The sequence below is a fragment of the Papaver somniferum genome, chromosome 3, assembly GCF_003573695.1.
Source record: "Papaver somniferum cultivar HN1 chromosome 3, ASM357369v1, whole genome shotgun sequence".
Classification (NCBI taxonomy): domain Eukaryota; kingdom Viridiplantae; phylum Streptophyta; class Magnoliopsida; order Ranunculales; family Papaveraceae; genus Papaver; species Papaver somniferum.
This window is the reverse complement of record NC_039360.1, coordinates 27136925-27209013: the sequence shown is the minus strand read 5'-3', so window position 1 is coordinate 27209013 and position 72089 is coordinate 27136925. Positions and strand designations below refer to the sequence as shown.

At 35.6% G+C, this 72089-nt stretch overlaps 3 protein-coding genes and 1 long non-coding RNA gene across 4 annotated transcripts; 2 read left to right on the top strand and 2 right to left on the bottom strand.

Moving 5' to 3' along the window:
* The first annotated feature begins 1323 nt into the window (after positions 1 to 1323).
* LOC113355652 (structural maintenance of chromosomes protein 3-like) lies at positions 1324 to 11920 on the top strand. Its single transcript, XM_026598568.1, has 30 exons — positions 1324 to 1458; positions 1757 to 1812; positions 1990 to 2065; positions 2243 to 2281; positions 2392 to 2459; positions 2548 to 2619; positions 3915 to 3994; positions 4095 to 4173; positions 4256 to 4373; positions 4455 to 4630; positions 4891 to 5136; positions 5245 to 5366; positions 5720 to 5864; positions 6142 to 6314; positions 6400 to 6499; positions 7147 to 7283; positions 7405 to 7606; positions 7787 to 7874; positions 7959 to 8108; positions 8299 to 8450; positions 8549 to 8740; positions 8837 to 9020; positions 9104 to 9174; positions 9249 to 9400; positions 9593 to 9755; positions 9880 to 10026; positions 10248 to 10343; positions 10506 to 10680; positions 11383 to 11574; positions 11678 to 11920. The coding sequence occupies exons 2-29, from the start codon at positions 1798 to 1800 to the stop codon at positions 11571 to 11573; spliced, it is 3609 nt and encodes a 1202-aa protein (XP_026454353.1). The 5' UTR covers positions 1324 to 1458; positions 1757 to 1797; the 3' UTR covers position 11574; positions 11678 to 11920.
* Positions 11921 to 12341: 421 nt separating this feature from the next.
* LOC113355651 (N-alpha-acetyltransferase 50-like) lies at positions 12342 to 14966 on the bottom strand. Its single transcript, XM_026598567.1, has 3 exons — positions 14714 to 14966; positions 13249 to 13371; positions 12342 to 12781 (listed from the first exon to the last, which is right to left on the bottom strand). The coding sequence occupies exons 1-3, from the start codon at positions 14865 to 14867 to the stop codon at positions 12564 to 12566; spliced, it is 495 nt and encodes a 164-aa protein (XP_026454352.1). The 5' UTR covers positions 14868 to 14966; the 3' UTR covers positions 12342 to 12563.
* A 27304-nt stretch (positions 14967 to 42270) lies between these two features.
* LOC113361065 lies at positions 42271 to 43599 on the top strand. The gene is made up of 4 exons (XR_003364929.1): positions 42271 to 42362; positions 42507 to 42555; positions 42696 to 42814; positions 43227 to 43599. It is a non-coding gene; the product is annotated as an uncharacterized LOC113361065 (long non-coding RNA).
* Positions 43600 to 61194: 17595 nt separating this feature from the next.
* Positions 61195 to 64006, bottom strand: LOC113355650. Its single transcript, XM_026598566.1, has 8 exons — positions 63531 to 64006; positions 62674 to 62811; positions 62516 to 62584; positions 62323 to 62394; positions 62146 to 62228; positions 61923 to 62054; positions 61607 to 61820; positions 61195 to 61496 (listed from the first exon to the last, which is right to left on the bottom strand). Exons 1-8 carry the CDS (start codon positions 63975 to 63977, stop codon positions 61452 to 61454), a joined length of 1200 nt encoding a protein of 399 aa, XP_026454351.1. The 5' UTR covers positions 63978 to 64006; the 3' UTR covers positions 61195 to 61451.
* Between the last annotated feature and the right edge of the window lie 8083 nt (positions 64007 to 72089).

The window sequence follows — 72089 nt, the reverse complement described above, 5'->3', positions numbered from 1 at the left end:
AAAGTCCCAATTGCAGATTATATAGGATAAATAAATCCCCCAAAAAGATTTTTAGTTGTAAACCAATTGTGGTTGATGCATTTGAGAACCATTATAATTTGGTTAACATGTAAAGCACCTATCATTAGTTCCCAGAAATTCCACCATATTACAAAAGGCAGCATGGACCAAATGTTGTTATTTCTTTTCTTAAAAATGCTCCACTTCCATTAAGTTTGATTTGTCCCTTTTACTAAAAGCCTGACCAAAGTTTTTGAAGAAGTTATTTCAGACCTGAGAAATTACTTTGCATTGCCTGAAATTACTATTACTAACATCCGTTCTAACTTAACCAACTAAAATGGTTTTTCAACTATTATTTACCTCCCAATGCTTATCCATTTTGATAAAATAACGACTAGAAGATAGGGGATGTATGCCAAAAAGATTCAAAGTAGATTATATAGTGGTTCTACAACAACAATACTGCAAACCTGAGGGAAGTCAAAAGGAAAAACCGGCATCGACAAAATAAAAACATATTTAGACAAAAAAGAGCACGTTGTGTTTGTAATAGCCCCTTATCCATTATCACTCCACAAAAATACTTAAAGTTGAGTTTCGAGACTTATGAAGGAAATGTTTAATTTCCAGAAACAAAAATAAATCTAAGGATGTTTGAAGCCAATAATTGGAAGGCAATAATATTTGCTTCTTAATAAATTAAATTTTCTACTCGTAGAAATAATTTTTTTTTGGATATCTTCCTAATAAATTAAACTTTTTTTCTCGTAGAAATCATTTCGAATTTTGATTCTTCACCACAATTCTTACTTTTTTGTTTCTAGGAGACGAAAAATTACTTCCACCAGGTATATCATAATCCAAACACTAAGGTGCAAAGTGTGATATCGTATACCAAACAAGGCCTTATGTTGGTACTTAGTATCGCTTCCCCGATCTTCTGTACATCTATTTCACAGTCTTGACTAGGGGTGCACATACCCTACCCATACCCGCCAACCCTACCCTACCCGCCAGTTTTTTAACCGTATCCTATCCTATCCACTATTTGGCGGGTAGGGTGGCGGGTAAAGATTTTCTTAACCGCCAGTAAACGGGTAGGGTGGCGGATATAGGCCATATCCTACCCACCCTACCTAGAAATGCACATACCCTACTCCTACCCGCCAACCCTAGCCTACCCGCCAGTTTTTTAACCGTATCCTACCCTATCCATTATTTGGCGGGTAGGGTGGCGGGTAAAGATTTTCTTAACCGCTGGTAAACGGGTAGGGTGGTGGGTATAGGCCATATCCTACCCACCCTACCGGTTGTGCAGCCCTAGTCTTGACTCTCTTTAATACCTGAGTGGAGTCCAATTTTTGGCGCTCAAATAACAAAACTTCCTCTGTGAACTTCCGGCAAGTTACTTCCCATCTCCCCCTCTCTGAATCCACTTTCCGGATGATCTCCTAAGTAAGTAACTATCTCAACTTCTCTAACTTTTTTCCCGCTCTTTTTCCTGCATCTGGTTTTTATTTCTCCAAATTCTTCATCTACAGACTGTCTAGTTAGGGTTTCTGTAATTTTCTTCTCCCAATTAGTCCTTATACTTGTGAAAACTTAGTTAAGAACCTGTTGTTTACTTCAATTTGACGCGCGCTACAAATAAAACCCTATAATTTCGAAACCCTAAGATCAGAAATTATTAGGTTTTGTAGATAACGAAACAGATCTTGGTTTACTAACTGCGTGTGTTGCTGAATTCTTACAGGTACTGAAATTGAATAAGTTATCTGGGATTAGTTCGAAGAAATGTATATAAAGCAGGTAGAATTTTTATGTTATTATGAAATAAAAATTAGGCGATTTATTTGGTGGGTTATGCTTTTACATGGAATTATGAGAGTGGGAAATCCAAGCAGGCTCTTGGGATTATAGTGTTATTGTCATCGTTTTTTTATTTTTGGTGACATTTTTTTGTTTGTTTGTTTGGTGGTGAATCAGATTATTATTCAAGGGTTTAAGAGTTACAGAGAACAGATTGAAACTGAAGAATTCAGTCCTAAAGTTAATTGTGTCGGTAATGCCTTTCATTCTTTTACTTATAACATGAAATTTGGTTTGTTTAGTAGATGCGCTATTTAGCTGAAAAGAAAAACTCAGAGTAATTAAGGAGAATTATTGCCAAAGATTTTAGTGTTCGTTTAGTCTACGCCGTAATGTTCAGTCAACTGACGTTTTTTTAACATGTCTGTAGTTGGTGCTAATGGATCTGGAAAAACTAATTTCTTTCATGGTAAGTACTTCTAATAATAACTTCTGTTAAGAATATGTAGTTACTTGGTATTGGCTGTATGTATTGTTTTTGCTATTATTGACATGTGATTGAATGGTTCCAATTTTTAGCGATTCGATTTGTACTGAGCGATCTCTTCCAGAACTTGCGGAATGAGGATAGACACGCCCTTCTCCATGTATGTTTCCAATATCTTTCATCTAGATTCATATGTTTGAGTTTATTTGATGTTTTCTTTCGTTACTGAATTCTCTTAAATTACACAGGAAGGTGCAGGACACCAAGTATTATCTGCCTTTGTGGAGATAGTGTTTGATAATTCTGATAATCGCATGCCTGTAAGTTTTTACCATCTCAGTGGTTCTATATTTATCTGTAACATGCGATTGGTATTTTTCTTTCTAGTTGGCGTTGGAAATGTTTTATAGAAGAACTTGAGGGTAATTCAACAAGTTGTATGTCATAGTAGCTTACCTCTTTTACGTGCAAAAAGTGATTTATCTCTAGAACCATGCATATCAATGTTGAAGTGAACAGTTCACTAAACAAGAATGCTTCATCACCATTTTACTCTATGATGGTTTTTCTCTTCATTACTGCAACTACTAAAGTAGATTTCTGAGCATGAGAAAGTAGCCTCCATAGAAGTATTCAAAGTTTTCTAGACTGGTTTGATGATACTATGTTATTTGAGGACGTGAACAAATTTTGCCATTTCTGGAAATGCAGAGAGGGCAGATGTGCTGCATAATCTGTGTGTTGATGACTCTGATTTAATCTTAGCCAGCACTGTTCTTGTGCTTCATTACATTAGTCGGGATCCTTGCTAGAATGTATACGCTAAATAAGTGTAATACTCCTACATTTCTGTACAAATTGCGCTATTCACATTGCAGCATGTTTCTCAAGCCGCTCAAAAATAAGAAATATAATATGTGGGAGTTAGGTATATTTAGTGTTGTCCTGAACAGGTGACACTGACAAAAAAAATCCAGAATTTCAACTCTGGTTGTTCGCCGTTCAATAATTCTTGTTTAGGCATTCCTTGGGTAGTTACAAGGGAAGCTGTTAGTTTATTCCAGCTGTTGATGGTAAACACAAAACACATTTGCTACAAGATTATGGTATTATCGTATTATACCTGAATTTTCAGTGCCTTGTGTCCTATGTTTTTAGAAAAATTCTAGAATATAAGCTGATCAACGTATGTTGTATTATATATTATCTAGGATTCTAGGTGTACCTTGCCAAATGACACTTGCGACAATGTCGAAGTGTCTTCCATTGCTAAGAATTAGCTTTATATCATTGTATCAATGATTTTAAGGGGCTTCTTAAGATGTTTCCTTGAAAAAATTAGGAGAGCTAGTCTCAACCGTTGATGAACAACACCAAAAAGCTATCCAAACTTGTTATATTATGGATTTTAATGATATGTCATATGGAAGACCACAAAACTTTGCACCAGATATTCAACAACATTGATTGATATTGCCAAAGTTATTGCTTACTGTAACAAACGTAGATATGATGTCTGTTTTTACATGTGGGTGCGTGTGATATAGTTGCCAAACTGTATTAATGAAAGTGATATGCTCAAATTGTTTACTATGGTTCGTTGGTTCTTCTCCAGGTTGATAAGCAAGAAGTGCGTTTGAGGAGAACTATTGGTCTGAAGAAGGATGAGTATTATTTGGATAAAAAACATATCACGTAAATTTTCCTTGTTCTTAATGTTTTATTTCGTTATTGTTTGTCGTTGCTTCTGTCTATGGTGAGGCTTTAAGGAAAACGCGATGTTATCAATTTGCAGAAAAACTGAAGTTATGAATTTACTCGAAAGTGCTGGTTTCTCTCGTTCCAATCCTTACTATGTTGTTCAGCAAGGAAAGGTATGCAAGCGTAATTCCTGTGCATCTCGAAGACAGGATATCTTGTTTTGTTTTGTGCTTTAATTCATCTTTCTGGTCACAGATAGGAAAGTTGACATTGATGAAAGACTCTGAGCGACTGGATCTACTAAAGGAAATTGGGGGCACCCGAGTCTATGAAGAGAGACGCCGCGAGAGTTTGAAAATTATGCAAGATACTGGTAATATGTTCATATATTCGTTGAACTACTTGTTACCCTATAGTACCATGGACTTCATTCAAAGTTTCTTGTGTTGATTAGGTAATAAGAGGAAGCAGATAATTCAAGTTGTTCAGTATTTGGATGAAAGACTTAGAGAGCTAGATGAAGAGAAAGAGGAACTGAAAAAATATCAGCAGCTTGACAAGCAGCGGAGATCTTTGGAATATACCATTTACGACAAAGAACTCCAAGAAGCTAGACAAAAATTGGAGGGGGTGAGTCTTTATTTTGTTTTGGTTAATGTAGGATTCTTACTTTCCAATTTCCTAGACAAACTTGCACTAGTAACTTGTCTCTAATATGGTTAGTACCAGTAACTGACTTTGCTTGCTGTTGGAAATATTCCAAACATAAGTTCACAGATGGCTATCTACTGAGAGTATATTAGTTTCACGATAACAGTTCTTATTGGCTGCTTACATGCTGATATTCCATCACTTGGCTGAGTCTTTGATCTTGTTTTTATCATTGTCAGGTAGAAGAGGCTCGCAATAAAGTTTCAGAAACATCAGCCAAGATGTATAATGATGTGCTAGATGCCCATGAAAATGCGAAGAAATTAGAGAAGGAAGCTAAAGACCTCCACAAAAATATTCTAGTTTTGAGCAAAGAGAAAGAAGTTATAGAGAAACAGCGGACAGAGGCAATGAGGAAGCATGCCCAGGTCGATCTTGATGTCAGAGATTTAGAAGAGAGAATTTCTGGGAGTAAGAGAGAGAAGGTAACCTTCATGACCTTAAAGTATGTTAACAATCTTAGTTTTTTAAACAAGGGTGATTCAGGAGGTTAACTGTATCAGTTGACGTTGCAATTTTTTGCATCCTTTTAGGAGGAAGCTGCTGCTGAGCTTGGTGGTCTTGAAAGGAAAATTCAGGAATCCAAAAATGAGCTGGAAACAATTCGATGTTCATACAATGATCAGATGGCGAAGGAAGAGGAATTAACGAAAGGGTTTGTTTCTTGGATATCTGTAGCTAAACCATGTGTACCACCCAATTTAGATATGCCTTAAAGTTCAGTAATTGCATAATTGGATCCACCTTTTTGTTTGTATCCCTGTTGTCTTGAGTAGATGATGCACGCTATAATTGTTTTTTTTTTTCTTTCACATTGGACTTAAAGGTATCCCGGAAAACTTATATGACATTCCCAACTTGGTATTAATTAGCTTCCTTGCATTAAATGATCTTCTCGTACGAATACTTTGTGCTAAATAGAAAGTAGAGAGAGGCAAAAGAAGTAAAAATGTGTCTAAAGTAAACTTTTACCGGAATTTCGCTTACACTGTCTTTTGGAACATGTAGGATAATGGATAGGGAAAAGCAGCTTAGCATTCTGTATCAAAAGCAAGGCCGTGCAACTCAGTTCGCTAACAAGGTTGCCCGAGACAAGTGGCTTCAAAAGGAAGTTGATGATCTTAAACGAGTTCTTACCTCTAATTTGGAACAGGTAATTGCTTACTATGAAGTATGAACATACGATATTTTGATTCGAGCAGGTCATATGAACTTCAAGAAGACAGCAACTTAATCCAATAATATATTTTGATTCGAGCAGGTCATACGATATTTTGTCTAGTAAACTTGTGGTTTTAACTTCTTCATCTTGTTTGCCTGTAGTTGGGCATTTTCTGAAGTTTGTTCTGTAATTTTCATTTCTTTTTGTTTCAATACATTTAGCTTGGACCTATACGGTAGTAACTGATTTCTACCACTTCATTTTTCAGGAGAAAAAACTTCAAAATGAAATTCAGGGCATTAATTCTGGATTGCAAAATCAAGCTGCATACATTGAGGAACGCGAAACAGAGTATAAGAAGCTGGAGTCCTGCATTCCGAAGTATCAGGATGGCTTTCGCAGTTTAAAGAAACAGAGGGACGAATTACAAGACAAAAGAAAGTATGTTTTGTAAACTACTTTTCTGTCATTTATTATATTATCTGAAAATAGTCCTCTATAACTCAGTCATCTACTGTTGTTCTAGGTCAATGTGGGAGAGGGAAAGTGAACTTTCTTCAGAAATTGATAAGCTCAAGTCAGAAGTTCAAAAAGCTGAAAAGAGCCTTGATCATGCTACTCCTGGTGTGAGTAATTTGCTTGAGTACTTTGTATCTTTTCTTTGCTGCAAGTTTTATGGAAAAGGAAGTATAATTAGGCATCTGCTTTCCGGAATAAAATTGTGTTTGCTTGGGGTTTCCTCAAATTGTCCGTTAGGTATTGGGTTTGCTTAAATTGGTGTTTGGTGTTACTATCCAAGAGTCATACATGTTGAGGCCATTGCAAGCAACTCTTACCGTGTGAGCATGTGGTCACAGCTCTGGGGTCACTATTGCAATCTGCTCATTTAGCCTCTTGGCTAAGTGTGGGGCTGTAGCATAAAAAATCCATGCGCCTTATATTGGTGTGATGAACTGTCATATATCACTCAATAATTCTGCTAGTTATTTCTAAGGCTGTAATTTTGCTAGATAATTATCTGTTAGTAGATCTTGGATATTCTCTCCTACTTGATTCCTACATATATCACTCAATAATTCTGCTAATTATTTCTAAGGCTGTAATTTTGCTAGACAATTATCTGTTAGTAGATCTTGGATATTCTCTCCTACTTGATTCCTACATATGTTGGCTTCAGTGAAGTTAGTCATCAGGACGAAGATCACTCAGTATTCACGTTATCTTGTTATCTTAATGTTCTTTTAGACATTAATATGCCAATTTTATATTTCAGGATATTAGAAGGGGATTGAATTCTGTCAGAAGGCTTTGTAGAGATCACAATATAAAAGGAGTGTTCGGTCCAATTATAGAGTTGCTTGATTGTGAAGACAAGTTTTTCACTGCTGTTGAAGTAACTGCTGGAAACAGGTTTAAATTGTCCCTTATCTGTGCTTTATTGTTTCTTTCCAAAGAAAAAGTAGAAATGGCATTCTTCATGTTGTCATGAGGTGAGTGTTTGACTAAGACAAGTCTTTCTTTGCATTACCAGCTTGTTCCATGTAGTGGTTGAAACAGATGAAATATCCACCAGAATAATTAGGTACCTTAATTCAGAAAAAGGCGGACGTATCACTTTCATACCATTGAACAGAGTGAAGCCTCCACACGTAAAGTATCCGAACAATGGTGATGTTGTACCGCTGTTGAAAAAACTTAAATTCTCTCCGCATCATACTCCAGCATTTCAACAGGTTGAGTTCTACCTCTATAGTTTGCTGTCTCTTGAAACGCTTAATTATCGAGTTCCTAGTTATTGTTTCACTCCTTCATATGTGTTTTTCTCTTCTTACTTCTACTTGTTACATATATATTTATCTTAACATTTGTTGGACTTCTTATCTTGTTATTAAACATCAACTCTTCTTTCCTAGGTATTTGGTAGAACTGTGATTTGTAGAAACTTGGATGTTGCCACTACAGTTGCTAAGGTGGATGGTTTGGACTGCATAACGCTGGAAGGTCTGGAAATAACTTTAAATTAACACCCTTCAGCAAGCAGTGTGCATGTAACCTGAAGTTTTAACTACATTTTACACTTACCAGGGGACCAAGTAAGCAAGAAAGGTGGCATGACAGGGGGATTCTACGATCATAGGCGTTCAAAGCTGAAGTATATGGATGCTGTTAAGCAAAACACTAAGGCTGTCAACAGTAAACAAGAGGAGTTGAACAAACTTAGAAGCGACCTTGAAGATATCCTGATGAAACTGTTTAAGAGTTTTTATTTTAATATTTTTCTTACATGAGTTTTGTACTGCACCTTTGGTATCTCTGGTTACGGTTCTGCTGGGTGGTAGTTTTTCCTTTTTAAGTTATAACAAGACACCATAAATTTTGCTAAAAAATTAATATAAACAACTACACTTTTCTTAGCTTTCCTCACAGATAGACCAGGAAATCACAAAACTTGTCAGTGAACAGCAGAAATTTGATGCCGAGCAGTCACATAACAAGTCAGAGCTGGAGCAAATCAGGCATGATATTGTTAATGCTAAGAAGCAAAAGGAATCGATGTCCAAGGCACTTCAAAAAAAGGTATCAAGGGAACCTTGTGTACGTAATTGTGTAATTAAGCGTTGATAGCAAGTTTTACTATTGGTGATATAACTGCCTTCATTTTTTTGTATCTGTAGGAAAAGTTGCTTGCAAATTCCCGTACCCAAATTGACCAGCTCCGATCTAGTATAGCTGCGAAAGAGCATGAGATGGGAACAGATCTTGTTGATTGCTTGTTACAAGATGAAAGAGAACTTCTATCACGGTTGAACCCTGAGATTACTGAACTGAAAGAAAATCTCATTGCTTGCAAAACAAACCGGATAGAGGTCGGTGTAGTGCAATCATATCTGGTATCATGTAGATTTGAGGTTGATACTTATGGATATTGGTCATGGATGTTAAATATATCTTCCTTTTTTTAGACGGAAACAAGAAAAGGAGAGCTTGAAACCAATCTATCAACAAATCTTGTAAGGCGGCAACAAGAGTTGTTGGCCATAAGATCGTCCGCTGACGCTGATACATTGCTTGGGGAAGTCGAACAGAAGAGACACGATCGTATTGAGGCCAAAGAATATGTTGATGATGCAACGCAAAGGCTGAACAGTGAGATTCACGTGCCTTAAATATTTTGTCAAAGAGTTATATCTTGATTCCTATTATATAACTGAAAGTATGATACTGCGCAGGAGTTTCTAAGAAAGTTGATGAACACACTAAGCAAATGAAAGATATCAAGGATGAGAGAAATAAATTAAAAGTAAGTGTGCATTTTGGCGTCTCTTATAATGAATTGCGTCTGTCAGTTTATGATATACATTATGCTTTCTGTAGGCTCTAGAGGACAAGTACGAGCGTACGCTTCAGGAGGAGGCGAAAGCTCTCGATCAACTACTAACTAAAAGGAATACTCTTTTAGCAAAACAGGAGGATTGCATGAAGAAAATTAGGGATTTGGGTTCTTTACCCTCCGATGCCTTTGAAAAGTAATGCTTTCTCAAAATTTCTACTGCATTTCTTTTTCTTTTACTGTTATTATTATATCTTCCATTAATTTATTTTTTAATAGGGTTTCGTTAGTTTACATGCTATAGTTCATATTCAGCCGTGTTATTTGTTTCATGTTTTTATCTATTTTCTGCTAAATACGTCTATCTATTTTATTATGCGGCAAACAGGCGCAAGAACATCAAAGAGTTGCACAAAATGCTTCACAAGTGCAACGAGGAATTGCAGCAGTTCAGCCATGTGAATAAGAAGGCACTGGATCAGTATGTCAACTTCACGGAGCAAAGAGAAGAACTCCAGCAGAGGCAAGCTGAACTGGATGCTGGCGATGATGTACTACTTCACTCATTTATCTGAACTAGTTTTTTTTTTTGAAGTATATCTGAACTCTAGTTACTTGTGATGTTAAGGTTGGACCCATGATTTCGGTGGCTAATTGACTCTAATACATGTGCAGAAAATCAAGGAGCTAATCCAAGTTTTGGATCATCGAAAGGACGAATCAATTGAACGTACATTCAAAGGTGTAGCTCGGCATTTCCGGGAAGTATTCTCTGAACTCGTGCCCGGTGGCCATGGATTTTTGGTCATGATGAAGAAAAAGGTATTATTTTATTTTTTACTAGAATGACTTTGAATGTGACTTGGGACATTTATAAATAGCATTGAATGTGTCTTGATTGAACATTCTGGATTCTTTTTTGTGTGTTTTTGTTACATGTAAAATTTGTCCTTCCGCGCGCGCGCGCACACACACTACCGCCTCCAAGCACACCGTTTTCCCTGTTAGTATATAAGATACATTTGGTTTTCTCTTCTGTACAGGATGCTGGTCATGGAGATGATGATCATGATGAGGAAGGGCCTCGTGAGGCAGATGCTGAAGGGAGGGTTGAGAAATACATTGGCGTCAAAGTCAAGGTATTTATCAAGAATTAGAATCATTTACATCTTTCGGAAGAGAGCGTTAAGTACTTTATATCTGTGGAAAGTTACCAAGGTTTAAAACACAGGGTAGACTATGGTTCTCAATCAGTTAGTGTCAGGATATTCATTTCGTGGATTTTTGTCTATATTATTCAGGTTTCTTTCACTGGTCAAGGGGAGACGCAGTCCATGAAACAGCTCTCTGGTGGTCAAAAAACTGTAGTGGCCTTGACTCTGATCTTTGCCATACAGAGATGTGATCCTGCTCCATTCTATCTTTTTGACGAGATTGATGCTGCACTAGATCCGCAGTACAGAACTGCTGTTGGAAGTATCCAACACATAGTTTTAGCCACTTTCCCTCATTTTTATCTTCTTGTTTGTTGATCTTATCTATATTGCACGACTGTGAACCTTGGGGGATTGGCCAAATGGTACAGCTATACTACCTTGCAACTTGGAGGCCATGTGGTTAACTTCCCATGAGGTTTTCCCAGGGATGTTGTTCCCCAAAAAGAGGTGTGCTGTCAATGCGCATTGTATAGCTTTAACGAAAAACAGAAAGTAGAACTTTTCTTGGTTCAGGAGGTTGTTGAAGGACATGGTATAGAGACAGACATGGATCAATATTAGAAATGTAAGTAGGAAAATGGTTCCTCAACCCTGAGATATAATCGGACTCTCTAGAAGGTCTAGACATCCTTATTATCAGAAAAAATGTTGCAAGCACATATAATTAGGAGAACCTACAGTTAGTGAAAAAATATATAGATGTATCATCTTCTTACAGTATAGTGACGTGTTTTAGCAAGTCTTTGTGCTACCCAAGTAGAGTAATACAAACATGTTTAATATCTGAGTCATATGCCTCATGTTTAAATCTTATGATGGCATTCATATAAGATAAATCCCATATTTCACTTATTCATGCATTCTATTTATATCCAAAAACATGATTGTTGTTCTGAAGTGTGTTTGCGCTATAATTGAGTTACCGTTCTTCCTGTATTTCCTTGACCAATGTGTTCCATAGATATGGTACGTCGCCTGGCAGACATGGCAAATACTCAGTTTATAACCACTACTTTCAGAATAGAGCTTGTGAAAGTTGCAGACAAGATATATGGGGTGACGCATAAAAATAGAGTCAGTTTTGTAAATGTGATCTCCAAGGATCAAGCTTTGCGCTTTATCGAGCACGACCAGTCTCATAATGCTGAATAGGGTAAGCACTTATAATTGCTCAAACCATTGTTTACTATTTCAGTATGAACTAATTTAGTTGTGAAGTGATTTTCTCATTTTGTTTTCTGAATATTTTCCTGTAGGTTGGCCGGACAGGAAAATACTTAACGACATTAGTTACGAGGAAATTAAGTTGTTCATCAGCATCCATTAATTATCACTATGTATAATATATACATCCTAAGTTCTAACATGTTCAAGCTTGGTATGACCAAATTTAGACTTTAATTAAACGCTGTGGATTATGTATAGTGAAGCAAGGATGTCAGATTTTCGGTTTTCTGAGGTGTTTTGCAAAAAAGTCTTTTGCCCAGCATTACAGTTTACCTTTCCATTTGACATGTTTTTGTATGTCTGTTTGCACTAGTTCATTAGCCAGCCTATAATTTCGACTGCCTTTAGACACAACAGCTACTCTGTCTACAGAATCATTTGGACGCAGGGGCTTGTAAACCAAAGTTAACCCTTTGATCTGTATTGGCCACATGAAGGCCAAGGCCTAATGTCCCAGAAAGTGTGGCAACTGTAGCTTACATTCTCGTTCATACGGGCACCTAAGCCAGTGTGAGCAAACTGTTTCTTGCATTTCAGTGACCTAATAGTCTTTTTACAATCACCAGATGACTCTAAACCCAGAGGTACTTACATGTGCACCTTTGGGAAGAAAGTCGGGCACCAGATAAAAAGAAGAAAAGGTCCCATTTGTTGCCAGTTAAACAGACATTGTAAACTTTAATGAGGACAGAATGAATGATTAAACACAATGATGCACTTCAGGATATTTGACTGGAAGTCTGTCATACATAAACATAAAAAGGCTAAACATCAAGGACAAAACCCATGAATATCAAAAATGAGTGTAACAAATTATAACCAAAACGCTCTCTCTACAGCACTCAAAAAACCCATCATTTCAAGGTAGTCGTCACTTGGATGCAAACAATGCTACATAAATAAATGGACAGAGTATCACTTTGGAGGTTGAGACTGGGTGATGAACTTGGTAAGCACATAACAGTCTGGTGGGGTAATGTTCATGTAGTAGTTTTCGATGGTCTCAGTGACTTCAAACCCAAACTTTTTATAGAAATTGAGAGCATCGTCATTGTTTGTCTGGACATGCAAGTAAATCTCAGCTACGTTTGTCTTGGAGCTTAGATCGATAACATGGTTCAATAGCTTGGTACCTGCAAAAATATCCAGGAACATATTTAAGCTGACATGAATTTACAGTCATATGATTGGTTGTGGAAGCTTGTCTTGTCAACTTAGTCATTTGAGTTGTTAGAAATCCGAACGTCCACTACCCACTAAATGGAATGAAATTATAGCAGAAACAGGAAAAAAGTAAAAGAATTCCAGTCTGCTGTGATATCAATGTATCATATTTAAACACGTAACAAACGGCTAACTGTGATGGATCCAACTAACAACTATTTCCAGTATCATGCCTGCAAAATTACGAGATGTGCTTGAGATTATTTTCCATTTCCTTTGGAATTTAAGCGTCCCTATGAAATCTATATGAATCACAAACAGAGCACCTCCATAAGTAAGAGATCGTCTTCTAAAGAATAACTTAGAGGAGTTCAAAGTGCTAGAACAAGCATATGCGCAAATGTAAATGAAGAGAAAAGACAAGTCATATACGCACCGATCCCTATCCCACGGTAGGGAGCCAAGACTCCCAGTGTCATAATGTAAACACGGTCAACCCTAGCTTCCTTCTTCTCGATGCGACAGGCAATTGAACCAACACAAATATCGCTGTAGTAAGCTGAAAAAAGAAACGCATCATGAGGCACTACAGTTCGGAAAATTTGGAATGATAAAACACTAACAACACTGATAATGAAGGAGAGGAGTATAACATTTGTATTACTAAAGATATTTGATATAACAAACACTAAAAGAGCATTTACGGACGAATCTTCAGTACAAAAGAAAGATATTTTCCAAAGCGAAGTTATATCTAGGCTTTTGGTATTACCAAAAACTAGTTTATACTTTATAGCTTAATCAGAAACAAATATCTGGGATGATGAACTAGTGTTCTCCTAATAGCACACCTCAAAAACGAACATAAACAATACGACCCTGCTAATTTCACACCAAAGTTTAAACTTCAAACATAATTTTATAATCTGTGGACATAAGCTCATACTCATCAAGTTACAGTATTTAAGGACCTTTAAGAATGATAATTCGATCTTCAAGAAACAAGTGGACCAAAAAGAAAAAAATGCAAAAAACTTAAACGCTCTTGCTTATGTAAAAGAGTCCAAAGTACAAGCAACATCTCTCAGCTCATCAAACAATACATGATCAAATCAAGTGTTTTAAATGAGCTAAACAAAGAAAGGAATAAATAATACTCTAAGCTAATAGAATGTATGAGTATGACAAATTGATGCAGAAATTTCAGATCGGCAAGGTGATAATCATATGTGTCTAACTAAGACAGTTAAAGACAGCATATTAGTATCCTGAACCATGTTCAGCACTAATACCCAAGAATTCCCTCATTTTCCAAATAAAAACAAAATGAGCAACAATTCATAACCCACATAAAGCTTCAAGAAAAAATCAGCCATACAGCATAAGAGTGATCAAGTTCTATCTATAACTAGATCAACACTCTCAGTCTAAAGAAAATGAATCGATGTACAGCCCACATTCCTCATCAATGAGAGTTTATTTACTTTTCGACAATGAAACAAGCACATTCTTACTATTCTATACCGTAGGAGATTTTATACAGTCCACAAAATTAACTTCACTACGTACCATTATACCAACAACTCTATACACAACTGACATGCTCATAATCGCCAATTTGTCAACGAAAATTTCCAAACATTACATTAAACACTTCAACTAATTCTACGAAACCCAAACTTCCAATCCATTTCCCATTTGCCAACAAACATCTTCTAATTCATTCAAAAATGCAAATTAACAAAAAATTCTTGAAACCCATTAACAACATTGGACCAATCAATACCTAAATTTTGAGGGGAAAAAAAAACTAAAAACACAAATATTTCATCTAATCAAATCCAGCTTACAGAACCCTTATTTTAGTAATTGAAGAGAAAGGGGGGTATGTATGTATTTACCTAGCTTAGTAAATTCACCAGAAGCAAGAGCATCAGCATAGTATTTATCATTATAACGAACAGGGAAAAGAGCAGTATTCATCTTTTTTAGTTGCATCAAATTCTTATCACGAACTGCATCTAATGATGTCGTTACTTCCCTCTGCCCACCCATCTCTTCCTTCCTTCTACAAAATGGGAATCCACAGACACTCCGAGAGAGAGAGAGAGAGAGACTTAGGGTTTTGTTTTGTCTGTAAATATTTCTTTTCACAGAGTAATATACGCCGTTAGGTTATGGTGGAACTTTGGAGAACAAACACTTTCAACCGGGTCGAATAGTTTAGGATTTTTGTTGGACCTAAAAAAACTCGGAGGCCCTATCCATCCAAATTAACTAGATTTTTATTAAATGTCGTTCATGGTTAGGTATCAAAAATGCTCTAATAGTTTTCTCCAAAAAAATTTTGAAGCCTATTATTGGGGCTTTGAGTGGGTGACTTTTGGGGGCTTAAAATGATAGTTGAAACCAAGCCATGGATAGGGGGATCTCATACATATAAAAAGTCCAATTTATCCTTACATACAAATAAATCAAAATCACACTATTCACTAAAAAAACTAAATTAACTATCTTCTCATTTTCATTCTCTTCTCATTCATCAAATGTGATGAAAATGATGATCATGATTCATCATGATGATCATGGAAAAAAAATTAAAACTATTATCTTCTCATTCTTCTTGTTTACAAATCATGATGAAGATGACGATCATCATCATGATGATGATCATAAAAAAAACAACAAAACTATTATCTTCTCCTCCTTCTCTTCTCATTCATAAATCACAATAAAAGATGACGATCATAATTTCATCACGATGAAAATGACGATCATAAAAAGAAAAAATAAAGGAAACCCATTATTTATTTTTGCTTGTGAATGACTAAGAAATCTGGTTCGATTAGATTCGGGTAAAAAAAATCAGTTTCTGAAGCTGTTTACGGCTAGGAATTCTTATTTTACCAACCGTAAATCTCATATTATGGATAGAAAATTAGAATTTCTAACCGTTGAACAGGTATGCGGTTGGGAAGATTTTATTTCCCAGCCGTAATTAGTTGTTCACGGTTAGGATTTCCTAGCCGTTGTAAGTAATTCTGATAATCACAGAAAAAAATAAATAGAGAGGTCTGATTTCGGCTAGTTTTTCCCAGCCGTGGTAGTACAATCGTCCGGGTTTTCCTGCCGAAGTTATTAGTTACGGCTAGGAAAAACTAGCCGTAACTTGTTCTGATAATAAGAAAAAAAATCACATGTTGAGTACGGCCAGATATTCCAAGCCGTAACATGAGCTTCGGCTAGGAAAAATTCGTCGATATTTGAACCTAGCCGCAACATAATTTACGGCCAAAAGTTCTTAACTTCCCAACCGTTTTTATGTGTTCACGGCTGGGAGTTCCTAATATCCCAACCGTTTGGTCGATTTTCGGCTAGGTCGACACCTTTACCCAGCCGTAATTACAAAAAATCCAGAATAATTTCTGATTTTTGATGGATTTGAATTGATTAAATTGATGTTGGGAATTGATTACAAGGTTATCTTGAGTTTTGTGATGAAGGGTTTCATCATTTTTCTTCAAAAGTTTTCAAGAAAATTCCACCAAAATCACCATTTTTCCGTCTTCAAAACTCAAAAAAATCAAGTTTTAATTTGCAAAAGATTAATGTTTTGATTAGTCTAAGCAATTCACTAGGACTGATTAGTTAGTTTAATCAATTTAATTAGCATTAATCAAATTAAAAGTAGATTAGACATTACAAAAAAAGATAGATAAGGGGTCATATGGATTGTTATTTCATGACCACATTAAGCCCCCAAAAACCCACCCGACTTCCTTCTTAGTAAAAGGATCACGCACTAGGTCCACGAGACTAAGCCCCGATAAAAGGATTCAAAGAACTATATAATTTCGTCGGTAAAGTTCAAAGGAAAAATTAGCCATTTAAAGACATTAAGAACTAATACTAAAAAGAGATATTTATATTTATTTTTCGTCAAATATTCTTTTCCTTAAAAAAAGAGAAGATGTATCAAGCTTAGCCTTAGGCTGAGTTTGGTAATGTCAAAAGCAATTTCAACCAACAACCGGGAGATACACAAAAATAAATAATTTTGGTAATGTCTAAATTACTCTTGAGTATCCCCATGTGTGTTTGCAAATCAATCAGATCACAATGACAGTTAAAACAGGAATCGAGACTCAATAGATGTAGTTGGTCAAAAAGTTGGAATGAGACCAATTAGAATGAATGAATCCGTCAACAAAATATAGGTTTATCAACTTTGAATGAGAAGTGATGACAGATTCTAGCTCACAATCAAAACACAATGTCCATGATAATTGCAGGCAATAGAAAATCCGAACTGCTGCACTAATGTTAATTCTCATATTACGGGGATGGAGAATACAATGTTTAGCAAATCAAAAACATGAATCCATTATGGGGTTTACATTTTTACACATTCATCTTATACCCACAAATTTATTCAACTGTGAAAATGATGCAAGAGCTTTTTAATTGCATATCTCATTGTCTATGGGTGTGAATAAAATACCAACATAACAGTCGGTTTTGGAAAAAACATCAGTCAGCATAGGTGAAGGATGAAAGGGATTTTTAATTGCATATCTCATTGTATATGAGTATGAATACAATACCAACATAACAGTCGGTATTGGAAAGAAAAAAAAAACAGCCGACATAGGTGAAGGCACCGCCCACAATGCCGACAATGGCAAAATTTCCAACAGAAAATTGCAATTTGGATGTAACAGTCGGGCATTGGGCAATAGAACAGTCGGTAATGGGATAAATTTAATAGACCATGCCGATTACTAACATGCAAAAACGAAAAACAAAATAAATTCTAAACGACACTGGATTTAACAAAAATACATGCCAACAAATAACAATCGGTATTGCTTTCATTCAATAAACAAAACCGACAACAACAGTTGTACTGTATTCATCCTTATTTGTCAAAATTTATTGAGCTTTATTTCGAGACGCAATTCCTACATCAGGATTAGGGCATTGCCTAGAGCTTTACATGAGGAATTAATTGAAGAGGAAATTTTTGGAATCGTCCATCAATTATATACTATGAAAAGAAAAAGTTATGGAAGAAGAGGAGGACAACAAGAAGAAGAGAAGTCAAGGTGCAGTCCTAGTCAGTTTTGAAGGGGGATACTGAAAATGCGGGATTATCAAAGTACACCACCAACTTTATCTTAGGAAATATGTATGGATTAAACTTAAATATAATTCCAAAAGTTCAACTTAATGAATCTCAATCGAGAAATAATTTTCAGAGTTATATCTCAATCTCCCAAAATCAGAAAGTCTTCAGATGCAAGTCTGTGAACCTGATTTATGTGTGACAGTACTTGGGAGATTCCACATATCAATATCCAAGAACCAATATCTACTTTGATTGATTTACGTACAACCTGGGATATTTCAATTATAAACATAAACAATATAATGTGGAAAAATAAATTACACACACACCATAAATTTTGTTAATGAGAAAACCACAAATTCAGAAAAACCATGGGACCTATTCCAGGTTGAACACTAAATTGTATTAAGCCGCTATAGAATCTAGCCTACTATCAATACTTCGGACTGGAATGTAGTTGAGACCGAATTAAACCCTCACAACAATTCAGTTACTGTCGCTCCTTACGTCTCTTGAACACCAGCAGGACTCAGCGTAATTGGTTCCCTTAGATGAATTAATAAGTTTGTGAACTCCTAACACAAATATATTGCTCAAAAAGATAAACTTCTTATGAAAGAGATACAAGTCTTAATGAAGAAGATATTCACCATGCAGGGTTTCAGAACAATATAGTTCACAAACTAGAAAATATATAAAACCTAGAAGAGTAAAATTTCATTTTTAACCTTCATAAGTTTCTACATAGATCAACCTTTTCAGTACCATTACTTGAGACATAGATTGAGATGGGAATGTTGGTTGATTGAACAAAACCTTGGTTAATTCATTCCATACTTGTCAATATAAAAAATGACACTATGAGAATATATTTACATAAAATCAGTTATTCAACCGATTTATAACCAGCTAATTATCCTATACTATCTTGATGGAGCAAGGCTCAACAACAAAATATTGTTATTCTCATATGAGTCGGAAATGAGACACAAGTAGTCTTATTATATCAAAGAACATTTAAATGACGAAAATCCAAGTAATAATATTCAAGGTTGACCCTAAGCCCTAATGTGCAAAATTCTCGTCTCTATTAAGGGCACATGAGACAAGATGCACTTTTCAACACAACTAAGTTGAGTTGAGGTGAGAGATAAGATGCTCACCACTAGATTCCTGCATGGAATTTGTAATCCCTTTCCTTTCGGAACTTATAGACCCGACTCTTCTCTTCATTTGAGATATTACCTTTTCCTTAGAAACATTTGCTTTAGGAAAAGAAGAGTTAAATTTACGTACTTCATAATTGGACTTGAATAATTTTAAGCACATTTGCCAAAGGACTATCCCTCAATGCAGTTGTTGACATACCTTAATTTGTGTTTGTACTTGAAACATTGTGTGAGTTCGTTACCCTCAATGGTACAATAAGTACATGTCGGGTTTGGATATTGATTCAGGAACGACATTAGAAACTAAACATAGGGTACCTAAAACATTAACAGGATTTTCATTAGTGTACGAAAAATTCATAACATCCTCTAATGATTTTGATGAAGAATCATCAATTAAAATATTAAGATTGATACGAGTATTACTACATTCATCAAAGTTGATAATTTCTCCCAAGAGTGATACATTTGATCCATAATCCTCTTCAGAATCATAATGGGCTGATGTTTTATCTACTGTTGTAGCAAAGCTCTTGTTTCCATTGTATTTCTTTCGATTTGGACACTCATTAGAAAAGTGACATAACCCTTTACACTTAAAGCACTGTTGCATATCCTCATCGTCAGTATCGTTAGAATTTCTGTTTCTAGCAGGAATACGATAATGTCGCTGAGCTGACATAGGAGGTTTTTGTCTAGTGAACCGTTTGTTTTTTCTTCCTAAGAAGTTCTCTAAACTGTATTGTGATAAATGAAACTGAGTTGTTGATGAGTGCTAAAAAGTGCATATTTTTATATATTTTTCTTGGCATTTAACTCATCTTTTGTGCATTAATTCTACATTTTATCCCATATTCTGTATTATCATTGTTTTCAAGAATAAATATTTTTCTTACTTAATCTTGCATTTTTAGGTAATAAATGAAGTTCGGACGAGTCGCGGAGCGAAAAGAGCAGAAAAGTAGTGAAAAGCCGGGAAGAATTACGCAAGGAAGCCGCAAAGAATGGAGCACACGTCCAAAAAGCTAGGAATGGGCTCAAGAAGGAAGAATTGTTCTTAAAGAAGATATGGGCTTGGCATACCCAAGGCCCAAAACCCTTACCCAAACCCATTTTCTATATCCATAACCGCCTCCATTCTCAGCCGTTAGATGGGACTACATCGAAATCCTACGGTCGCTCCTTCGTAGAGCATCAAAATCTGAAGTCTCTGCAAAACACCACAACGCTTAAGTTCCAAGCCTTCAGATTAGATTGTAGTTGAATCCAACGATCGCTTCTATGCCTGTGCATCAAAATTAGATACTCCCGATCTACACTACAGTACCTAACTCCACCAAGTGCCGTCCGTTTCGTTGTATCCCTTCATCCGACGGTCGCTCATCGCTTTCCTCCGAATCGCCGTCAGATCTACCTACCATCTTCTCATCCTACGACGCAGATCGCATAACATCTTCCCTCGCTGAAACCGCTCAACACCATAACATACGAGCCATATACCCCTAGCCAAACGCCCCCTAACCCTAACTCTATCGACTTCTTCTTTCTTCTCCATCTCTTCTTCCTTCCCCCGTCTGCAGAACCCGTACCACCACCTTCTCCCTCATCACCACTACCCACTCCACTGCCACCGCCACCAACTCCTATACCACCATCACACCTCCACCATCATCACCCCTACCTTCCTACAACTATTACCCATCTTTATAGCCCCCTAATTCGTCAATTTCTCCCCTGCCGAAACCCTAGGTGAGTGGTTGACGAATTAGTGAAGCTAGAAAAGCAATTGAAGGCATGTGAATGGAGCTGGTGAACGAGGAGAGGAATGGGTTGAAGAGGGAAGCGTCAAATCGCAGGTTTGGTAAGAAAAATCCCTAACCCTAATTTTTCTGTCCATTTAGGGTTTGTTTGAGAAAACCCTAATTACTGCTAGGGAGAGCATGAGGAAGAACAGTGGCAACATGGGTATGATTAAATTAGTAGAATTAGGTGAGAAACCCTAATTTTGTCACTGTTCAATTTGGGGATTTGGGGGAATTTTTCTGTAAACCCTAATTTGGGTGTCTGGGTATAAAAAGGGGACTGTGGTGTGATGTAAAGGCTTATGCCTGGATTAGCCAGTGTGTCACCCAAGAGCACTGGAATAGCCAGTGTCTCAAGGGTTAGTGTTTAATTTGCAACTATCTTTATGTTTATTCCATTACTCTTGTTTAGTTTCAGTTTAGTTGCTCTTATTTAGTTTCAATTCAGTTCATGTTTTTGTTTTATGTCTTCTGTGTTTGTTTATGTTCAGTTCAATGCTCTGTTTAGTAATTGTTTTGTTTTTGTTGCTGTTATGTGAGCTCACATGTGTATGTGTATAGCTAGGCTGAGATGATGCCTTAAGTCACTGTTAGTGGTGGAATGCTAGGTTATAATTCATGTAAATTGAGTTGATTGAGTAATGGAGGAATTTAGTGCTCAACTGTGCTTGTGATTGATTGTGCTGTCAAAAGACAGTCAATGCTAGGAGTAAACAGTTGAGCAAGCTTCTTCTCCTTCCATTCCATTTATGTATACCCTGGAACATAGGCAGGCTTGAACCTTCTCCTAGCTCCATTAGGGACAGGGATTTAACATAGAATTACACCATCTGGCTAGGTCACAAGGTGGATTCATAACCTAGTTGTGTTGTTTCTCTGTTTTGTATCTGTAATTTTGCTCCCCTGCCATTGCCCTTGGCTTAGGCCTTGGTTTATCTCTTTGTCATTCTTTATGCCATTGTCACCTTCACCATCATCATTGTTGTTTGCTGTTTGCTTTTGCCATTGTAAATATCCATGTTTTACCTTGGCCTAGTGCCACTGCTACATTTAGTTTGCTCCACCTCCCCTACCATCTTCTTATTTCCCTGGCCTTGCTGCCAGTTCTGCTCAGTTGCCCTGCAACCCTGCCTGCTTACCTTCCTCCCCTGCTGCTGCTGCTGCTGCTTCTTCTCCAGCCCAGCCTTGTCTGCTGCTGCTGAAGCCACCACTGCTGCTGCTCCAGGTCTAGTTCAATTCTTGGCTACAAGTCCAGTCATTACAAAAGCCCACTGTATCTGTTAAGGCCTAAGGCCCAGTTCAGTTCAGTTCAGTTCAAAGACTACTGAAGCCCAGATTCATTACAAAGCCCATTTCAGTCTTGGGTTAATCTAGAAGCCCATTGACACTCAAAGCCCAGTGCACTTCAAAGGCCAAGCCTAGTACACTTCAAGACCAACTGAACCCAAGCTCAGTTCACTTCATTGTCAAACAAGCCTATAATCCAAAGGTACCCTAAGCCCAAAGCCCAAAAGGCTTCATAGTTACCCAATAGCAATTTAGAGCCCAAATAGCTAGAAACTCCAAACACCCCCAGTCTCTGTGGATCGACCCGTACTTGCACGAGCTACAACCGACGACCGTGCACTTGCGGTATTACTGTAGGCCCGCGTTTCATTTCTCTTCATATTTACACACTTTCCCGGGCCCACCAAGTTTTTGGCGCCGTTGCCGGGGAACGAATTTCATTGATCTTCATATTTATACGCTTTCCCGGGTCCACCAAGTTTTTGGCGCCGTTGCCGGGGATTGGTGCTGTGTTTTTCTTGTAGTTTTATTAGCTATTTTTGCATTTCACTGCATAGCATTTGCATCTGCATCTGCTTCACTTCATTTGCTGTTGGACCTGCTGTTCTGAACCAGTTTTTCCTCTGCTGGGACGCCACCAAGGAAAAGAACCAAAGCCCAACTGGGTTTTTGCAACAATATCAGAGCAGCTGGGCTATGCTTAAAAGGTAACCCATTTAAGAGAACCCGAATTGTGGGCTTCCAATTTTTAATTGTGGGCTTGTAATATTAAAGCCAATTTTTGGGCTTTTTATTTTCTGTTGGGTTTGTAATTAATTTTTGTGGGCTTGTTTGTTTAATTTGTGGGCTTGTTTTTAATTTTTGTGAGCTTGTTTAATTTGGACTGGTATTTTGTATTCTGGGTTTTTAAACCCAGCTGAGCTTGTAACCGATCACGCTAGGTTAACTCGTTAGTGGGCCGAGTACCCAAATTCTAGGCCGAGATTTTGGACTCAGTTTCACCAAACGTTTTCAAACCAGCTGAGCCAAAGCAAACACAAAACCAACAGTGGGCTTGCTCCCATTCAAAAAAACCAAATTTTATTTTCTTTTAAAATAAATAAATAAATAAATATTTTCTCTCCCATTCAAAAACCAAAATTTTTACTTGCTCCCAAATTTTAAAACCAAATTTTATTTTGCTCCCACATTAACAACCAAATTTTTTTTCTTTTATCTCACCAAAACCAAATTTTTCCCAAAAATCCAAACCCATTAAAAACCAAATTTCTTTTCAAACCCGACAAAACCAAATGTTACCTATAAAAACCAAATTTTTCCCAAAAATCCAAACCCTTTAAAAACCAAATTCTGAGCTTTGTACATTCTTTACTTAGCTTTTGAGCCAATCATGAATAGATCTTTTTCTACAGTTGGGGAGTACAACAAATCCCTTAGAGAACTTGCATATGGACAAACTTCACGTTATGAACCTTCCACGGACCATGATGTCAATAGTCATAGGAATTATTATGGACATTTTCAAAGTCCCGAGCCGCAATACATGAACCCTAATGACTATTCATACATGCATCATTCATCGCAACGTGAAAATGAACATTCTGCTAGAGCCTCACTCACACAATCATCACTTATGGATCAAATAGAAGCTCGAATCACAGCTTTAGAAATGCAATCACATGAGGAATCTGTCACATCTAATTTTCTTAGGCAACCTGAAATCTATGCATGTCCCGCATGTGGTAGTTTAGACCACCCTGTTGAGAATTGTCATATTTTGCATACTTTTATGAAATCTAGAGAAAATCCAAGGTATGAAATGCCCATAAATTGTGAGGATGGTAGTCATTGGGACCATAATCAATCCTTTGAGGGTTGCGATCAATATTTTGTAAACCCTAATGACCATGCACACATGTACCATTCACCACAATTTGAACATGAAGAATTTGGTACTCCCATGAATTTAGACTCCACCACAGAAGCTTTAAGACTCTGCAAGCAAGACTATGATAGATCTACATCATGAATTCATGCATATTTAGATCAGATTTTGCTTCACCTACAAAAGGAGGAAATTCATGAGGAAATGTATGTTGTCCCTAATGAAGTGTCTAGTCCCATTCATGTAAATAATGTTGAATATGAACCTAATTTAGAGGAACATGAATCGACTAATGACACCACCACTGTTAATGAGGACCAATATGCATGCTACCATGATGATGATTATGATGATTATGATGATATGTTAGAAGAACATGAAAATATTGTGGAACCTGTTGGTTCAAAAACATATGGCTTCTCGCCCTCGACCTTCATGCATGTTGTTCTTTCTAATACTCATTGTAATTCATATGATTTTGATATTGACATGGGATTCGTACAATTATTCTGTGAAGATGAGCATGACATAGGAATAGTTGAATCTTCTGTAGACACTAATATGCATGAAAATATATTTGATGTGTCTGATTCTCTACCTAGGTCACATTGTGATATTTCTCCTGATTTGCCGATGCATGAGAATGAATCTGTTGATGATGTTGATGACTCTGATTGTGATCTTGCCGATTTGTTTAATGATTGTGAGCATGTTATGACACTTGTAGAAGACTTAGGAGATGTTGATGTGATTAACAATGATGTGCCTATCGTCCTACATAAGTCACAATCTGATGGCCTTCCACCCAACCTAGATTTGGTTTGTACCCATATTGTCAAACCGACTTTTCTGAGAGTCCCCAACCTAGGTTTGGAACTGTGTGCTTCCCAAGTCCTCTTGGACTATTTTGCTTCTAAGTATAATACATCTGAGGAACCACAGTTGGAATTAGCATGTTTTCCCGTCCCTAGCACAGTTCATTCCGAGCTAGACCTTGTGCATGATGAACCCCCGAAACTGTGCGATTTTGTTTTCAAAATTATATCTTCTGTAAAATCCAGGTTTGGGGGTAGCTCATTTTGTTTCACAGCTTCACTTGCATGCCTACCATATTATTATTGTGTGAAGCTGTTGAAACCTCTACACTTTGTCTTTTGGGTTGATCCTCAACTCTTTAGATTGTTAGTGTATGGTGAATTTTTGTATATAATCCAGTAGATAAAATTTCTTAAAACCCTTTTTGTTCCTTTTGTATATATTTTGATAATCCAATATGATCTCGGCTGACATATGTTGGATTCTTGACTTGAATAACATAGTTCTAATATTGCTTTCGCCGAAATCGGGTATTCTCTTTCCTTTTTCTCTACTCAACATGATCCTCTTCATATGTTGTATTATAATTTTGTTCATATTTTGAAACATTGAGGACAATGTTTAGTTTAGGTTTGGGGGTGAAAAGTAGATACTTTGATAATATGCCATAATTGAAAACAAGAACTCCTTCTTTTTGAAAAAAAGAATGAAAATATCAAAATAAAAAATTAAAAATTGAAAAAAAACATAAAAAATGGAGCTCATTTACCTTGAAATGTTGACTCTTGTGCAAATATGTAATTATTAGGAGTCTTAGTCTAGATATTTAGGCACCCTGATTCTAGCACAATTCACATAGTGATAAGAAATTTGCACGCGCACGATCTACCAATACATGTATAGCCTCGATCTTCAAGGTGTTTGATAGGAAGTCACGATTGCCAATCACTTTAGAATACTGAACGAAACTTGACTAGCTTGTTCTTTGGTTGGTTGGGATAAAAGGTGGAGGTTACATTAAGAAAGACAACCATCGAATTTAACTGGGTGCATCAAAAAGGGCTACCTCTTGCAAAGTGTCATGTAATTTTTTGTTTCCTTTTGTATTTGTATCAAAAGTGTTTCTTTATCAAAAAAAAAAAAAAAAAAAAAAAAAAAAAAAAAAAAAAAAAAAAAAACGATGTATATATTCAAAAAAAAAAAATATCAAAAAATACAAAAAAAAATCAAGTATTTATCAATTCCATTCTCTCTTGTTCCAAAAATAAAAGAGAGTAGTCAATGTAAATAAGAGTCATGTAAATAGTCATTTTGTGTTTCATTGTAATAAGCAAGGAGGGTGTATGCCATTGATGTACAACGCGAGTAATTGTGAAATACCTCCAACTCATTCACAATTCTCGTAAAGTCCGGACAGCTAGCTAGATTTCGACCTTGGTTCTTAGCCTGAGAAACTATCTCTTGGTGATTAGTAGTCATAACATCCGATCTTTCTTTACACATGTGTAGATACACTTTACACTCTTATCACATGTCTTTATTTGTTATCAGTGCTAGGATTGTGCCTTGATAGCTAGATTGACATCTCCATTTTGCTGTGAGCTTAAACTGACTTGCACATGTCACATTTGATGGAATCTGAGCTTATATTTTGACCTAGAACTTTGTAGGTACGTTCTAAGCAAACCTTCACGAGACTTAACTCGTCCACTAGGGACACTTAGTGGTTTAAAAGGCTTAGTGCATACGCTAAATGCATTCGAGAGACCAGCGACAGTGGTATAGGTAGGATTTCCTTAGTTTTGTTTTACTTGAGGACAAGTAAAATTCAGGTTTGGGGGTATTTGATGAGTGAAAAGTGCATATTTTAATATTTTTCTTGGCATTTAACTCATCTTTTGTGCATTAATTCTACATTTTATCCCATATTCTGTATTTTCATTGTTTTCAAGAATAAATATTTCTTATTAATTTTGCATTTTTAGGTAATAAAAAGTTGGATGATGCGGAGCGAAAAGAGCAGAAAGTAGTGAAAAGCCGGGAAGAATTACGCACAGGAAGCCGCAAAGAATGAGCGCACGTCCAAAAAGCTAGGAATGGGCTCAAGAAGAAGAATTGCTTAAAGAAGATATGGGCTTGGCATACCCAAGGCCCAAAACCCTTACCCAAACCCATTTTCTATATCCATAACCGCCTCCATTCTCAGCCGTTAGATGGGACTACATCGAAATCCTACGGTCGCTCCTTCGTAGAGCAAAAATCTGAAGTCTCTGCAAAACACCACAGCGCTTAAATTCCAAGCCTTCAAATTAGATTGTAGTTGAATCCAACGATCGCTTCTATGCCTGTGCATCAAAATTAGATACTCCCGATCTACACTACAGTACCTAACTCCACCAAGTGCCGTCCGTTTCGTTGTATCCCTTCATCCGACGGTCGCTCATCGCTTGCCTCCGAATCGCCGTCAGATCTACCTACCATCTTCTCATCCTACGACGCAGATCGCATAACATCTTCCCTCGCTGAAACCGCTCAACACCATAACATCCGAGCCATATACCCCTAGCCAAACGCCCCCTAACCCTAACTCTATCGACTTCTTCTTTCTTCTCCATCTCTTCTTCCTTCCCCCGTCTGCAGAACCCGTACCACCACCTTCTCCCTCATCACCACTACCCACTCCACTGCCACCGCCACCAACTCCTATACCACCATCACACCTCCACCATCATCACCCCTACCTTCCTACAACTATTACCCATCTTTATAGCCCCCTAATTCGTCAATTTCTCCCCTGCCGAAACCCTAGGTGAGTGGTTGACGAATTAGTGAAGCTAGAAAAGCAATTGAAGGCATGTGAATGGAGCTGGTGAACGAGGAGAGGAATGGGTTGAAGAGGGAAGCGTCAAATCGCAGGTTTGGTAAGAAAAATCCCTAACCCTAATTTTTCTGTCCATTTAGGGTTTGTTTGAGAAAACCCTAATTACTGCTAGGGAGAGCATGAGGAAGAACAGTGGCAACATGGGTATGATTAAATTAGTAGAATTAGGTGAGAAACCCTAATTTTGTCACTGTTCAATTTGGGGATTTGGGGGAATTTTTCTGTAAACCCTAATTTGGGTGTCTGGGTATAAAAAGGGGACTGTGGTGTGATGTAAAGGCTTATGCCTGGATTAGCCAGTGTGTCACCCAAGAGCACTGGAATAGCCAGTGTCTCAAGGGTTAGTGTTTAATTTGCAACTATCTTTATGTTTATTCCATTACTCTTGTTTAGTTTCAGTTTAGTTGCTCTTATTTAGTTTCAATTCAGTTCATGTTTTTGTTTTATGTCTTCTGTGTTTGTTTATGTTCAGTTCAATGCTCTGTTTAGTAATTGTTTTGTTTTTGTTGCTGTTATGTGAGCTCACATGTGTATGTGTATAGCTAGGCTGAGATGATTCCTTAAGTCACTGTTAGTGGTGGAATGCTAGGTTATAATTCATGTAAATTGAGTTGATTGAGTAATGGAGGCATTTAGTGCTCAACTGTGCTTGTGATTTATTGTGCTGTCAAAAGACAGTCAATGCTAGGAGTAAACAGTTGAGCAAGCTTCTTCTCCTTCCATTCCATTTATGTATACCCTGGAACATAGGCAGGCTTGAACCTTCTCCTAGCTCCATTAGGGACAGGGATTTAACATAGAATTACACCATCTGGATAGGTCACAAGGTGGATTCATAAACTAGTTGTGTTGTTTCTCTGTTTTGTGTCTGTAATTTTGCTCCCCTGCCATTGCCCTTGGCTTAGGCCTTGGTTTATCTCTTTGTCATTCTTTATGCCATTGTCACCTTCACCATCATCATTGTTGTTTGCTGTTTGCTTTTGCCATTGTAAATATCCATATTTTACCTTGGCCTAGTGCCACTGCTACATTTAGTTTTCTCCACCTCCCCTACCATCTTCTTATTTCCCTGGCCTTGCTGCCAGTTCTGCTCAGTTGCCCTGCAACCCTGCCTGCTTACCTTCCTCCCCTGCTGCTGCTGCTGCTTCTTCTCCAGCCCAGCCTTGTCTGCTGCTGCTGAAGCCACCACTGCTGCTGCTCCAGGTCTAGTTCAATTCTGGGCTACAAGTCCAGTCATTACAAAAGCCCACTGTATCTGTTAAGGCCTAAGGCCCAGTTCAGTTCAGTTCAGTTCATTTCAAAGACTACTGAAGCCCAGATTCATTACAAAGCCCAGTTCAGTCTTGGGTTAATCTAGAAGCCCATTGACACTCAAAGCCCAGTGCACTTCAAAGGCCAAGCCTAGTACACTTCAAGACCAACTGAACCCAAGCTCAGTTCACTTCATTGTCAAACAAGCCTATAATCCAAAGGTACCCTAAGCCCAAAGCCCAAAAGGCTTCATAGTTACCCAATAGCAATTTAGAGCCCAAATAGCTAGAAACTCCAAACACCCCCAGTCTCTGTGGATCGACCCGTACTTGCACGAGCTACAACCGACGACCGTGCAATTGCGGTATTACTGTAGGCCCGCGTTTCATTTCTCTTCATATTTACACACTTTCCCGGGCCCACCAGTTGTCAAGATCTTCATCTGAAAATTCAGGACCAACAAGATTGTTCACAGAGTTTTTAACACTTCTACTTTTAAGAGCTTTAGTGTTTTCAGTGCCTTGAACGCAATATCCTAACCGGCTTAAGACTGTAGTTCATGATTTAAGATCTTTAACTTTCCAACTAGAGTATTTCTGGAAAGAGTTTCAAGGTTATTTCCTTCCATGATGACATGCTTCTTAGACTTATATTTTGCTGGTAAAAAACGGAGAATTTTCTTCGCAATGTCTTTTTGAAGGATGGTCTTCCATAATGCAAAACGTGCATTAACAATTCCAGATACCTTTTGATTAAATTAATCAAATGAATCTTCGTCAGACATACGAATATTTTTCCAATCAAAATTTAGGTTTTGAAGCCTAACTTCTTTCTCTGAGGTATCTCCTTCAAATACGGTTTCTAAGATATCCCAAGCATCTTTAGACCTAGTGCACGATGTCAATGATGCTGAAGATTTGGACTTATCACATGGATAATAACGTTTAACCCGTCAGCATTATGCTTTACAATACTTATCACGGTATCACTATATTCCCTTAATGGTTTCGCAACAATATTTTCGCTTCTAAAAACTGTTGGCGCTTCGAATCCCATAACTACAAGTTTTCATGTCTCAAAGTCACGGGCTTGTAAAAAGGAACGCATATAAATTTTCCAACATAAGTAATTCGTGCCATCAAAGTCTGGTGGTATGTTTATAGAGATTGCACTCTTATCCATATAGTTGATTGCTACAAACACAGACTTATTAGGTCTTTAACGTGTTTTCCTTCTCTAATACCAATTGAAAATGCGAAGGGTACCAAAATACACCACCAACTTTTTATTAGGCAACCGGTACGGACTAAACCTAAATATAGTTCCGAGAGCTCAACTTAATGAATCTCGATCGAGGAATAATATTCAGAGTTATATCCCTATCTCCCATAATCAGAAAGTCTCCACGCAAGTCCATGAACCTGATTTATGTGTGATAATAATTGGACGATTCCAAAGATCAATACCAATCAAGTCGTATCCAACAACCAAGGTTGGATGTATCTACTTTGATTGATTTAAAACCTCTGATATTTCAATTATAAAGGTAAAAAATATAATGCGGAAAAAGAAATAACACAGACACCAGAAATTTTGTTAACGAGGAACCCAAATGCAGAAAAACCCAGGGAACACCAAATTGTATTAAGCCACTACATACTCTAGCCTACTATCAATATTTCGGACTAGAATGTAGTTGAGACGGAATTAAACCTTCACAACAATTCAATTACACTTGCGCTCCTTACGCCTCTTGAATTCCATTAGGATTTCGCGGAATTGATTCCCTTAGCCAACGTCCTTTACAGCCTAAGGTTTTCTTAGACTCAAGTGAAGACTTTAAACCAATTTGCCTCCCACAAATAAGCATATACGTGATTTCATTTTTGATCAAAGATCAAACTGATACTGGAAATTGATAGCAATACACAAAGTCTAGCCAATCTAAAAATTGCATAACTTACAACTCCAAGAGCATCATATATTCTTATTCAAATCACAAGTACACAGACTTACGGAATCACAAAGTCTGAGACGAAGAAAGCTTTGCGATTACTATCCTTGGTAACCCTTGGTAAACTCGTCAGAAGCGAGAGCATCAACATATTATTTATAACTATACCAAAAGAGGAAAATAGAAATATTCATCTTTTTTAGTTGCATCAAATTCTTATCTCGAACTATATCAAATGATGTTGTTACTTCCTTTGTCCACTCATCTTTTCCTTCCTTCTACAAATGAAAATCCATAAACAATGTGTAATTTTAGCTCGTTCTTGGTCTTTTTATGAACCTATTCTTGGTTTAAATTCTCTGTTAACTTTTATGGAAGATTTTAGTTCATTTACTTTTTTACGTTTGAAGTCGATTTCAATAGTTTCGAGTTTTCTCCAAGAATAACTGAGCTAGCTTGACGTCGAGAAGTATCCAAGATTATTATAAGAAGTAACAATTAATACTAACCATTACTTATGTACTCATATGAAAACATAATAATTTTGTTTCAATTTATCGATGTGTTCAATAGCTATAAGGTTGAAATTTATCGACTTATCATCGCTTGATTGTATATTATGCTATGTGTTAGAGCATTGCTCGGTAGAACTCACAAGTCTTGTTGTCAACTTTAGTTGATCACAACTATGTCTTGATTTATATTCTACAATTAGTCAAGTCTCGGATTAAGATAGAAGTGTGCAGTTGAGAATCGGACATCACTGCGTTCTACCGTTTAACGGCGAAGATGAACCGAAGCTTTTGGAGAACTTCTTCAACAAAAGGTAAATGAAGACTGAACCACCTATTTTTCAAGTTTTCACCCTTCTACCTATCAAACTACATCACATGAGTATTTAGACTATTACATGCACAACAAGAATTTCGAGTCAAGTTTATCTTGTTAATCGTTCTCGAAATACATATGACTAAGCTTAAGAACATTTGTCCGTACTTGATGAATTTGGTTAGAACAAGTTACTGTTCATAATCTAAATCGTGATTCAAGATTATCGTTTGAAAATAGCCCGGAACAGTGATATGTGTCATTTATGTTATTTGGGAATGTTTCGAATTGATTATGAGAGAAAAATATAACTACTGTAATTTGTAAATCTTGATATAGGACAATATGCATACAATTTACATACTAAAACAAATGTTATAGTTCCGGAGCCTTAGCACATGTACCCAGTACACATACCGGAGTACCTATTGTTCCATAGCAACTTTATGGTACACATACCCAGTATCCATACCATAAAAAGTCTGTTGACTCGTGAACCAGGATGGTATGCGTACCTAGTATGCAAACTGAAAAGATCTGTTGGTTTCAGAAAACGGATTGGTACGCACACCCAGTATGCAAAACGAAAAATATTTGTGAGTTCCTGAACTTGTTTTTGTCTTAAGTATATACATACCCGGTACATGTACCTTGACAAAAATAGTCACGAACATGAAACAATATACGTACCCGGTACACATACTTGCCATGTCGAATATTTTTAGTTGCATCAAAATTATTTCTATGAGATAATTAGCATTTGAATAAATTTCTAAACACACTATATAAACATATTTGATCACATTATAATCTATGGTTGTGACTCAATATTAAAGTCTTAAGTGTTATATGAAAATGATTAAGCTTATAGTTCAATTAGCTAGTTTCGACTAACCTTTCTTAGGTAAAGTGTATGGACTAAACCTAAATACAATTCCGGGAGTTCAACTTAATTAATCTCAATCAAGGAATAATATTCAGAGTTTATATCTCATTCTCCCACAATAAAAATGTTTACATAGACTATTTTGTGAACATGATTTATGTGTGAGAGTACTTGGACGATTCCAAAGATCAATATCCAATAATCAATCAAGTTGTATCCAATCAATTACGATGGACGTATCTACTTTGATTGATTTTTGTAAAAATCTTTAATATTTCAATTATAAAGATAGACAATAAAATACGGAAAAGAAATAACACATACACCATAAATTTTGTTAACGAGGAAATCGCAAATGCAGAAAAACCTTGGGACCTAGTAAATATTTTAACACCAAATTGTATTAAACAACTATAGTCTCTAGCCTAATATCAATGCTTCAGACTGGAATGCAGCTGAGCCCGAATTAAACCCTCACATAAATTCAGTTACAGTCGCGCTCCTTACGCCTCTTGAATCCCAACAGGACTCCATCAAATTGATTTTCTTAGTTGACGTCCTTTATATCCTAAGAGTTTCTTCAGCTCAATTGAAAATTTTAAACCAATCTTCCTCCCACAGATAAGCATATATGTGATTTTCTTTCCGATCAAATATCAAGGTGAGACTGGAAATCTATCGCAATAGATAAAGTCTCGCAGACCTCAAAATCCTGAACTTACAACTCCAAGAGAAGCCTAGATTCTTATTTACCTCATAAGTATAAAACTTGTGGAATCATAAATTCTGAGATGAAGAAACTTTGTGATTTATATCTATCTTGTTTTTGATCGGAGTGAGACTCAAAAATCGGTAACAAAATCAGGATACACAAACTATCAAGATAAAGATAGTCGGACCTGGCTTCATGAATTCCTATGTGAAGTCTTTTTTGTCGCTAAACCCCAGAGGGGTTTGAATGAGATGACGATTGTAATTTACAACTAGGACACACAAGGATAGTATCGGGGATTCAAAGATCCCGGTTGCTTAAAGTTCTCCTTATATAGCCTTTCAAAGCCAAGGTTGCTTTAGGTTTAAGCTAAGATAGATTTGGAATCAAGCAATCAATATCCATAGGTATATGATTATTTGATTTGAGATTAACACAACCAAATGTACACTCTGGTTAGAATGAACCTTAACCGAACAATGTACAAAGAGTTTTTCATGAAAGGTTATCCCGAACTATCCGACGAACTATAAGCTTAATCATTTTCATATAACACTTTAAGACTTGATCTTGAGTCACAACCATAAATTATAATATGATCAAATATGTCTAGATAGTACTTTTAAAAAGTTGTTCAAATGCTAATTATCTCAGAGAAATAATTTTGATGCATTTAAAAATATTCGACGGGGTAAGTACGTGTACTCTTTCCTGTTCGTGACTATTTTTTTGAAGGTACATGTATCGAGTATGTATACCCATAAGAAAAAAGCAAGTTTAGGAACTCAAAGATCTTTTTCGATTTGTATAATGGGTATGCAAACCAATCCGGTTTTGAAACCATCTGATCTTTTTTGGTTTGCATACTGGGTATGCGTACCTTCCTAATTCAGTGTCGACGGACTTATTATGGTATGGATACTGGGTGCATACCAAAAAGTTTCTGCCCAACAATAGCTACTCCGGTATGTGTACTGGGTACATGTACTACGGCTACGGACCTATAACATTTGTTCCAATATGTAAACTGGTATGTATACTGTCATGTATCCATATTTACAATAGTTCTATTTTTCTCTCTTAAAAAATTCGAAACATTCCCAAATAACATCAATGACACATATCACTGTTCCAGGCTATTTTCGAATGATAATCTTGAATCACGATTTAGATTATGAACAATAAATTGTTCTTAACCAAATTCATCAAGTAAAGAAAAATGTTCTTAAGCTTAGTCATATATAGTTCGAGAACGATTAACAAGATAAACTTGGCTCGAAATTCTTGTTGTCCATGTAATAGTCTAACTAGTTATGAGACATAGTCTCATAGATAGAAAGGTGAAAACTTGAGAAATAGGTGGTTCATCCTTCACTTACCTTTTGTTGAAGAAGTTATCCAAAAACTTCGGTTGATCTTCGCCTTCAAATGCTAGAACGCAGTGATGTCCGATTCTCAACTACATACTTCTATCCCAATCTGAGACTTGACTAGTTGTATACATGAAATCAAGACATAGTTTTGATCAACTAAATTTCACAACAAGTTTAAGATAGCGACACTTGTGAGATAGAACGAGCAATGCTCTAACAATCTCCCCCTTTGTCAAATTTTAGTGAAAAAACCATCAATACATATGGATTAAAAAATAAAGCTTCAAAAAATTCTTGAATCCATCATGCTTGATTTCCTTGGTTTCTCCAACTCCTTGAATTCCTCGTTACTTCAAGTTTCCAATGATTCCGAACGTGTTCAACTTAGCATCATTGTTGTTGAAAATATGTAGCGATAACAACTTTGAAAACATATATTCTCAATCATCGTTATACAGAAATATAATATTATTATCTTCTCCAAAGTTCAATTGTATCACAACTTCGAAGTAATACTACGGTGATATGTTTATCACCCTTAGTCAATACTTACATCTTTCACATAATAGGTATAACTTACAGATGTTGATTCACTCTCCCTTACATAATGATCCATAAACCATATGTATGTATTGCGAAACTAATAGTTAATTCTCCCCCTTTTTGTCAATAAAAATTGGCAAAGGTACGAAAATAATGGGATCATAATGAACTCTATCAAAAGATACTTCAAGACATAGAATACATAATAACTTTAATTTATACGATATCACAACATATAAAATACTTATCTAGGAGATTTAAGATACAAGCATCCCATGTAAATTCCACAGCCACACACCCCAAAAAGAAATAGAAATTAAGCACAAGTTCATTTAAGAACTCTCCCCATTGATGTTATTCCAAAAAAGAATAACACGATGACCTTTACAAATAAAGAATTTTGTATGGACATTAACAACTTACATAAGTAAATTTGTATCCATTATCATCATCAAAATTTTTACTAGAGTTAAGATCAACTTTTGAGGAAAAAAACAATCATCATGAGATGGTATTTTAATCATATAAACATGATAAAAAAAGAACTATATCTCAAGGGAGTCAAGCAATGCGCAAGAGTGATCATGAGGATCGAGTATCGCGATCATCTTATCTAAGATATAAACTTGTAAAGAACATACAAGATTTGATTTACTCTTAGACGAAAGAACTAATCTTTTTCGAAAGGATTTACACCAACATTGGCTACCAAAATCGTATAAAAAGATTTTCTTGACATAAAAGAATATGCACATATATATAAATAATAACTCATTAAGAATCGTGCATCATATTTTCACGTATAAACCAAGAAGGTTGTGAGCATTCAAGTAATAACCGTGTTCAATAACACTCAATACTTTCAATATGAAACACAATCACAAGTGATTCAATGATCAAAGTTGTCTTAAAAGTGTTTGAGAGTGTTCTTCTACTGCCAAACATTTTGTAAAAATAGTTTGAATGTATCTGAATTTTTTTGGCAGGGATGGTATGCATACCAGGTGCATGTACCAACCCTATTCGTGAACTCAGAACTTTTTTGATATGCGTACTAGGTACGTGTACCACAGAGTAATTCACGACCACTGGATCCAGAACTCTAAATTTACGCCGGTACGTGTAGCTTCCATGTTCCAGTATGTAGTAGTTCTATAAACTTTCTTTAATCAATTTAAAAAACATTCCCAAATGACACCAATGATGAACATCATCTATATGGGCTATTTTCGAATGATTAACTTGAATCAAAACTTATTTCATAAAAAATAAATTGTTCTTTACTGAATTTGTCAAGAATATGAACAATCGTTGCTTGAATTATATTTCGATAGTCTAAAAAAGATAAGATTTAACTCGAAATTTCTTCTTTGAGATTCACCAAAAACAACAAGGCATCGACACTGTTTGTTTCTTCAAACTTGAACGTTTAAGAATCTTAAACCCAAATCAAGTTAGTTAAAAATGAATGATACACAAGGTACATGGATCATTATCCGTATTAGTTTTTCTATTATAAATAATTCACCTACGATCTATTATTCTTAGCTAATGGTGAATGATGTACCTGTAATCAGTATGATTATCATGTCTTGAGAGTTTTACCTAGAACCTAAGTTTAAGTATCAACATTATGACTACATAATTTATCCAGTGCATAAAATGTGTTGATACCCACATCAAGTCATTACTGTTTGGAATCACAAGAGACGCGGAACATCATAAGTTGTATGTGACTGTGTTGATTATTTTATAAGTGCATATAAGACAAGTATGACAACCACTATTTATTGACATAAACCATTCAAACAAAAGATGTAAACATATTGACATTGATTCATCTCTTTGGAGCATTGACTCAACAACGTGGAGATAAAAAAAATATTGTCTTCAGAAACTTTGGGTATTTAAATTCATATATATATTTAAACAACCAATCATAAAGATACTTGGGTTTCCACCAGAACACTTAGCGAGAAAATAAGAGTACAAAAACAAAAATGTTTTTGATATCAATAGATCATGGCATCACTCATATAATGATGAAATCATAAAACTTGCTCAAGTTTATAGACATACCTTTTAGATGAATCCAATCATGAGTTCTACGGATTTACCAAATATTCAAAATCTTAGTTAACATGATATGTGCGCCCTAATTCTTTTTCTTCCCTCATCGTATTAATATTAGGGAATTTCTTGGTGAGGATGCACTTTCAACACAATCAAGTTGTGTTGAGGTGAACAATGTCTTGCTCATTGCAGGTGAGTGAATCAAAATTTTCCGCATCTATGGAATTTTCACCATGTATAGTTTTTAGCTTATTTCGTTTCTTCTTCCACCAATTACTGTGTTTCACTTTTTTATTATCATTAAAGAGATCACTTTTAGACCTATTCATATCTAAATCCATCTTTCCCAAGAAATTTTTAACTTCCAAAATCATGGATTTTGCCTTTGATATTTATGATTTTCTGGGAGATATTTCCTTTTTACACTCAATGCATTATTGAATTTATTTGATATCCACTTCTAAGTGCGTTTAGGAACAACCAGAACCTTCTTCCCATTATTCTCTTCAAGATTTTTCGAAAGAGAATCAGATTGACTATTCTTTTGCAAGTTAGTCTTTCTCCAGTTGGGAGCATCAGATCTTGTCTTCGTCTTTACAAATTTATCCTTTTCATAATCATTACAATTGTAAAAAGGCTTCGTATGAGGTGTATTGGTAAATCCATGTTTATCACAACATTTATTTCTTTACCTAAGACATCGACAACCCGTGATATTAAGGGGATTAGCATTAAGATGTGATCTAGGTTTGATCATTTCTTTTGATTTCCAAACAAGAACATTGTGAATCTTTTCATTCCTTAGACGAAAACAATATCATTCATAGAAAACATAAGGAATGACCTAGATTCCTGTGTGCTGGATTTGGAGGTTAATATACTTTGCTCTTTCGAACCTTAAGCGTCGGTGAAGGTTTTTCACTTTTTCCATCCTTTGTTTGATAAAAATCACTAGACTTGACAAATTTGACCTTTTTGCTAATATGTGGAGCATCCATTCCCTTATAGCCCAAACTTCGTGTATCACGATGATTTTTACTTGCTCCTAGCATAGTGGTTAATTTGTTTGAGCTAGTATTGAAAATTTTCAAGTCCTCTTCCAACATATTGATTTTTTCAAGAGCGTCAGCTAAATCATCCTCAAGGCGTTTTTCTCGAGCGAGACAAGCACTTTCTCTGTCATCAAAACTTATCTGCTGGGAGTTTATCCTTGCTTCAGTTGCTGCAAGTTTCTCTTTCAAATTATAGAATTCTCTACGAAGATTATCACATTCAAGTGACTTTTTACTTAAGCCATTCTCACGATATTTGAGTATTGAATTGTTAAGGGAATTCCAACCATAAAGACCCGAGTATATTCTTATTAATTTCTTGTTTTCTCGACAGACATTAGTCAGAAAAGGTGTGAGACAAGAAGTTTTCATCTTCCTCTTTCCCAAAGGTTTTAATAGCTTAACATACTCTAAGATTTCCTCATCTACATTTCTATCAATATCTGAGTCACCTTCATCAGAAAGTTCATCCAACTATTCCTCTAGGCATTTTTCCCAGTTATCGGTTAAAAATAACTCTCTTTTTCACTACTTTAGCGATGAAGCATGGTCGTAGTTGGCGTTGAATATAGGGTCCCTGGGTTTGGGTCGAAATAACGATAATAATCCTTGCACAGTTCCCCTTGAAGTGCATGCACATGTGTCTCAGTTCGCTCCGTGGATATTTGTCTGGCCTAAGGGTCCACCGATGGTAACTATCTTTTGGAAAAATTTCACTTATTTTTACTTTCTTATTAACTTTTGTATTTCTTACTTCTTCGTTATCCTCGCGGGAGGGTTATTTTGAGATTTATGATGTGGAAGCTCATGAGTATCGTAAGCAAGCATCTTCTGAAACAACTTCGTCCAAGAAAGTGAAGAACATAAATTTTGTTGCGGTTTTCTTTTTTTGCCTCTATTCATTATTTAACTTTGGGATTTTTCGACGAAGAGCGAGGCGCGGGATTCATGAACCACTTCCCAAGCTTCCAAAAAAGGTCGTCGATTTGATAAAATTTCATTGGCGTGAGCCTCACAAAACCTTATAATCTTTCTATTTGAGATAATAAAAGATGTTTGTTCAATATCAAGTCGTGTCATCTCACGAGGCTCATGATCGTCGATTTTAGAAAATGGATATGGTAATAAATCAGATTGAATAGACAAGGTAGTAATCCGGATCTCCTGATGACCTTGGTGATGGAGAAAAAAAATATCATTTCCGGGTTGGCTAACTGAGGGGTCTGCTACATTTACTTCGAATTGTTCGAATATGGGCCTCTTAGTTTCTTAAAATGTACCGTAGTGGATATTCTTACGAGGGTTATAGCCTTACAAGTGGATTTTAGAAAGTTCTCCTTAAGAATTTATGCAAAAAGATAATCATATTACTGGTATACTAAGATCAAAACTGAAACAAAAACGGTATTCATACTATTAAGTTTGAAATTATATGCAACACTAAACCACTATATTTCGAAAGTAAATGTCTAACATAGCATATACATTATAACTTCTTTAAAATAATAGACTTGCGACCATGAAATTATGTTATTTTAAGGATATATTTTATTATCGATAATATAATAAATTATTATTTTATAGTTAAGTAATATATTATTGTTTTACAGAGTAGTTACTAGTTTGGAAATGTAACGATAGTTATAGATTATAAGTATAATATCCACCAATTTGAAAGAAATGATTATATTATTAACTGATTACAACACAAACACAAACACTCCAAATATCAATCACTCTTTAACATTTCGTTGCAATACAACGACGTGACTTTGGGTTTCTTGAATGCCCTAAGAGTTATTAGAAACAAAATACAATTTGATTTTAATTTTAAAGAAACCAATATTGAATCATATTATGAGAAAATTTAATATGTATGAAATTTATTTTTGTCTTTTTAATAGAATTATTATTTTATATCATTCATGACCTAGTAAGGCTTAACGAGAACTTTTGAAATGTATTATTTTTATGACTTTATGAAATTTATTATTTTAGCACTAAGGGGCAGAGTTGGGACCAGAAAATTTAAAATTTTAACGAGAATATTATATTATCGAGTGTTATTTTAAAGAAATTATATTGTACAATTTTTTCCGTACTTGGGAAACAAGGTGTCGAAAATCAAATAAAGTTTAAGATGAAAGAAGCAATAAATTGTATTGGGTAGTAACACCCACCCAGGAATACGTGTGTATGATTAATATTAATGTTCTCAGCTTTACTTATAAAAGAACGTTGATCATTCAGAGATAGATAAAGCGTATTCAGAAATAATACCGTGTACTGTGTACTGGGATCAATCCTTGTTACTCTTACTATTTTGGTGTCTTATACCCTTCACTATTACAAACAGGAAGAGTAGAAGTGATGATGCTTGTTTCCTCTGTCATCTCCATGAAGTTACCATTCGCATCATCGCTAAACTCCTACGTGTCTGAAAAATTTAGGAAGACCGAGCCATAGAAGGTTGCCAGCAGAAAACCTAAACCACCGAATAAAGAAGCAAACAGTGGCGCTCTGAGTTCGACGCACCAGGAAATTATTGTCATCATCATGCCTGAAGTAACACCCTGACATTATGCGTTATAAATTAGTATCATAATACATAAAATAAACTAGTACGTATACAAAATCTAATTCACATACCGAGTATATCAACAGTATAAGAATATTCTCATGTAGCCTCCACCGAGACCAATCTGTCATCGTGCATAAATCATAGGAGAAAAATTTCATTGAAGCCATAAATATTATCCAAGATATACTTGAGAAGCAGCATGGATAACTTTGGCTCAAATTATCCTGGATTACTAGCCAAGTTGAGTGGTAGAAAACAATCCCCAAAGAAAGTACTACGCCTCGAACTGTGTATTCTAGAAACGATCCCTAACTTGCGCACTATTTGAAAATGAGTAACAATTTACAACATTGAGATTTCCGCACCCCTGTAAAAACTTAGCAAGATTGCACCTCCAATTTCCATAACCATGCCTATCATGGTTAATTTTCCTTAAACTGACTGAATGACGAATATATCAAGCCTCCAATAAATAGTAATAATTAAAGTTACTGTAGGAATAAGACACGTGATCCCTGCCATATACGTTTCAATTATTAATTCTATACTTGCTACTTCCATGTAAAATGATAAGAAATATTTGAGAAACATCAATCACAACCAACAAAATAGGTATCCCAATCATCAGCCTTGAAAACTAAGACCCAACTTCAAAAAAAAAGAAAGGAAATGAAACAAAGGTACAATAATCTTACCCAATTAAAACTCTCACAAAAACAACTAAGACAAAGTGGTCCAAATTATTTTTAAGAGCCTTACCAAACTTCATGGGGCTCTAGGTAAGTTACTAAAAATAGGAGCTCCAGAAAAAAACAAAACAAAAAAAACTTCTATTCCATCATAAGATAAAAAATAACATTGATTATATAAATTAGAATGTATAAATAAAAACAACAGCGTAAAAGTTATATTTCTTGCACCAATTTGTTTATTTTAAGAAATTTTATTGTTCAGACAAACTAGCATTTTGATCTTGATAACAAGATATGTATATATACATATATATCGAAGCTATTATATCTATATTACAAGGGACAATGGTGTTTTCCATATCGATGGTCATCTACAGTTTGGATATATAAAGGATGATCCAGATATAATTACGTGGAGATTCACACTTGGCGTATAAAGGACGGCCGAGATATGACAAGGGACACGATGATTTTCTAGCAGATTAATGTCGTGCATTACACCCTTGACCTAAGCCTCTCCATTAATCTTATCGGCAGCAGATAACATCTGTTTCGTTTTCTTCTTCTTTTTTCGCATGTTGAACACAATGGTGGACAAGATGAACCTTTCTCCATCGAACAGATCGTAGGTGCTCAGGTATCTAATTTCTTTACATTGATTTCCAATTTTCAGTTCTCAATTAATTTGTATCATGTAATTTAGGGTACACAAATTCCTGGTGGTTTATTCATTCTTGATTATGCAGAATACTGACTAGGTTTTTCTTTTGATATGAAACAGATGGCTTCTCATGCATATTAGCTAAGAAATCCACATCAACAAACTTCAGGTACCTACATCATCTATTTTGTTTATTGTATTTGAATCTCACCAGTTTAGAAGTATTGGCTGAGATAGTAATCTGTGAAACCTTTTCATCTTTTAAATAAAGTTTAAAATGTTTACACTCCCTTCTAATGTTTGTACTAGGTCTAGGTACCTGATTCATTTTGAAGTCATAGAACACACCGGAAATCCTGCGCATTTGACCCATGGTTGAAACAAATCGGTCGCCCAGCAGTCGACATGGTTTCCTGTCAAAGCCAAAGGTATACCACATACTCATCTTAGCTCCCATCCATATTGATGTCTTTTATCTTTATCACTAACCTGTGTGTTCTAGGTTGGTTAATACATCATTTGTCTGCTTCCTGACTCCCAATATCCCGTAATTGACCTCCAGCATAATGGTTACAGATTCTCATTATAAGGTCGCGATAATCCTTCTATACACATGATATCCATATGATGCCCAATCTCATTTAGTGGTATTAATTAATTTGTCAGGCTATAACCAACAAATTTTCCGTATATAAAGCAAAAAGAGTTTCCTTAGCAATCACATTCATTTTGCTCCTTGAAACATCTCATTTTGCTTAGAATAGTAATATAAAACAAATTTAATTCTTATGGCGGAGCAGATGTGGTCGGTGTTCTAACCAGCTATGTTTGTAACTGCAGACTAATGCAAGAACAAGACAAATATTTGGATCGTGCAACTGCTGATCGGCTTATGACCGATGGTGGTTGGTACTACTGAGTATGCAGCAACTGCACAAAAAAAATTATTGTCGAGAAGGCTGACCAATGATGCACCAACTGCGAAGCAAAGATCGATGTAGTGTACCCACACCTAGCCGTTGTTATAATAGACTTTTCATCTATCTTTCAGGAGGCATAGAGCAGTGTAAACAGTATTCAGTCTACTAACGGTGCCATAAGGAATTCAACTCTTGGTTGGATGCCGGTCACCATTTTTGTCTCCTTTGTAGTAGGATTTGTGTAGTTTTGTGTTCTTATTTGTAAACGAACTCTGAATATTGATATTTTACCACAGGCGTTGTTTGTTTTAAAAGTAATTCTACATGATCCCGCATATTTATTTGGATCCAACTGTGAAGGAAACATGTTGGATGCCCATCTTTCATTTTTTTGGCAATCTCTTTTGTAATTTCCATTTTATCTGACGGAAGAGTTGAAATCACACAATCTATACATTATATAATTATAATTAATAATTACCGGTAGACAAAAATGGCATTGCTTTTTGTTTGCAAATGTTTTATCCATCGAGAGGAAAAACAAACTGTAAGTATTCAGTAGACTACCCTTGAATTTCCCCAAGGGAGAAATCCCAAAAATAAATTTGGTGTGTCCAGAATTACTCATTTGTAATGAGCACAAAGTTGTTTAGTAGTAACTATGTTGTTGGAGGTCACGCTTAGAAGTAATAAAAGCAGACCAAAGCCCGCCCGTGCCGTTACGGCTCGAGTCATATCCTAATTATCTAGAATACAAGACATAGTTTGGAAAACTTAGCCTAAATAAAGAGCGGTCAGGATGCATTATGGGAAAAGTTAAATCCATGGTTGTGGTTTGGTCTAATTAAAATTAATCATTATGAGTGCTTTATTAATTAGTGTATCATTAATCTCTCATAATGAATAATTATTAGTAAATTTGATCATTAAATATCCTTTTAATTAATCTAATAAATATGAATTTTTACATTACTTAATAATTTTTAAAAAAGTTTATTAACTCAATAGAAATTAGTGGTTCATAGTGGAGATATAGTGGCTGGTAGAAGTGGTGGAGGCGATAATATCAGTGGTGGTGGAAAAAATAATGCCAATGGGTGGTTTTATGATGGTGATGTTGGTGAATAGTCGTGGACAAAATTAGTTTTGTATATTTACAACACAAGCAACATTATATCGTGAAAGATGTAGTTGGTCATCACGATTGACAAAAACAAATATCATATTTTTAGGAAGATACCATACCATTTAAAAAAATGATTATAACCGCCGGATCACCTAAACGGTACCCTTGCTACCTTTAGCACCCGGTTTTATAATCATGGTTCTAACCGTTAAAATAAAATTAATTGCAATACAACAGAGTATATAACAATAAAAAATGTAATGGAATAAATTAATTAACAATCTAAGTTTGTTCAACCGTAATTTTACTCATGATGTTTGTGATTTAAAAATTAGAAGTACGACAAACGTCCAACGGGAGGTAGGTGGCGGTTGTGGTGGAGAAATAAATGGTATTATATATGGTATTGTAATGGCGGCGACGGTTGGTAAGTAGCAATAGACTATGTTAATTTTGTATGACTAAAAAATAGGTAACATTATAAATAAGAAGTTGGTTGATTGTCTTATTAATAAAATAAAATAAACTCGGTTAAAATACCTGAAAGATCAAAGAAAAACAAAAAAAAACCACAAAATGTCACGTTATATAATTACTACAAACAAACGGGCACAAGTAAAAATCAATATAAAAAAATTTACTTATTATCGAGATGTGTCGTTACGGTAAGGGTTGTACCCTAGCTGTGTATACTTTTCTGCCTATTTCTTTGTACTGTATTATAAAATGAAGCTTTGATAAGTTAGAAAAGATAAAGACCAGTTCTGATTTTTCCTCCCAATTGGTAAATTCATGGTTTCGTTCGATCCCATGAATACACACTTTAATTGAGAAAAATTCATTACATATTCTCTTATTCCCATCTCAAAGTCTAAATCAAAATGGAAAAATGTATCAACTGAAAATTACAAACCTACCTTCCCATAAACTGAACAATTGATTCTCTCTCTCACATTCGGTATGATGAGTGGGGATTGAAAACTCTAATTCCTTACTTTGGAGCAAACAAAATCAGAAATGAAGTTGGGAAGGGAGATAGATTGCAGAAAGGAAAAAAAAATCCAAGAGTATAGTTCCGCTCAATCTTCTTTCAATTTTCTCCCGATCTTCGTCCACCAAAACGTACATCTGCGACCAGTCAAAATACTCTGAGCTCATTTGAGAAAATATTTTCTTTTTTACATTGTTTCATGTATGAATGTTTGGGGTTTCTTCCATTTCCTTGAATATCATTTGTTGTATATTTAGCTGAAGTATACGTTTTAAAATATAGCCTTATTGATTACAATAACCTCATGGTTAAATTTAGGGGTGCGTGTATTTTGTGATTAAAATTTGGCTATCACAGGTCTTCGGGGTTTCAATATATTCACAACTTTTTGGTTTAGAAAGGTGATTTTTTCAAAAACCAATTTTTCGTTTCTATTTATTTAGATATTAGTGGAAATAGAATTTTGATTTCATCTTGATAGATAAACTTACACAAAAACTTATAAGATTATTCAAATTACACGTTATAATTTGACAATAAATTGGTATTTGCAAAATGATCTTATATGTATAAAAAAGCCCATATTCTTCGGGCCTCTGTTTCAAAGTCCAGAATAATTTGACTAGAAGCTATTTTCAATAAATAATCTGACATGATTATACGTAATTTATATAACATCCATGCCATTATGGATTCACTCTTGGAAAATCTAAATCTACGACTGTAAAATGATCAGTTTAATTAACTTTCAATAATAAATGTTCTATTGATATTTCATAATAAATATTTATTTAATTAATCAAATAAATATATTTCCATTAATACAATACATGATAAATTTATTTTATATTAAATCAGTAGGCATTAATGGTAGTTGTGATGGTGGGCAAGGGTGGTGGATCGACGCCGGGGATAATGGTGGTGGGTGTTGGTGAGAATGGTGGAGTGACGACGTTAATGGTGGTGGTGGTAGTGGGATGAAAAAAGTGTCATAAGGTTATTTAGTTTCCCTTATTGAAAAAAATTATTTGATATTAGTTTTTCAGGAAAAATTCATTGAGAGAGTTTCTTTTCAATTTAATAAAAAAATAATTACACAACAAGCAACAAGCTGCGCCGCGAGCTCTTATTAGTTTTTAAATTTGCTTTTTATCTTTTTTTTTTTAAATTAAAATAAATATTAAAGGTCAGATTTTTCTAGGGAGAAGATAAATCAATAGCTATGGTTTTAAGATTTGTCGGGTCGGGGCAGGTAAGAAGATGAAACCTATAAAAAAGTTGACCATATACAAGGCTACACGCGAATCAATTGTAATTGATTTAATTTATCATATCTCTCTTTATTCCCATTTTTTGTGATGATTGTTTTTTCCATTTCTCCTCGACTTCATATGATTATGCATGCTTGAGAAATAGTTCATGGTAATAGGTAAAGAGAGAAGATAAGTAAATAAAAAACGAAATGGATCAAGAATTACAGATTATTAAACTTTAGGAAAACACAAATCTATGTAAATTTAGAATAATTTATATCACCAAAGGGAGAAAAATAATCCTTGAAGCTAACAAATTTTATAAAATTGTTCTGATTGATTTTGAAGTAATTTTGTGTTTCAGATTTGTTATAAATTTGGTGAACGACCTTTGATGATTTATTTTTTTCCGAAGAAGGGACACTACTTTGTTTTGAAGAAGCTAATGAAATGGTGTTCTATTACCCATAGGCCCATAGGATTTTGAAGAGTTGGTTAACGTTTAACTATATTTGTCCTAAAAGATTGTATGACTTAGAGATATAGTATTAAAATATTTGAGACTAAGACATGTTTATTAACAAACACCTCAAAAACATTTAGACTTGGATCAACTTGATCGATTTTTAGCAAACAGTTATGATATGTATGAACCGATGGATATATTTGAAATACATATCATTTCCCGTGCCTTAACAGCACGGGTTAAGCCCTAGTACAATATATAATGAAGATTTATTCTATATTATATGTGTCATATCTTGAATGTGATACACGTTGTATCACATATAACACAAAATAAATATTTCTTTTTGTTAAATCTCTTGAGTTATATATTTGTTCAAGCTTAGACTTGTTCAATTTGATGGGCCAATTATTGGGAAAATAATATTTTAATTTTAAGATGTTTCAAAAAAATATTAAAAAATGGTTGGCTTATAAGAATTACTGAATGCAAAGTAATAATCTAGGTTGTTAGAGCAATGCTTGGTTGTACCTAAAAATTTTGGTATATCAAGTTTGTTGTCAATGTTAGATGATCAAAACTGTATCTTGATTTCTAATCTACTATGTCAAGTCTCGTACTAGGTTAAAATTTGGTAATTGAGTAGTAGACATCACCCTCGAACACTGAAGATCGACGAATACATTTGAAGAAATTCATTAATCAGGTGTGTGGATACTAAACCATTCTATTTTAATCACTATCTTACCATTCTATCTTTTGAGACTATGTCCCATGACTTTTAGTAGATTTACAAAGAGAAAATTTCGAGTCAAGCTTGTCTTGTTAAAAATATCGAAATATGATCCAAGCATAGATGTTTAAAGGTCCTTAACAAATTAGCTCATAACAATATATTTTTTAAGAATTAATTTGTGGATCAACTGAAATTTTCCATGCAAATGGTTTTATCATTTGGGAATGTTTCAAACATCAAAAGAGAGAAATTCAAAAAATTCCGATATTTCTTCTCAGGGTAGGTTGGCGAACCACTTTCGCAAACTATAGATATCTAAGTTTCATAAATACAAGGAAGGTTGGCAAACCGCTTCACAAACCGCAAGTTCTGTTGGGAACATTTCACGAACTCGTTTCATGAATTGTGGTGAACTGAATTTTGATGTTAGTATAAAAGGATTAAGGTTGGAGAAAACAGTTCACAGAATTGTGTATTTGAGTTCGTTAAACGAGTACGGTTGGCGAACCTAGTTTACAAATAGTGTGCATCTGAGTTCTCGATCCGAGCAGGGTTGTAAAAACGATAACACTCGACTCATGGACTAGCTTTAAAGTTCACGAACCTTTTCACAAAACCGTCTCAGAAGAATTTAGCAGATGCTCAAATTTTAGAGCACTGCTCAGTCAAATCCACCAAGTGTTCGTATGTCAAGGATGGTTTTCATATTTTAGTATCAAAACTCATAAGTCACTTGATTAGATTACTAGAGTTAACTTCGTTATGTTAGACTAGGAAGTATAGAAATGTTGAGAATACAAGTATGGATCTGAAGACCTGAAGATTCCAAAGACATATCGACAACGACGATAACATCATCCTTCCACTTGAGTTTAGTAATAAATGACTTGACTTATTTTCATTTCTATATCGTAAGCTTTCAAGCCGTTTCTGATTAAAAACATAACATACAAAGTTATATATGTGAAGCTCTAGTATAATAGAGTTCATCATCATATGTGATCAAAGTGACAAGGAACAATATATGAATAGTAATAAGTGCTTTATATTGGTATAATGAATTACAAAGTATAATGTTTATCTTTTGGACTTCATAATTGCAATATCAACATAATCTTTATAACTCGTACTAGATTGTGTGGTGGACATAAGTTTGATTTCATACCTATAAAACTATGTTTAATTACATGAGTTTAAGGAAGTATACGTACGAACTTGTTTCGTAGTCGAAAGGAAATCAAAAGGATTGATGGTCCGGTTTTAATTGAAGATTTTAGGTATGGACCGATTCTAACCTATAAAGGGAAACAAGGTAGAACCAATGCTAGATTATGTTGGGAGTCAAGGTAGAATCAAACCCAACCTATATTGATAGTCAAGGTAGAACCGATCGTAACTTGCTTGAGGTATCATGGTAAAAACGGTCCCAATACGCAAAACCGATTTCTATAACTCACATACACTTTAGGGTTTGTGTGATCTGGAAATTGGGTTTGCAAAATATGAAATTTCAAGATGTCGACATAGTGAGTAATTTGAACATGTGTTGAAATTTTATTTATTAATTGTTCAAAAACATTCCTTGATACTCAAGGTGAGATCCCAAACCGAAATAGTGGAGAACATTTTTGATATTTTTGAAGTTAATATGTCTTATTTTACCAGAAATCAAAACATATCTCGAAGTTAATACAGTTTGGTGATCAATCTGGACTAGGTCCCGGGGCTTTTCTGCAATTGCGGTTTCCTTCATTAACAAAACTTTTGGTTTCTTTGTTATTTATTTTCCGCATTATATTGTTTATCCTTATAATTGATATCACAGATTGTACGTTAATCAATCATAGTAGATACATCCGACCTTCTTTGTTGAATAAGACTTGACTGATTACTTGGGAAATTGATCTTTGGAATCACCCAAATACTCTCACGGAAATCAGGTTCACGGACTTGCGTCTGTAAAATTTCTGATTTGAGAGTTAGAGATATAACTCTAGATATTCCTTCTTGATTGAGATTAACTCTCGGAATTGAATATCGAGTTTTCCCATAAGATTGCCTAAGAAATAGTTGGTGGTGTATTTTTGGTACCCCGCGATTACAGGTACCCTTGTTATTTCATCAAAAACTTATTTTTAAAAGATGTTTAGCATTTCTGTGACTCTCTTAAACACTTCTAAGACATCATTGATCCCTAAAACACTTATGTGTGTGCATCATGATTAAAATCTTAGGTGTTTAAATGAATATCAATTTTCTTATAGTTCGAAAGGCATATTTTCCAAAACATAACCGTACTATAGTGTATATTCTTTTATTGTATTTCGAAGATAATTTTTCATATGCTTACTCGAAACCCTATTTAGAGTTTTATTTAAGCAGATAAAGTGTTTTCTTGGTTATCAAGTTATCTTAGCTTGAATTCTAGGTAACTCTCAATCTTGAAAACTATAAATAAAGATGCTCTTTCATATGGTAAATTCAATCCATAACACTTCATTTCCAAGATGATAGCTAGAGTCATCATCTATTAACCTAAGTTTCATCTGTAGTTTACGACTAAAAGACTTCGCTTTGAGGATTTGTGAAGCCAGGTTCGAAGATATATATCTGAAAACTATTCTTAATTGATAAGTTGAATGTTGTTCTTGAGAGGTGGTAAAGAATCTGGGATTCTCATTTAAGTGACTGTAAGCGTTCTGAAGTTATGAGGTTTGCTAGCTTTGTTTATTGCAAACAGATTTCAAAGCCTTGATCTTTGATCTAAAGGGAAATAAAATAGGCTTATATGTTAAAGGTAGATTTTTTGTACCAAAAGTTTTCACTAAGGTTGAAGAAACTCTTAGTCTTTAAAGAACTTCAGCTAAGGGAATCAATTGCGTAGAGACTTATGAGTTTCAAGAGACATAAGGACCGTGACTGTAACTGAATCTCTTGGAGGGTGGATTCAGTCTCAACTATATTCCAATATGAAATCTGATGGTAGGCTAGTGTATGTAGTGTCTTAATAAAGTTTGGTGTTCAAATTCAGACGAGGTCCCATGGTTTTTCTGCTATTGCGGTTTTCTCGTTAACAAAACTTCTCGTGTCTTGTGTTTTTCCCTTTCCACATTATATTGTTTATTTTTATAATAATATTTACACAAGCAGTACATATTCAATTTTAGTAGATACGTCCATATAATTTTGATCGATTAAGAGGCTTGTTTCTTGTAGAATTCATATTCAAAGATAAATAACAAGTTTTATTACTTGGAAGAATTCTGCTTGGATTATTTGGATACGACTAGATTGATCTTGGATATTATTTTTTGAGATCGTCCAAGTACTCTCCTTAACAATCAGGTTCACGGACTTCTTGTCCATATACATACTGACTGAGAAGAGATAGAGATATAAACTATATATACATATTTTCAGGGATCTATAAGTTGGTCTACTTGCTATTATATTAGGTTTTTTCCATACATGTTGCAGAACAAAAAATTTGATGGTGTATTTGGTAATCTCTCATTTTCATATGTAATTATAAATAAAAATTAAAATATTCAGGTCCCCCTATCATCTGGGAGCTTAGGTGGATGCCTAGGTACCTATGCCCTTGGTACGGTCCTTCATTATTGGTCTTACGCCTGTGCAATAAAGTACCAAGACAAATGAGAGAAACATGCATGTCGTTAACTCGATAGATTTTTTTTTGTTGATTTTTTATGTTTTTTTCATTTCAATTCAGCTAATTCTTAGTTTCATCTATACTTATGATGATCAAAGTTAGTAGTACTGGATCTAGTAAAACTATGATTTCTAATACTATATCTAATAGGATAGATATGGGTTTTTCTTACGAGGTCAAAAATTCAAAAATAATTCCATAAATGTATCTTCCTAATGATATTTATAAAGAAGCTTTCAATTCATGTAAATTTTCGTTAATTGGAAGGTTGGATTTACATAAGATTAAATTTGTTGACGATGTTATCATTTTGAGGAAACAATGGAAATTGGTTGGTCTGTAACTTCATGGGAGAAAATTGTTGAGAAAGAAATAGTAACTTCTTAAGGAAGTGGAGCTTCTTATTCTCCTAAAAGTGCAACAGCTCCCTGTGCAAGTAAATAATTTCCTTCTGTTTATAAGTACAGTTTTAGAAAAAATTATGGGAAATGAGGTACTAAAAACCTCTAATCCAAATAATGAAGATTTTGTTTTGGAACATTAAGGGACTTAAAAAAAAGGGCCCAAGATAATCTATGGTCTTTAGTTAATAATTTTAATCCAACTCTTGTTTGGATAGTTGAACCTCAAATTGTGTGTAGTTCTAATTTTTGCAACAAATTGAATTTACATGGTATGGAAAAAAATGGTAATTCATAATTTTGTTTTCATAAAAAGGGTAACATTTGGTTATTCTGGAGTTCATTTATTGTTGATCCTTTTTTTTTATTTCTATGTCTAGTAAGATGAATATGGTTAGTGTGGGTGGTGCTCTTATTTCTGGAGTTCATGCTCATGTGAATATTATTCAGAGAAGCTTTTTTTTTGTGTGAGATGGAAATCATTAATGCATCAGCCTTAGATTGTTCTTAGGGACTTCAATGTTGTTATTTCTGAAGATGAAAAGGCGAGTGGTAGAAAGCCTAAACGGAGCACAATATTGAATCTTTCCAATTGCTTGGATAAATGTGATTTAATTAAAGCTCCTATATATGGTTTATAATATTCCTGGTCAAATTGTCAACATGGTAGAAACATAATTATTTGTGATCTTGGCAGAGTGGTTTTTTACTTGCAATAGCTTCATAATTATACTGATTGGGGTTATAAAGTGGTTCGAGAGTTGTTTCTGATCATTCTCATCTCTTTGGAGGATGTGTTAATATTGAAACCTAAGAATGCTCCTCAAATATAACAAAAGATGTGGCTTGCACATTTGGTTTTATGAAAGTTCTTTTTGAAGATAATTATAAGGAGATTATAGATGACAATCCTGCCTATATTTGAAACAAGTTTTATGATGGTAGAACTTGAATGTCTTTGGGGATGTCAAATTGAAGATTAGATAGGCTGAATAAAGAGTGAAATACTCTATGTTTAATTCTGATAATACTCTTGCAGATGTTAATCTTTTAACAAAGTTGGTAGAAGCTCAAAATGACTATAATAGTGAAAGTTCAATATAATACCTTGTTAAGACAAAAATCTAGAGTTAAGTGGGTCAAAGAAGATGTTTCTTGTATTTATTTTTCCATACTAATTTGAAAACAGGCAAGCAAGAAATTTAATTTGTAAGCTGGAAGATGAAAAGGGAAATTTTATTATTGATCAAATAAATATAGCTGATTTGTTAGTGAATCATTTCGAAATAAGTTTAAATATGAAGAGATTAATATTGTGGAGTCTTTTCTGGATATTAAACAATAAATGTTTAAGATCAAGTTAAGTTAGACAAGATTCCAAAGGTATACGAGATTAAAGCTGTTATTTTAGACATGGAATCTGAAAGCGCACCGGGTTCAGATGGTTTTTCTATTTTTTTTTATAAAGCTTGGTGGGATTTCATTAAGCATGATTTTTGGGTTGTGTGCAATCCTATTGTAGGATAAAAAAAATCATCTATAAAGGTTCAAATTATAACTTCTTAGTTCTTTTACCTAAAGTGCAAGGAGAAAAAAAATCTAATCAATTCCGACCAATTAGTTTAAGTAATGTGTGTTTCAAAATATTTACTAAGATCATCACAACTAGGATGAATGATTTAGTGACAAAATTTATTTCTCCTCAATGAGTTGGTTTTATTAAAGTTAAAAAGTTCATGAGCAAGTTCTCCTGACCTATGAAATGGTGAATGAGATGAGACTAACAAGAAGGGGTGGAAATATAGTCTTTAAGTTAGACATCTCTCAAGCTTATGATATTTTCTGTTGGGACTTCTTATTTTCTGTAATGACGAAGTATGGTTATCTTCAGAGTGGCTTGAATAGTTAACGATGTTGTTTCAGTCGGTAAAGATCTTTATGATGGTCAATGGTGGACCTTAAGTTTTTTTTTTTTTTTTAGGCAGAGGACTTAAGTAGGGTGATCCATTATCCCCTATCTTATTTGTCCTAATGTAAGAAGCTTTGAATAGAGGTTTGACTAATATGATTGAAAATAAAAATATGCAACCCATTGATGAGCGTCGTTTACTCAACAAAATAATAGGATCTTTCCCACTAATTAACAAGTAATAAAGCGGTAGTAAGGATCGTTTCCACGAGGAGTAATGCAATTGATATGTTATCTAAATTAGCGTTAAATAAATAAGAAGGATAATAAGATAAAGAGGATAACGATTAAGAAATCCTTCGCCGTTACTAACCGTTAACTCAACATGTACCCGTTTATCTCTTGTTAGAATCAATTGTCACCAATCGTAGAATAGCAGGTACGCTTAGCTATCCCCAAAATTCTTGTTGTCATTGGATACGAAAGCGCTTGACTACCAGATTATATCCAACTGAGCCGCCCTGAGGTACGCTTACAAGGTGTAACTCAACCGAATGCTTTAGGGTTTGTGAATTTAGGTTTGATCCCAGCAGTTAAACGCGGTACGCTCGTTCCACTTACTGGTGTTGTTTTTACTCGCAATTGCTCCACAGAATCCCTGTGCAAGGTCTTGCTATTTCTACTTGTGTAGGAGATAAGCGACAATTACGGATCGACTCAAATCTCTACTAGCATTAAAACGATTAATAAACTACTTTGGTTACGCACCCAAACAAATCTAAAAACCAATCATAAACCTTCGATATAGTAAAAACAATCCACAATGATTAACTTTAAAACTCGAAATAATTTGTAAAAATTGAGCTTCACAATTAGAATTTTGAATTCATTTTTATCAATCAAAAGAACATAGAAAAGAGATAGTTCTCCCCCTAAAGGGGAGAAAAACGGTGAGTAGAAGATATACCAAATTATATCTAAGCTTTCCTATATATAAGGTAATGTAACCTCTTCTTAAACAAAACTAGGAAACCTAATTGTGTCCCGTGCATCACATCCCGTGCAAAGTGGGTTGCCAAACTCTGGCCAAATTTCCAAAGTCACGGCCTAAGTCTAATAGTGTTAGGGATGAGTAGAAAAACCGTAACCGCGGATTTCATCCGTATCCGTCCGCAAAATTGCGGATGAAACCCAATCCGCAAGAGTTATGGGCCGGACACGGGTGAATTCTCAAATCCGCAAGCGGTGCGGTTGTGGTTGCGGTTGGACTTGGAAAACCGCGGATTACCCGCACCGTAGGGTAGTTAGGGGATTTAATAAAATTATATAGGATAGTATGGGAAGTGTGAGTTTTACGTATATAAGCATCGTTATCTTTCGGTGAAACCTAATAGCATCAGTTTTTTTTCGACAGGAAGAGACCTAATAGCCTCAGTTTTTCATGGCGACCTTCAATTATTCTTCTTCTCTGAGCAAATTAGTTGTTCTCTCATTCTTATTCTTTCAGTGAAACCTAATATCCTTATGATCTAAAGTCTCTCTTGCTACCAAATTATTTGTTCTATCATTCTTCTTCTCTGAGCAGCATCAACATCAGTAACTGTAAGTAGTTGTTTTCTCATTTTCATTTCTTGTGACTTTCAATGATTATTAGATGTTCTGGTGATGTTGATTTCGCTTTAATTGGTTTGGAATTTTCTTAGATGTCAAAATAAATTTGAGTATGTTTGATTTAGGGTTTTTTTAAATTAGTTTTTTTCTTCCAGTTTAGAGATTTTGGGTGATTTGGTCGGCAAAGACTACAACTTCCATGAAGATATTTAGGATTTTATAAGATTATTAAACCAGTTGTTGGTGTGGATTGTCTAATTCATGTATGTTATTTATAAAACAGCGCAGATCCACGGATTAGAGAGAAGAATATTCAGGAGAACAATATTTAAAATCCTTGGGTAGGTGGTGAAGCTTGTATTATCAGTGCTACAACTGTTTGGGTATGACAAGTTATTGTTGTTATTGTGCTAAATTTATGTCTAGCGAACTAATAATTAGCTAAGTTCCATGCTGCCAAAAACAGTCCAAGCACTGATCTGTGCTCAAAATTGGCTTCTAGATAAACCAATCAATCTCGAGGAGATGATAGAAGCGGTTGAAAAAATTGACTTAGGTAAATCTCAAACCTTACTTCCTTTGTTTTTGCATCTTTCTCTTAGTCTCTTTGTTTGTTTCTTTGTTCTTTTTAAATTTGTTCTGCAAATGTTTAGCTGTTGAGATACTGAACTTATTGTTATGTGGATGCAGCAGTTAGGGTTAAGCAGATGTGGTTATGTTATACTAACTCCATATGTGAGTTTTCAGTATTTAAGATTGCAAACTGTGAATTTCCGTGTGTTTCCATGCATTACATTGGTGTATCCTTGTTTGTAACATAGACGGATGAAGATTTGGTATTTCTGTGCGTAATCTGTATAATGTATCGACCCCTTTGTTTCTACATCTAATTATATAAATCACACTCTATAACCAAGTTCTGTCCTCCGTTTGCATTATCGGTATTTAGGAGAAAGGTGCTGGTATCCAGCAAAACTCTGCAACTAGGATTCTCAATATTTGTAATTTCAATGTAGCTATAACTTACAACTGTTTAGTGTTTACTGATTATCTATAACTCCTCATTTTAAAGATGCGGCAAAAATCTTGCAGGAAATTCCAGACATATCTATCATGGATTGAATAAACTAGTACTTAAATCCAAGGACACTTTTTTCAGTTTTTGGCATCAGAGATTCAGATGGCTTGGCACCAGACTTGTTGCATTTGAATTAGTACTCTTTTGTGTTAACTGCTAACTATCTTCTGTCTATTGTTGCTTTTGAATTACCGAATTAGTACTCTTTTGTGTTAAGAATCATCTGTACTCTTTATTTGAAATTCTAGTTTCTAACTTTCTATACTTAGTTTTTTTTTTGATGATTTTTGTGATTAAATCCGCGGTTAATCCGCAACCGGCCCGCAAAATCCGCTGATCCGCAGAGGACAAATCCGCGGGTGATTGGGCCGGTCACGGTTCAATTTTTCAAATCCGCAACTTTGACGGTTTGGTTGCGGGTGACCCCTAATCCGCATCCGTCCGTCCGTTGCTCACCCCTAAATAGTGTAAAGAATTTCATCCAGATAATGGGCTTTCGAAAATGCATGTTAAGTTCAGCCCACAAGGTTATCATCCAAGCCCAACTATTGTTCTTGGCTTGTCAGTTCTGTGGAACTGACAGCCTATTCTCAATTCCATCTTTTCCTCGGACGCATTCTCGTGAATTCTCTTGACTCCCTGTGATTCCCAGTCTGTAACTCCGTCTTCCCAGCTTTACCAACTCCTCGAGTTCCATCACCATCAAGTCATCATAAATCCAGATCATCACTCCCATGCCATCATTCTCGTGAACTCCTCCTCAGTTCCCTGTTTTCCGTGATTATCAACACACTATTGGTCACATACTGATACCACAGTTTGACTCCATTGATAGTTTTCACTGCCCTAAATAGCTGTCCAACTCGAGTTCCTTCCTCAACTATCGGAAAAACCCATCACAACTCTTTTCTCGATTACCATCATTACTGCCATTAACCTCGGAACACCATCGTTACTGCCAGGGTCATTCATCACTGACGTCCATCTCTTGTTTTCACCACTTCATCATCGACTGCCACCACAATTGCCTCCGTTATCAAACTCTGCCAACCATCACAGCTAACAATAATCGTTCAGTCTCGTCACTGCCTCATCATCGACTGCCAATAATGGCAGCAGCTCTATCGTTGATATTCCACAGTCCACCTATCTCGAGCAACACTTCCATCTCTATTACTGCCAGCAACAGCAGGCCATCACCATTATTATCATACTCGAACAGACTTCTCAAGCTCTCCCTACGTCTTCTCTGTTCGACTTGAGCTCGACTGGTTCTCATCAACCAACAGCAATCACAGCTTACGATCATCTCAATTCCCGAACTCAGACAACCAGACCTTCACTACCATCGGCTGGAGGCACAGGTCGTTCAGGCATTTTTACAAAGGTTTCTCGTGCAATTCGCTGGAAATGCAGATGTGGAGCTTGCTGTTGATGATACTTTGCACATCTCCTTCCCTGCAGCATTGAAATTCATACACAACCCAGACCCATCCTTCCTGGCTCTATGAGAACTCTAAAAACTTCACTATCTCCTTCATTCATTATCTGTTCCAATGGCAACGAGCTCTTGTTCATCCCAGTTATCAATATAACACACAATGCCTTTACCTTAACTGATGAGCCATCGTGACATAAAGTTTGCCGGCGAGAAGGACTTGGTGCAGAGGTGGTCTTCATGATTGAGCTGGAACGGGAACACTGGGTTATGAAAATCTCGACCAACTTCTGGAGTTTTAGGAAGTAGAAGCAGGTGGCCCTTAGTAAATTGATCGGGTGCCTATAACTGTTACGTAGGTTCTCTAGTTTTCGACAACTTCAGCTTGCTTCCAGATTCTTCATACGAGGTCAGATTGACTCCATTCTTCCGTCATTGGCTTCATATTTTCGTGCTCTTCGAGATGATATCAAGGATTTCTAGATAATTATTCTTCTTTTATGGCCATTTGATGATTTCTTGTTCTTTTCGGGAATAAGCTCCAAAATTCCCATAAAATATAAAATAAAGCTAATAATACAATTTCACACGAAAACTAGCTAATAAAGCATAATGAAATCGATACTTACAGAGGTATTTTTAAGCACCTATCACCCATGGTTATATGGAATGAAATTTATCACGCCCCTTTATTTTTTGTTGATGATGTTGTTATCTTCTGTAATGAAACTAAAAGTACTTTAGATAGCTTAGTTCAGTTACTCAATGATTACCAACTGAGCTTTGGATAATGCGTGAGAGAGTTAAAGATCCTACTGCTTGGTCAATGGTTTCTATGCTTCAAAATAATATAGCTGCTTGATAAGGTAAGTTATTGTCATTTCGGGATAGATTAATTTTGGTTAAAACAATTCTTATATACACCATGTCAATTTACAAATGACCTGCTTATGTGATTGAAGTTTGTGAAAAAATCATAAGAATCTTTTGTGATCTGGGGATAGTGAAAGTAGAAAAATTATTATTTTGGATTGGAATAAGGTCTGTACTCCTCCCAAAAAGGTGGTGTGGGGATTAGAAGACTAAAAGTTATCAATAAGGCTCGGCTCATGGATAGTTCAGCAGTCTAAAGAAGCTTGGGCAAAAAGATTTCTGCAAAAAAAGACAACAGAAATAAATGGAAATACTCTTATGTGTGGACAGACCTGAAATGGGCTTGGTTGGCTCTAAAAGACGATATGAGATGGTGCATAGAAGATGGAGCCGAGATTTCTGTTTGGTTTGATACTTTGTTTGGTATCAAAGTATTGAATCTATTGGTTTGGTTTTACTGACTATGTCAAAAAGAATACTCAAAAGTTAGAGATATGCGTCAGGATGGGGAACGGTTGATTTCAACTGAGCTGAGATCTTTTTTACAGAACAAAAATTTATCCATAGTTAGTGGTGGTGATGATAAAATGATTTGGATTGGTGACATGAATGGAATATATACTTACCACTTCTGCTGGTGTGGACAGAATCATAACTAGGGTTCTAACTTTGAACTGCCCTTTAAATTTATGGAAAACTTTTTTACATCCTAGCATATCTAATAATGTTTGGAAAGTGTTACACGTGCATGTGATGAGAAAATGGTTCAAAAATGGTCCAATATGGTTTCAAAATGATGAATTTGTTGGGTGGAGCAAGATTCTATGAATTATCTTTTGTAGTTATGCAATTTATTTTGGTTTCAGGAATCGTAATTTATTTGATAGTATTTTGAAAAGTCGTGAAAGGAAAAGCGATATTGTTAGAGAAAATTGGATAACTGCAGTTTGTGCTACACAGAGAGAGCTTTGGTTTCAAAAGAATAAACTCTTGCTTCACAATATTCCTCCTTGTGAAGTGTATTTTTAAAAAAGAATTCGGCAGCTGGTGCATAAATGAAGGGTAATAGAAAGGACCAGTATTACTATTCTTAAATAATAAGTTTTTTCCAACTAGGTCCAAGAAATATCAAAATCAGAGAGATAAATGAATGTTATTGGTATGCACCAAGACAGGGATACTTCCTTTTCTGCTGTGATAGTGCTTTTTTGAGGAATCCAAGTAATGCATGATTTGATATTATAGTTAGAGATTATTTATTTCAGGTTGTACTATTATAGGCACAATGGTCGGAGAAATTGGCGTTGCAACTAACTACATCGTTGAAACCATGTGGTGTTGTCTGTGTCATGGATGGGATGGTGCTTTGAGTATTGGTCGTATCATTATCAATTCCGACTCAAATACATTTATTAGTGATTTTAGAGTCAAAAATGTACATTGGTTCGTTCATACTAGATGGATAAATGATTGCCGGATAATAAGTATTATCATAATAACAGGGCTGAATTCATACTAGATGGATAAATGATTGCCCGATAATAAGTATTATCATAATTATAGGGAAGTGAATTTCTCGGCAGACAATTTAGTGAAAAAACGATCAACTTTAGGTGTTGGTGAAAGAACTACTCGTAGTGGGATACCTGAATTTTTGAAATAAACAAACATCAAATGTTTATTACTAGCAAAAAGGAAAAAGGTTTAGCAAATATAAAGCAGACCAAGTTCTACAAATTAATGTATGACTCAAAGACATATCAGTATAGGTTGCTAGCGTTTGGGCTACCAACAATTTCTATAGTTGTGCAGACACTTTCTCCTCACCTTTCCACTTGTGAAACACGATACCTTTACAGTATACGGTAATGATAGGTAGTATACTAAATAATTTATTTATTGCACCGATGAAAAATAAAATATTATTACTCAGTAAATAAGTATTTCCTCCGTTTCTTTTTAATAGGCTGGTTTTTATAAATAAATGTTTCAAAAAAATAGGCCGGTTTCCTAATTGGGAAAGTCAAGTCAAATGTTACCATCTCACTTTACTTCTTTTGCTGACACGTGTCATGTGAACAATTTCACTTCACTTCTTTTATTGACAAGTGTCATGAGAACCACTTTCAATGATTAGTTCTTTTAATTTCCTTAAATTTCTCTGAAAACAAAACTGGCCTATTAAAAAGAAACGGAGAGAGTAGTAAAACTAGAAAGAGAAAATCACACAAGTCCTTGATAAACGTCTGTTTTTCTAAACTCTAATTTACCACCTCTTCTGCGAAACTATATATTCATATGAGTATAATATAAAAGAAAAAAATGAAATATACATGCAAGTTAAATTTGATTTGAATTCTAATGTAACTAATGTTAAATAACATTAATCACACAATTTGATTTGAATTCTAAACTCAAGAGAATTCTGATCATGCAAAGATACTCAGAGTAAACAACAAGGAGAAATATTTCCAGTTCTTTTGCATTAGAAAAACGACACCTTATTATATTACAAGAAGGCTGGTTACAACTGTGGGGAAATTAAAAGAAAAAGATGGTATAACAAGCGATATTAAGTTTGTTTACCGAACTATTCCAATGAGAATTCGTCGAGCCATATCAGCACTTCATTCCTCTTCATGTGCAAAACATCCCAAAAAAATGAACAAACAATGATATCAGATAATAAATAGAGAAATCATAAAGGTAAGTAATGCAAATATGAAAAGGGTTTATTTCAAGTACCAGAATGAAGCTCCACGTTCTGCCTGGATCGTTATACCGAGCAAGCATACAACCTTCTTTAGGTTTAAGACCATCTCTTAGAACTGCACGGCGCAAGCTTTTTTCTTTTTCAGCAACTACTTCATCAGTAGGTTTGCCACTAAATTTTGTCACGACGGCAAACCCTCCTTCTACCTTTCTCAAGCTAAGTGCTTCTAGTTCTGGTTCTGGTAGACTGCATTGATGCAGAGAAGAAGTTAATTAGACAAGAATAAGGTAAATAAAATCTCAGGTAAGTTCATCCTTCATTAACTTAATCTTAAGTTCATAACCTCACCTGCTCAAATCTTTCTCGGATGGCAAAACAATTTGGATAGATATATTTGATTGTTCGTTATCGAAAGCTTGGGTAAAGACTGGAGTTGTCATTTTTATTTTCTCCTTGGTAGAATTCTTGCCAAATATGTATCTACAAACATAAAATAGCATTCTGTCAAATTCACTTCTCATTTGGAAAAAAACTTAAAATGAAAACTCATTTTTTATAATCCAACACTCACCCAGCGACATCATTGAAGCCAGTCGAACCTGCTAATTTCTCACCTTTCTTTTCTACAATAACAAACGGGAAATACTTCCGAACCTGCCACATGAATTACATCTCAAAATCCAATTACAAACGTATTGAATGAAGCTACAATGCACTAGACTTTCCGGGTACGATTGAACATATGTACCTCATAAGTTGCAGTTCTTTTCAATATTTGGTACTTTGGTGTCTCTAAGTCCGGAGTCTTGTATGGTCGCAGCTATAGAGAGTTCAACACCATATCTTCAGTGCAAGATACAAATATATACTAAATTTGAAATCTGTCCAGTATTTTAATAGAATTCAGTGCTCGTAACGTTATAGTTCCAAGGATAATGTACCTGCTTTATAACATCCAGCAAGCCTTCAACAGAAAAGTAGTCATTGTTCTTGATGGAATCCCAAAAATCCTACGGAGAGAACTCATGAGGTTAGCTACTCTATAAAATTCTTCCATACATAAAAGTAGAAAATTGTCCGAGGATATATTAAGTTTTACCAAATGACTGCAGAATTTTTGATTCTTGGGGTTAATACCCATGACGGATGTTCCTGTGAAGACTAGCTCAGGCTTCCAAGGTAAGATCACAAACGGCATTATCATTGTCCACCTTGTTGTTATCTCATTAGGTCCTGTCTACATTCCGAAAAATGAAAACACATTTGACATCAAAATAACAAACCAAGACGAAATAGACTTCATGAAACAATTCATACAGTACATATGCGGGCATTCAGTATCAATTCTAAGAAATACAGGAATTGGATGTTTGTAATCTGTGCAGGCATCAAGCACAAGCACTTCTGCCAACAGCATAGGTAGTTTGGCAATTTTGTGTACCCTTACATATAAACACCCATGATCTGTCAGACACCTACAACCCCCTTTTCAGGCCTAGACGTCAATTTACCTGCAAACGCCATACCGTTGTGCAATCGTATGACCCACCCAGACAACACCTATCAGTCTGGCCTCCTAGCTGGTTTTCGTGTTGTGGTGATCTTAAGGCAATTTTGGAAGACAATCTCGCAAAATCTTGTTTCATTTCTAAATCATCTAATGCAACTAATGTTACAGGAATATGACTAAAACATCTACTGAACAGCTTACAGAATACAGGGTGGAGCCAGATTTGGCCCAGTGGGGGGCAATTGCCCCCCATAGCCTATTTCTGCAAACTTTCACAAAACCCTCTCCTAAAATTTGCTATTCATCCATTGTTTTTCCCTGCACTCTCAGAAATTTAATGTTTTTAGCCCCGTCCTGCCTTCAATCCTTGCGAATTTCAACGAAATTAACCAAAGCATGGGTATTAGAATTAAGCAACAGAAAAGATAGAATAAAAATGTACACACCTGTTTTGCCCAATGCAATTGGAAGTCTGGTGTAAAGATTTTCCTCAAGAGTGCAATGTTAAAGAGATACCCACTAATACTATCATATTTCGTAATTGGGTCTCTAAATTTCACACTTTCATCATACATGGTTGGATCAATCCCTTGTTCATCGAAAAGATGAGGTAAATCTTCATACAAGAAATCCACAAGCTTTTTTATATCACCACCTACTGATTCTGTTTTTGGTGAATCAACTAAGCTGCATTTTAGTGTTAGTTTTCCAGTACTTCTAGGTAGCTTAACTGGCCGGAAAGAGATTCCGGTTAGTTTTGATTGTTGGGAAGTGATGGATAGATTAGAATTTGGCAAGAAAATCTGGTTGGGAAGACGAGTAGCCATTTTTTGGGTATCAGAGATTTGATGGGGTTCTGTATGCTGTGGGGGGAGTGAGATGAGAGCGGACATAAACCTTAGCTTCAAGTTTTTTTTTGGGTGGCCAACGGTTGGTTTTGGTATGTGAAGCTCTGTGCTCCACGTTTCAGTTCCGGAAACACTTCCTGCACACTTTTTTTTGTAGGCCCGCCCAGGAAAATTCCGGCCTCTTAAAGCACCTAACGTCAGTTAGTAAGCAATTCTAGTACTGCACATAACACAACTACTTTGAAGCAATTCAACAAACAGTTAGTAACCAATTCTAGTACTGCACAATATGGAGTGAATCTTCCTCCCTTTTTTTTTTCTTTTCTCCATTCTTCTTCTTCATCTTACTCTTCTAACGGAAACACAGATTTGAATATGGTGGACTAAATTGCTGGCATTGGTGGATTAAACTGATGAGTTGGTGAACTAATTACTGATAAAAAAAATTGGATAAAGGGTAAATCACTACCAATTTGGGTGCTATCCCAACTAGATATAGTAAGTATACACCAAGGAACGGTTCTTGCAGGAGCCGCTGCCAGAATCAACAGAGTAGATGATAGTGCGTTTCCTATTAAGATTAAGATATAGGTTTTATTAGTATAGTCATGTCGTGTTTCTGAACACCAATTCCCCAATACCTTGGTGGTTGTCATCGTAGACATCTACCCCAGTCCCAGAGGTCTGGGATCAAGTCTTGGTATAAGGCATAATATATAGTAACCTCTCAACGGTATTATAAAATACCTCTTTTTTGTTTTTATTATCATTTTCTTTCTATTTTTGATAATTATTAATTAATGTGGCTTTAATTTTTGTTTTTATTATTATTTCATTTTTTGACTAATATCTAAGGCTAACCCCTATGGTCGTCATCTGGGACCATTATCTAGCGATGTTTGTTTCAGCGCTTTAAATTTCAACCGTCAGATCAATTTTTATGATCCGTGTGATTTTTGTGAGCGCGGAACCCATTCATTAATGTGGCTTTAATTAATGTGGCTTTAATTTTTGTGAGCGCTGAACCCATTTCATTTTTATGATCCGTGTTATTTTTTGTTTTTATTGTCATTTTCTTTCTATTTTTGATAATTATTAATTAATGTGGCTTTAATTTTTGTTTTTATTATTATATCATTTTTTGACTAATATCTAAGGCTAACCCCTATGGTCGTCATCTGGGACCATTATCTAGCGATGTTTGTTACAGCGTTTTAAATTTCAACCGTCAGATCAATTTTTATGATCTGTGTGATTTTTGTGAGCGCTGAACCCATTCATTAATGTGGCTTTAATTAATGTGGCTTTAATTTTGTGAGCGCTGAACCCATTTCATTTTTATGATCCGTGTTATTTTTTGTTTTTATTATCATTTTCTTTCTATTTTTGATAATTATTAATTAATGTGGCCTTTTAATTTTTGTTTTTATTATTATTTCATTTTTTGACTAATATCTAAGGCTAACCCCTATGGTCGTCATCTGGGACCATTATCTAGCGATGTTTGTTTCAGCGCTTTAAATTTCAACCGTCAGATCAATTTTTATGATCCGTGTGATTTTTGTGAGCGCTGAACCCATTCAGCGCTGAGGTCACTTTTTGAACGTTGTTTGGTTCAGCACTTCAATTTCGCTGCTAGTTGAATTGCGAGCAAATACTAGGAGAGTGAACTAGCAAGTGTAAGTGTTAAATTTTAAACCACACTTTTTTTTGATTTGCAACACTTTTTGGCCAATCTAGCAGCTCAATCTAGCCAATAGGGGTTAGTCTTAAGTACATGGATCTTTCCTTCTCCACCTGACCGGATTTTTTTTTTCTTTTTGAAGCATGCTATTAAGAAAAACCTGACCGGATTAAAGTATTTATTTTCTGCAAGTGCGGGTATAACAAGGGTTGGTAAAAAAAAATGTCCTCTAAATGAAGTTAAGGATTCAAGTAGTACCTAACATTTTTTATTACTAACCCTGAACCGTATTGGATTGCAGTGTAGTACCTAGTTTAGCCATGAAATCAGCACAACTGTTGCCCTTTTCATATGCGGATAAATTGCAAGAAGTTTGAATTTACCGCACACATAAATTTTACAATATTTTTACAAAAGAGAGAGAAAAGTTGCATATGTACCAGAAACTGAAATGGTACTTTTCTAGTTGCACGGTAAGCCAACAATCCAAAAACAAATATGTGGACTTTAGTACCGTAGTTCCACGCTTTTTGCTTATAGCAAATGTGTTATTGATCCAATCCAAAGTCCTCAGCGGAACATAGAATGGATGCACAAAAGATAAATGCATAATCACAACTTCTTTCGAAAATGCTAAATTCTTGGGACCGCAAGATATTGTGTATACACCAAAATTCTGTTTGCTCGGATACGTCACAGTAATATGATGAAGTCTAGTCGCATGATGCCAATAAGATCACTCCTCACTGCTGGAATATAGAGAGGAAGCAAGAATGTACCTTTGAAATGAATTATCATAAGATACCCAGAAAGCCATTGCATCAGCATGCCTCATAGTGGTGGCAGGGGTGCTTTAGATTGACAGAATATGAAAATCAGCTGCAATTGATTAAAGAAGAGGTGCAATACACAAAAAAACCAGGTTCTGACAGATCTAAAAACTCAAGACCACTTCCACTAAAATTTTCTTAACTTCCCTATGGTTTTATTACTATATACATCTCTGCTTCAAGATGAGGTCTCTGTGGACACCGAATAAAACCATTACCTGTTATACTGCTGCACAAACCAGCCAAACCTTATTCCTCAATCATTAATCCAGTTACATGCATGCTGACAGGATAATATTGTGTAAAGATGGGCAAGATTTTACCACAGCTTCTAAAGCTTTACCAGTAACAGTAGAAGCGGCGAGAGTTGGACCTTCTCTTGTAGTAATTGAATGGAATCATCACAATTACTACATTAAAACTCAAATATAAATTAGATCGTAAAACTAAAAGAAATTGCGCATCGAATATAAAAGCTAAGCAGAAACAAATAACAGTACCAATGCGAGGTGTACCATATGTTAATGAGCGTTCCTTCTTGTTTTTTAACTGCATGAAAAACCGATAAGTACCCTCCCAAAACGCTTAGAGTCACTTCGCCGAGCATCTTGAGCGAGACAACTGATGGTAGTGGAATTAATATGAACTTCTCATCTGCCAAATCAAAAGCCACAATTTTACGTTTCTTGTACTCGATCCAATGAAGGGCTCCATTTGCACAAACACTTACACTTGTTAGGGATATGAAGAACTCAACTCTTCCTTCATCTCTCCACCCAAGACCGCTGCTGAGAGTGTATACTTGGACTTTGAGGCTCAGTCCCAAAGCTGGATAATTACTCCTAGCATACATTCTAACAGCTTTATATTCATCGGTCCGATGATAATCGTAACCAGAGAATCCCATGATCATAGTCTTCATCGCTCAATATGTATTTAGGAAGATAAACAGATTCTCCGGTGTTGGGATTACAGATATAAATAGGATCATAAAATAAGTCATGCTCGACCGAGATACATACTAAACCGTTGCATGAAGCGACCAGTTTGGACAAGGAGTTCAGCGGCGCAGAGGGATGATTATTGAACTTGGCAAGTGTCTTGTAAGAGTAGTGTCCACGCATATCATTATCATCATATCGTTGTCTTCCATCACATAGTTGATAATGTCGACAAAATCTATGCGTCCCAACCAGAAATAGGAGACTTAATTTTGTATTGCTCAGTAAAACTTCCCAAGGTTTACAAACTAATTTGCAGTTGACAATGGATAGCTCGGGTAAGCGTAATAATATGTTTAAGATGATATCTTCATGTAGTTTCTCCATCTTAATAACCGGCGGCGAGTGAAGATCTGGTCTGAGATCACCCATCTGATGAGCAAAGCTGTGTATTTATAAGACATAAAATAGAGGAGTCCTATTAGATTACTGAATAAGGTAGGAGTGGAATCCTGGTTGGTGTTTATTTAGAAATCTGAATCCAGTAAGGATGGAAAGAGATTCCGGTTAATTTTGATTGTTGAGAAGTGATGGACGGATGAGAATTTGGCATGAAAATTTTGTTGTTGGGAAGATGAGTAGCCCTTTTTTATGTATGTCTAGAAATTGGATGGTTTTGTGTGTATGGGAAAGTGAGAGCGGGAGATTACGGTTGGTTTTGACAAGTGAGGATTGGGGAATCATCGAGGATCTTGTAGAGTGAGAAATATTGAAAGAGAAAAAAAAAATGTTACATTACCGTGATGGAATTGCATTAAAGTCCGGAATTTGTTCAAAATACCCCAGCCCAATTAGGAGTAATCTATAAATTATATTGTGGGGGGTGTCACTGCAGTTATTACTAGTACCAAATTCTTTTTCTTTACCCATTGTAGTTGCAAGAAATCCTACAACACGCACCCTAATGATAATCTATGAAATCATCATGAAATACTCAAGAACTTTTATTAGAATCTTAGAACAAGTACAAAGATATGTGAAAACTCTGACTTGGAAAACAAATAACTTTCTTTCTCCTAAATATCTTAGCTCAACTCACCAAAAAGATCTCGCCTACATATAATGATGGTTGGTTCCTTTTATAGGAGAGTTTACGTAGTGGAGGACAGCTAATAAAGCCCCTATTTTCGGACCTGGAGTGCGTCAATGTCGCATAGACTTTATCATTGCCGCACGCTTTCTTCACTGCCACGCTGATCTTCACACTTTTATCGTGACTAAGTGACATCATTTGGTTCGTCATCTTGAATCTGTTGTATGTGTTCGTGTTCGCTTAATACTAAATGATTAATTACGTGTAACTAACAAGTGTGCGGTATTTTGTACCCACATTCGTTCTTTCCAAGGAGGGAGCGGTAAGAGAAATCCGAATGAGTTATTTCACTGCACCCATTCATCTTTTCATATTCCTTTTGGTTGATACTTTTTCCGGAATCTCGGCATGGTAATTTACACCTGTTGACCTAGCCACTTGTTATCTGGCACGTCCCTAATAATCACCTCTTCGTATCCGTTCGTATCTAATCAATGCACTGATGGAAAGAAATATCTCGGGAGCTGGGATAAAATCCTTTATTTACTGCAACACGTTTTCTCTTTTTACCTTCTCTCTTCAGCTTTTCTCTTTCACTGCAACCTTCATCCTCTGCTGCTGTTCATCTACTCCTGTCCAATCTTTGGCCGTTCACCACTTTCTACTTCGCATTCTCTTTCCATTATTCTTTCTATTTGCTTCTCGCTTTTTCTTACTTTCGAACTTTATTTATTTTTTATCATCATTATCACCATCATCTTTTTGATTGATCATCATCTTCTTTTTGATCGACCTGATCATCTTGATTAAATTCTTCTCGTCTTGCATTCCCATTCTAATAATGGGTCTTAAACCCGGATGGGAAAATGTTAAGGAATTTGACAGATTAAAGGATGAATTTGAACGTAGAGGTTTCACATTATCAGTTCCTTCTGGATCAGAACCCACCTCTTCGCTTGGACCTGAATGGTTTTCGTCTGATCAATGGGGTGATCATAAAATCATCGTTTCGTTTGGCCAACTTTCTGTTGGTCTTCCTATTCCTCTTTACAACCCTCAAATTCCTCTTTTTTATGAGCTTCTGTCCGGTGCGAGATTTTCGCGCTGCATTTTCCAGTTGAGTGGTAATTGAATTAGGATTATGGTATAATACGCTCGTTGTGCGGCCGGATTGGAATCTTCCTACCCCAAGTGGAAGAAACCCTTTAACAAGGAAGAGTATACTGTAGAGAACTTTTTTTTATTAATTATGATGTTGTCATTGTAAAAAACAGAAAATACCGCTGGGGAATTCATTTGTCGAGAGCGGATGGTATCGCAGATAACAAGAGGATCATGCAGGATGTTGATTTTCACAACCCATCTAATGACTCTGCGCGTCTTTCCAAGGATGTTCGTTGGGTAGAATATCCTCTTATTCTGGGGGGTCCTTACATTACTGGTAAAGGTGTTGATGGGTCAATTCTTCCCCTTCATGAGTATTTTGCCGCTTACAAACCTTGGGAGTTTAAATGGCCGGAAAAAGAAATCGTGGTATGCTGTCTTTGACTTTATCTTTTTGTTTATTTCCTTTCTTTCGCTCTTCACTTATTTTATTACCTTCTTCGTATTCAGCTCATGAAGAAAGCTAAAAAGGCTAAGAAGGATGCGTCTAAGGCGTCTAGTTCGCGCGACAATGAAGTAAGAAATACTCTCATTCGAATTTTAACATTATTGTTGCCTCTGAATCTTATCTTTCATTGTGTGTGTAGGTTGAGGTTGATGACGCTGAGGATTCTAATGATGAAGCTTTTCTTCCTGAAGGCGGTGAAGTTCCTTCAAAAGTAAAAGGCAAGGGAAAGGTGGTTGTCTCTAAGTCTACTACCACGAATCCTTCTAAGAAGAGAAAACTGTCTTCTCCGGCTTCTCTGAATACCTCCTTTTATGATGACGCGCTACTCCTTCCTGATAATCCCGCATCCACATCTTTTATGGGGCAATTATCAAGTATCTTCTCCGAATCTTTATCAGCCATCAATGATGAAGAGTTGACTCATACATGTGAAGCGATTGCTAGAATCTGTGATGCTCATTCTTTAAGCCATGAGTCTTTACAAGGAGTTGCCTCTGCGTTAAGCCCAGATTTCAGTTCGCACTTGGATCTTTGGTAATTTTTATATTTTAGGGCCCACTATTATGATGCATTTATGTTTTGTGCTCATTTTTAATGCCCCTCTCATATTGACGCAGAGCGCCCGTGTATCTCATGTTGTCACTTCAGATCTTCAAAGAAAGCTTCGTATTCTTAAGTGAGAATCTTAAACTCAAAGCTGATAACTCCAATTATTCTAATAATGTGGTTGAACTTCGCGAGAGGAATAATCAGTTGATCGGTACGTATTTATTTTCTTTCTCTCGCTCTTATATTGATATGTCATTTTCGGCTTCTCGCCTTCTTTTAACTGTCCTTGCTTGCAAAGATTTACAACTTAACTGATGACGCCATTAATTATCCGGTTGAAGATGAGATCCTTTTAGAGCATCTTAACTCCGCCTTAAATAACATTTCTGATGATGGGATAAAAGCTCTTAATCCTGTGGAGTTGAAGTCAAAATACGAAACTCTTAAAGTTGAGCATAGGAACATGTTATCCGTTAGTAATGGCTTTAGGCGTCGTTATAGTAAAGCCAAGGAAAAGATTAATATTTTGGAGGCGAAAAAGAACGCCCTTATAACTGAGAAGGATAATGATGTTCTTAAAGGTGCACAAGCCTTAAAGGAGTTTCATGAGGTTAAGCTTCAAGTTCAAGAGAGAGATCAGGTTATAAGCAAAAAGAAATCCTTAATTAATCGAGAGAAAATGATCCTCTCTTGGCTGCTCATAGAAAATGATGATGAATTTGAATGGGCTGCTAGGGTTATTGATAATGCTAGGAATGGTTTAACTACAAATGTTAACCTAGAGTCTAATCATGCCGAATTGGTTAGGGCTATTATTTCTGAAAAAGAAGGTTGCTTATATTTCTTCTATAATGTCTTCAATTTTTGTTCTTCTTCCTGATTCTACTTTCATGCGGTTTTAATCTTCTCGTTTTCTTTCGCATACGCCGAGAAGAAGTATCTTGAGGAAATTGAAAATCTGAAGACGAAGTTTTCTTCCAGGGACTCTAAATATCGTAGACTCAAGAAGAAGTTGATGGTTACCGTCTCCAACTTGAATAAAGACGCGCTTCGTCTTTGTGATGCACACGTTAAGAAGAACGAAGAGAAGATTTGTACTGATCATAACATTCTTCCACCAGATTTCGACTTTGCTGAAGTTTCCACTAATAAAGAAGGTTCTGAAATTTCTGATAGCGAAGCAGAATATGAGGAGTATGAAGAAACTGAAGATGAATATGGTAGTTTCTCAAGACTGGAGAGGATTCTGAGTTCGAATAAGATTCTTCCAAAGATGATGAAGTCGATCTGGGTGGAAAAAAACCGCATCTTTCAAGTTTCTTTCTTATTATCTTTTACTTTTTGTTTGTGGAGCCTCCGTCCTTGCTTTGTGCTTCATCCTCATTTTTCCTTTGTACATGATGAATACTCCTAAGCTCTTGAAGCTTTTTTCTTCAATGTAAATTCTT

Coding starts and splice junctions, on each gene's coding strand:
- LOC113355652 (XM_026598568.1), top strand. Junction 2,460..2,547: donor ATAGACACGCCCTTCTCCAT/GTATGTTTCCAA, acceptor TAAATTACACAG/GAAGGTGCAGGACACCAAGT. Junction 9,401..9,592: donor CCCTCCGATGCCTTTGAAAA/GTAATGCTTTCT, acceptor TGCGGCAAACAG/GCGCAAGAACATCAAAGAGT.
- LOC113355651 (XM_026598567.1), bottom strand. CDS start 14,867: ATGGGTGGGCAGAGGGAAGTAACGACATCATTAGATGCAGTTCGTGAT. Junction 13,372..14,713: donor TGGTGAATTTACTAAGCTAG/GTAAATACATAC, acceptor TTCTTTTTTCAG/CTTACTACAGCGATATTTGT. Junction 12,782..13,248: donor CTACCGTGGGATAGGGATCG/GTGCGTATATGA, acceptor ATATTTTTGCAG/GTACCAAGCTATTGAACCAT.
- LOC113355650 (XM_026598566.1), bottom strand. CDS start 63,977: ATGTCCGCTCTCATCTCACTCCCCCCACAGCATACAGAACCCCATCAA. Junction 62,395..62,515: donor TGCTGGATGTTATAAAGCAG/GTACATTATCCT, acceptor AACTCTCTATAG/CTGCGACCATACAAGACTCC. Junction 62,055..62,145: donor GGCTTCAATGATGTCGCTGG/GTGAGTGTTGGA, acceptor TTATGTTTGTAG/ATACATATTTGGCAAGAATT.